We start from the raw sequence: 72,089 nt of genomic DNA, 5'->3' as shown, positions 1-72,089 counted from the left end.
AGGCCCATTTGCCTGATTTAAATAACTGTACTAGGTTAATTATATTAGTTTGACCTAATAAAATTGAATTAGCAACATAATTAACTCTTTTAAAATATATGAAATTTATTTTCATTTTAATATTTTAAAGTTAATTTTAAGAAAAATACTTTTAGTTTTAGATATTATTTCTAGAAAAACTATTTGTATTTTTCTTGTATTTAATTAAATATAGAATTTTAACTAACTAGATTCTTTCTGGAACTTATTTAATTAAATATTCCTATTTAAGTTATAAATTAGTTGTATCAACTGATTTTTCATATCTAACTTAAATTTGAATATTTGATTTAAATTTTAAATCAAGTTGAGGAATCCTAGGCATTAGTTATTAAAGATTCTTAAGATATTTTTTAAGTTAATATCTTTTCGAATATTAACTTAAAATGGAATATTTTAGATATTTTTTAGGTTAATATCTTTTCGAATATTAACTTAAAAAGATATCTTCAAATTAAGTGGTTATAACTTAATTTTTGATATTTAATTAAATCTAAATTTGAAATTATTTAAGTTTTAGTTTTTTTCTATATAACTTAAATTAGATATTTTTCAAATTTTTGAAAAGATACTTAGTCAAATAAGATATTTTCTAGATAGTAATTTCTAGACTACTTATTATTTTTAATATTTAAATAGGAAAATAATATACTTTGTGAAATTAATTATTTAAATAATTAATTTTGGTACAATTTTATTAAGTATATTTTTCCTAGTATTAAACTAGAAATTAATAATTAAGCCTTCCTTACACTTAATTATTATTTCTTGAATTTAATACATTTAATTAACTTGAAAAATCTAAATATCTAAGTTGATTTTAATCATGATACTTGAATATTTATTGATTTTTCATGACACTTAATTAAATAGAAAATTATTTTTAGGTTGAAATTTAATTTTTTCAACTTAAATTTAAATAATTTTCAAAATATATATTTTTCTTTATTTTATTAATCAATTTCGAAATTTGCATTTTAATTATGCAATATTTTCGAATTTTTTTTGAAAAATAGATTGAGTTGTAAATTAATTATTTATTTTAATTAATTCTTGGACCAACTGAAATCAATGATTTTTCATTTAATTGATTAATTTAAAATAAATGAATTTAAAATATATATATATTATTAGAAATTGAATTAACTAGTCAAAAGAAAATCTAGATAGGTGATATTTTTGCTTGAAGTATTTCTTTTCTAATTTTTATTATTATTTTCGAAAAATTGTATAGTTTTATATACTTTAAATTTTCAAACTCAATAAATATATATTCTCAAAGGAAATTTTTAAGTTGCTAATTAATCTAATTTAATTCAACTTAAATTAATTTCCTTAATATTTATATTTAAGATTATTACTAAGATGGAAATAATTAATTTTATTTCAATCACCATCTAAGTATAATTTTATAAATATTATATTAAATTCTTATTTTCTAAATTTTAAATTCTAAAATTCGAATTTAATGAGAATTTATTTATTAGAATAATAAAGAAAATACATCTTAAAGAATGAGCTTTATTATTATTAAGATATTCGATCTCCATTGTGGGTTTTACACCGCGTTTGTTTTAGTGAGTAATCCTCCCTAATGGAGGAACGTTCATTAGCAATTTCGCACCGTTTAATCTCGCATGATAAGTGGTTTGTGAGTGTTTTATATGGTATAGATCACCCTAATGGTGGCGACCATATTTGACTTGCAAATTGCGAAACAATGGTAGAAGCTCATGAGATAGAATAGCCTTGACTCTCGCCTAAACGGGACAACGCTGGATTCCAATCTTGATCGAATAAAAGGTTGCTAGAATGTTTAACATTTTAGATGAGCTGACAACTCTATTCAATGGATGGTAGCTTTGACTCTCGCCTAAACGGGACACTGATATCAGTTTGTTGAAAAACCTTGGAAATTATTTAGGATTGAATTTTTAAGTATTTTCTCATATCTTTCCTACTTCCTATGTGCTTATAATTTCTGAATTGATTTTGTGTTAAACCATTATTAATTTCTATTTGTTGATTTCTATTATTTTGTAGTATCCTGTATTATCAAAATGAATCCCATGTTATCACTGTTGACTGAAAACAAGCTGAATGGATCTAACTTTAATAAGTGGAATGAGAACATTAATATTGCTCTCATAGGAGAAAGTGCATTGTTTGTTTTAACTGAGCCGTCACCTGAAGTGCCTGGGGACAATGCATCCAAAGCTGTGAAAGAAAAGTATGAGCGTTGGCAGAAAGCAAATGACAAAGCTCTATACTTTATGCTTTCTAGCATGGTTGACACCCTCAAAACTCGGTTTTCTAAAACTGAGAAGGCTGCTGAAGTTATGACGAAGTTAAATGAGCTATTCGGTAAGGCATCACTTCAGTCACGCTTTGACGCGACTAAGAAGTACATTAATGCACAGATGGAATCTCATCAAAACGTGCGTGTGTTGGAAATTATTTACCAGGATCTTAGATCTACTCACAAGTATGTTGATTAACACCCTAAAAATGAATTTTCTAAAACGATGAAATAAACACATATAAAGTTTAGGAAACCTTACATTGGGTGCATCGGAATAATATGACTCCTTCCGTTCAGATATCTAGCCCTTGATTCCTTTCTGTAGCAGAGCATTATCAATATCTGAACCTGGATCTCTTTCTCTGAATCTTTGATGTTGAAACTCCTTTGCTGATGATCTTTCTTCACGATCTTCCTCACTATGATTGAGGTATCACTTGCTGTGTGTGGGCACTACTCATACACTAAGAATTTCGAAATTCAAGAGGGAAGAAAGAGAGAGGGAGTGGTCTGCCAGATAGGGAGAGAGAAGGCTCAGGTTTTTCTCTGAAGGAAAAATAGAAAATTTAAGTGTAATTTTCCTGAAGCCTTCACTATCTATTTATAGCATTCCACTAGGGTTAGGTTTGAATTATTTGGCATTAAAATAATGAAAAAATCAGTTTAAATTTCCTACAAAAGTGGCTGGCCCTATACAAGTGGATTTGGGCCTCACTTTTTGCAATTTTGCAGTTTTATCTTTTCTGCATCTGATTTTCTCAAAAACGCCAATTTTCTAATTCAACCATTTAAATGCCAATTCTAACTATTTAATAACTATAAATAATTATTAAATAATATTGTCATTTATCATATTTATTAATTGAACCATACAAAGTATCATAATTAACAAATATGCCCCTAAAACTCTTTCTTTACAATTTCGCCCTTACTTAGTGAAAAATTCACAAATAGACATAGTCTAATTTGAGAATTATAATTGATTAATCAAAACCAATTACATGAGTCTTACAAGCAATATTATCTCAACTAGTGGGGGGACCATGGGTCTATATAACCGAGCTTCCAATAAGTAGATCAAGAATTTAACACTAAAATTCACTAACTTATTAATTCTTCGTTGAATCCACGCATAGAACTTAGAATTGCACTCTCAGTATATAGAATGCTCTATATGTTCCACCATATAGACACATCATTAGTTATCCATTGTTATAATCCTAATGTGATCAATGATCCTCTATATGAATGATCTACACAGGGATTAAATTACCGTAACACCCTACTATGTATTTTATCCTTAAAACACTTGACCCCGTATAAATGATATTTCAGCTTATGTGAAATGAGATCTCCACCATTTATTTTCGTTTGGTCAAGCTCGAAGGTGATCATCCTTTGCTTACTATTCGCCAGATAGAAGCTATAGATTCCATGTTTATGCTAGCGCTCCCACTCAATCGCACTACCGTGTTCCCAAAATGTACGTATCACCCTGACCTAAAAGTAGGCTTAACTAACAAATCAAAGAACACGAATAGCCTTTCAAGATTGAGCCTAATCATAACAGGATTAAGATCATTTGATCTAGGATCAACTTGGCGATATTGACTTGAATAGATTTTACGGTAAGTTTAATTAAATCTAAGTCAAAGTTCAATATCGGTCCCTTCCGATGCATACTCCATGCATCCAACCTGAGCTTTACTTTAACCAATGTTCTGGAAAGAACATAGTATTTCTCCAAATACAAGTAAACTCTTGTTGTAGATTATCATATCAGTAAAACCCTGTGTCTGATAAATCTAGGAAACTTTATTCACATAGTCATGTTTACTTTCCAATGTGTTGACGGCACAATAAACAGGATAAAGTATGTGAAAAGGGTTTCAGATGAATCTATACATTATGTACATATAATCATGAAATTAATCATGTGAACCATGCAACATTAAATGTTATTTCTGATCTATATTAATAAGTAAATCTGATTATATTGAAATGAGTTTTATTTAGGGCATAAAACCCAACAAACTCCCACTTGCACTAATATAAAACAAAAAGTGCGTTTCAAATAATCTCAACACCTTGATATACAAATCAAGTGTAGTAGTAGTAAACTCCTCGTAATAGGATCTGAAAAGTTGAATTAACCACAACCTTTTCTCCACTATTACTCTTCCATTAATCACAAAATCATTGATAATGTGAAATTCCTCTCTATATGTCTACTCTCTTGGGATACTGGATTCTATATCTTTGGCAACTACTTTTGGTTAATCAGGAAATTAACACTAGTAGTTTAAGGCAATTTGGAATGATGCCAAAAATGTATAGAACTTTCCTTAGACTGAATAAGTACCTTTCCTGCAACCTTAACATTCAGTCCCTCTTTGGTATACCTAGAGACTTCAGATAGGTTTTTACACTTCTCCAAAATCACTATTCCACCCCCAGAGTAACCACCATCTTATCAGAAATATGTTATATAAGATGATAGAACACTTTTGGAATCAAGAAAAATATCTCCTTTATTTGCTACTTATTTTCAGACTTAGTCATTTTCTTAGAAAAGTAGTATTTGTTTGAACAAACTCTTTCTTATCTATTGACAATGGGATGGTCCACCCCTAATCACTTAGAATAGCTAACAAAACATGGTTAACAGTTCTAGCTTTTCTTAAGATTTTGATTAGGTCATCCATGAATCTAGTAATGATTTACATTAAGTATACAACCATTACATCATTCTGAAATTGTATTACCATAGAAGGAATTAGGCAACGACTAGTAACTAATCATCAATATGCAACTCGAAATTTCTGGGGAGGTAAGTTTGGATATAATTCAAAAATCAATTTAATGATCTTTGAACTGCATATCTACTAACTATTTCTCCACCCCTATCAGTTCGCAAGATCTTTAACCACTTACCTTAATGGTATTAACCATTGCTAGAAATTAATGAAATTTTTCAAACATTTCAAATTTCTTTGCTAAAAGGTATAATCTAGAGTTATCGTTTTAAGAATACAACGAAAAACTCATATCCACCCCTGAATGTACATTCATCTGCGAATGAGATGAACTACTTTCAGTGGATATAGGCATATTAACTCTTTGCAGAGATTGATCTTGTCAAATCCACTATGAACAAGATACAAATGCCATAGATTAAAAAAATGGTAGTGTCTATTGATGACATAGGTTTAGTTACATCAAAGAGTTCTTAGAATACTGCAAGTGGATCCTGGTCACAGAATACCTAACTCATATTCCATACAGTTTTAATCCATTAATAGAAGATGGATATTAAACACTTGAGAAAGTGTAACTGTATTGTATTCTGTAATTAGAAATATAAGAAAATTTCTGTTTGGATTCTAAAATTAAAGTCAAAGACTTAATTTATACCAAATAAAATGAGTAATTCTATCTTGGACCACCACTACTAATACAAACTCTAAGTCAAATTTGCCCATACAAGTAGGAGATTTCTAAGATTGAGGATTTATATCAATTGGGAATAGAATTTCGGGATTATAATCATAAGCGTCATTTAATTTCTTAAGAGAAAATATAATGACATGAAATGATTTATAGACCATTCGTCCAATGATATATTATGGAGCTAATTCGAAATGAATAAGCTAAGAGGAATTAGGATAATTTCGTTTATAAATAAGAATCCAACGATGCTTCGATTAGCGAAAGACAAAGTAATCTTATTTATGTAATCTTCTTGTTTCATATTGTAAAAATACTAGTCTAAGGTGTCATCAATTGATGAACAGCTAGATGTTGCATATACAATATTTATCTTTCGAGATCTTACACTATTATGTATGTCTAATGGTGAAAATCCATTAGGGATTTATCTCATTAGAAAAACAAACATGTTAGACCAACAATGAAGATTCGAAATTAAACTACAACTTAATAACAGAAAATAACATGGTTCAATATAAATTCATACACAATTCAGAAATTATCAACATATAGCAAGTAGGAATGACTAGTGAAAATACTAAAACATACAATCCTAAATAATTTCCAAGGTTTTCAACAACCGATACAAAGGTCCCGGTAGGCGAGAGTCAAAGTATCATTTATTGAATAGAGTTGTCAGCTCATCTAAAATAGAAACCATTCTAGCAACCTTTTATTCGATCAAAATAAGAATCCAACGTTGTCCCGGTAGGCGAGAGTCAAGGTTATTCTCATTTTATGAGCTTCCACCATTGTTTCATGTTTCATAAGTTTATCTCTAAGTAGTCACCGTAGGGGAGAGTCTAATAGAGACGAAAACTTACAAAACACTTATCAAATGAAATCTTACGGTGTTAAATGCGTTCAACGAATAACCATCCATAGGGGGACGAAGTCTAGCGTCTCGAGGTTATATTGAAAACATTTAACTTTTGTAAGACCAACAATGGAGATCGAATATCTTAATAATAATCAAGCTCATTATTTAAAGTGAGTTGTATTTTCTTTGATTCTCTTTATTTAATTTATTATTTTAAATATATATTTATTTAAAATTTCCAATTTAAAATGAAAAATTCTAAATATAAATTTTAATTTAATATTTATAAATTTTACTTAGATGGATATAAAAATAACATGAATTATTTCCATCTTAGTAATAATTTCCAATAAATATTTAGAAAAATATTCAATTTAAGTTGTTACAAAATTAATATAAATTAATTTACAAATCAAATTTAACTTTCTATAAATATATATTGCATTTCGAAAAATTAAAGTATTTAAGAATACAATTTTCGAAAATGTATGTTAAAATAAAAAAAAATTAATCCTGGAAAAATTATTCTAATTTAATGTTGGCCCAAAATTAATTAATAAAATTAATTTACAACAAAAAAATATAATTTTCCTATTTAATTAAATATATAAGAAAAATTTCAAATATTTAAGTATGATGATGAAAATCAACTTAAATATTAATTTTCTATTTAATTAAATACACTAGAAAAATACTTCAAGCAAAAATATCATCTATCTAGACTTTCCTTTGACTAATTAATTCAATTTCTAATAATATACTTTAATTCAATTTATTTTAAATTAATCAATAAATGAAAAAATCATTGATTTAAGTTGATCCAAGAATTAATTAAAATAAATAATTAATTTACAACTTAATCTATTTTTCAAGATAAAAGTCGAAATTCTAGCATTTAAGAAATGCAATTTCGAAAATTGATTAATAAATAAAGAAAAAATATATTTTGAAAATTATTTAAATTTAGTTGAAAAAATAAATTTCAACTAAAAATAATTTTCTATTTAATTAAATGTCATGAAAAAGAAATATTTAAGTATGATGATAAAAATCAACTTAGATATTCAATTTTCAAATTAATTAAATGTATTAAATTCAAGAAATAAATAATTAAGTGTAGAGAAGGCTTAATTATTAGTCTCTAGTTTAATAGTAGGAAAAATATACTTAAAATAAATTGTACCAAAATTAATATATAAATAATTAATTTCACAATGTATAATATTTTCCTATTTAATATTAGAAATAATAAGTAGTCTAGAAATAACTATCTAGAAAATATCTTATTTGACTAAGTATCTTTTCCACAAAATTTGAAAAAAAAAATATCTAATTTAAGTTGTATTAGAAAAAATCTAGAACTTAAATATTTTTCAAATTTAAATTTAATTAAATATCAAAAATTAAGTTGTAACCACTTAATTTGAAAATATTCCATTTTAAGTTAATATTCGAAAAGATATTAACTTAAAAAAAATATCTAAAGAATCTTAATAACCAATGCCTAAAATTCCTCAACTTAATTTTGAAATTTGAAATTCAAAAGATATTCAAATTTAAGTTGGTTAGTTGTAGATAACTAAATATCAACTTAAATAAGAATATTTAATGAAAAATTTAAATTAAGTTCCAGAAAGAATCTAGATGGTTATAATTCTATATTTAATTAAATACAAGAAAATACATATAGTTTAGCTTAGAATAAAAAATTCTTTAAACTATAATTTTCTTAAATTAATTTCAAAATAAATGAAATTAATTATGTTGCTAATCAATTTTATTAGGTTAAACTAGTGTATTAACCTAGTACAGTTGTTCAAATCAGGCAAATGGGCCTTCACAATTGGGGTGGTTCATGTGAGGGGGTGCTGGGTTCAGTATGTCGTACCCACTTCTATGGCTCCCAACTCTCACACAAGGCCCAAAAGAGATGAATTTAACCTTAATAAGAACAACTGTTATTAATTGAATAGGCCCAAAAACTAAATGGGCCTAAATAAATTCTATCAAGAACTATGATAATTTATATTAGCAACATTAACCTATATGCATCTATAATAAAATTAAACACATAGGCTCACACAGGCACACTTTGGATGGGTCCTATCATGTTGCTAGGTCATACCCAGATGAAAGAAGATTGTAAATAAACCTGTTACAAATTATTAACTTGACCAAGGGAGCCATCAGATCATTAGATCTGGCAAAAAGTAACCATGGCTATTTGCAAGCAAGTAATAATAGGTTTTGAAAACTTACAAACAAGCTAAAACACATACTCCTGCAACAAGGTTAGCTGGATAGTTGGTTGTAGGATTTATTTAATTTTAAATTAAATATTTAATTTCAAAAATAATTAATTAAGTAATTAAAAAAAAAATTCGAAAATTTAAAAAAAAAAAATTGAAAAATTCGAATTTTTTTTTTTTTTTTAAAAAAATAAAATAAAATTTAAAATTAAACCTACAATTTTTTGAAAAATTAGGTTTCAACCAACCTAAATATCATTTCAAAAATTTGCTAACTACTTTTAAATTTTAAATGTTATTTTATAAATAAAAATTAAATAAAAAATTAGAAAAGATAAATAAATATTTTTTTCAAATTTTAAATGCAATTTAAATAAATAAAATAACAAAATTTAAAAAATTAGCAAAATATCTTATATCATTTAAAAATTACATGATTATAAATATCTTATTTTTAAATTTAAAATAAGATAAGATATAATCAAATTTTAAAATAAGATAGATTTTTAAGCAAGAAGATAGATACTAATTCTATTCAAATTAAAATTACACTAATATCTTGAATTAAATTTAAAAAATATTAAATTAATTCAAAAATATAATTAGAATTGAATTTGGAATAGTAATAGTATAAATACAAAACTATACCAAAAATCGGAAGTTAATTCCATGAAAAAGCATGAAAAATCGAAGAAAAACAAAAAAATTGTGAACTGTACGGACAGTTTCGCGATCGCAGGAAAATTTCAAAGACTTTTCCCCGATTTTTTCAAATCTTCAAAAATTCATAACTAATTCAAATAAAATCGAAATTGAGTTCTGTAAAAGGCTAACTTGCTTAATTTTTCCCATACTATCCAATAAAAATAATTTCAGAAACAAAATCGCAATTATTTTTCACGAAAATTTACAAACATCAATCAATCATCAAATAACACTCAATACAACATGATACCATCCAAAAATCATACAAACAATCGTTTTAAAGTCCAAATTTCTTGCAAGTAAATCAATTACCATGGCTCTGAGGCCAGTTGTTGGAAATTATTTTACCAGGATCTTAGATCTACTCACAAGTATGTTGATTAACACCCTAAATATGAACTTTCTAAAACGATGAAATAAACACATATAAAGTTTAGGAAACCTTACATTGGGTGCAGCGGAATAATATGACTCCTTCCGTTCAGATATCTAGCCCTTGATTCCTTTCTGTAGCAGAGCATTATCAATATCTGAACCTGGATCTCTTTCTCTGAATCTTTGATGTTGAAACTCCTTTGCTGATGATCATTCTTCACGATCTTCCTCACTATGATTGAGGTATCACTTGCTGTGTGTGGGCACTGCTCATACACTAAGAATTTCGAAATTCAAGAGGGAAGAAAGAGAGAGGGAGTGGTCTGCCAGATAGGGAGAGAGAAGGCTCAGGTTTTTCTCTGAAGGAAAAATAGAAAATTTAAGTGTAATTTTCCTGAAGCCTTCACTATCTATTTATAGCATTCCACTAGGGTTAGGTTTGAATTATTTGGCATTAAAATAATGAAAAAATCAGTTTAAATTTCCTACAAAAGTGGCTGGCCCTATACAAGTGGATTTGGGCCTCACTTTTTGCAATTTTGCAGTTTTATCTTTTCTGCATCTGATTTTCTCAAAAACGCCAATTTTCTAATTCAACCATTTAAATGCCAATTCTAACTATTTAATAACTATAAATAATTATTAAATAATATTGTCATTTATCATATTTATTAATTGAACCATACAAAGTATCATAATTAACAAATATGCCCCTAAAACTCTTTCTTTACAATTTCGCCCTTACTTAGTGAAAAATTCACAAATAGACATAGTCTAATTTGAGAATTATAATTGATTAATCAAAACCAATTACATGAGTCTTACAAGCAATATTATCTCAACTAGTGGGGGGACCATGGGTCTATATAACCGAGCTTCCAATAAGTAGATCAAGAATTTAACACTAAAATTCACTAACTTATTAATTCTTCGTTGAATCCATGCATAGAACTTAGAATTGCACTCTCAGTATATAGAATGCTCTATATGTTCCACCATATAGACACATCATTATTTATCTATTGTTATAATCCTAATGTGATCAATGATCCTCTATATGAATGATCTACACAGTAAAGGGATTAAATTACCGTAACACCCTACTATGTATTTTATCCTTAAAACACTTGACCCCGTATAAATGATATTTCAGCTTATGTGAAATGAGATCTCCACCATTTATTTTCGTTTGGTCAAGCTCGAAGGTGATCATCCTTTGCTTACTATTCGCCAGATAGAAGCTATAGATTCCATGTTTATGCTAGCGCTCCCACTCAATTGCACTACCGTGTTCCCAAAATGTACGTATCACCCTGACCTAAAAGTAGGCTTAACTAACAAATCAAAGAACACGAATAGCCTTTCAAGATTGAGCCTAATCATAACAGGATTAAGATCATTTGATCTAGGATCAACTTGGCGATATTGACTTGAATAGATTTTACGGTAAGTTTAATTAAATCTAAGTCAAAGTTCAATATCGGTCCCTTCCGATGCATACTCCATGCATCCAACCTGAGCTTTACTTTAACCAATGTTCTGGAAAGAACATAGTATTTCTCCAAATACAAGTAAACTCTTGTTGTAGATTATCATATCAGTAAAACCCTGTGTCTGATAAATCTAGGAAACTTTATTCACATAGTCATGTTTACTTTCCAATGTGTTGACGGCACAATAAACAGGATCAAGTATGTGAAAAGGGTTTCAGATGAATCTATACATTATGTACATATAATCATGAAATAAATCATGTGAACCATGCAACATTAAATGTTATTTCTGATCTATATTAATAAGTGAATCTTATTATATTGAAATGAGTTTTATTTAGGGCATAAAACCCAACAGCGTGACCATGTTCTCCTAATGTCAAGTTATTTCGAAGAAGCCCAGGATCATGGTGCTGAAATGGATAGTGCTACTCAAGTAAGTCTTATCTTGAATAGCCTAACTCTAGCATTTCTACCATACACATCAAATTATGTCATGAATAAGAAGGAAATTGACTTTCATGAATTAGTCAATGACCTTCAAACTTATGAAAATTTGATTGGAGGACCCAAGAAGAAAGGGAGTAAACCTCACAATCCTGGGAACGGTAATGGGACGATGAAACCTGAAGCAAATGTTGCCTCTGCTTAAAAGCCCAAATTGAAGAAGAAGTGGAAGAACACCAAGAAGCGAACAAAAGCCATGAAGAATAAAAAGGTTGTTCCTTCTGGTGATGCTACACTTAAAGGAAAGTGTTTCTACTGCAATGAAAAAGGTCATTGGAAACCCCAATGTCCTAAACTTCTTGCAAAGAAACAACGTATTTCCATTTATAAACTTTAAGAGTTTTAGTGAATTGTTATCCAATTGGATTTATGATTCTTGACTAACTTTGTTTATTTGTTTTCTTCTTCTTATAGGCCAAGCTACTTGAACTCAATTGAGTTGGATCAGAAAGCTGGACCAGGGGTGAAATCGTCCAGATGAAGATGAAGCTCTTCAATTTATTTTTGAATTAATTGTTTTAGTTTAAAGACAATTTGGATTTCAAATTTTAGTTAGGGATATTTATCCCTGTTTTTTCTCATATTGTTGCAATACATTTTTTTATTATTAATAAAGTTTCTTTATTTTCGAATCACCATTGCAATTTATGAGATTGAGCTTCATTTATTTTATCTTCATCAATTATTACCACATTATATTTGTATGTTTGTATGTGTAAGTGTTTTTATTATTGAAGCAAATTCTATAATATTTACAACTCTTCATCGAGTTATATTAAATAAACACTAGAAATTATTTCTACGTTTATTAATAATTGTTAATTCTAATACAATTATTAAGAATTTGTTTAATAAAAGGATCTTTTGATCTGATAGGGGTGGAGAAAAGTTAAGAAAACTACGCAGTTCAACGATCTTTTATATCTAATGAACTTTGGATAGTATTCAACTCCACATAAACTCTATCACACTTAGAGAATCATGATCTTTACAACCTTTAAAGGTGGATCATAATCTCTATATACTTAGGGGTGGAGGTTATCCACAAGTACCCTATATGTATATTCTTAGGGGTGGAGTCTATTCCACAATTCCCTATGTAACACATATCTTCTTTAAACATGGAAGTAATATAATGAGTCAGCTATTATCAATATAAATTCTTGATCTTGATTGTATGTTTCATTTCGATTTTACTGTTGTAAGTAAAAGTTTGATACCTTTGAAAGTTCTTTGTTAAAGTTTCACACTACCTTAATTGAGTGGGAGAATTTTAAAGTTCTATACCCATCTTCATTAGGTTGATACTTGTGATAGGTACTTAAGAACACTACTGAAAAGCAAATCTAACCATTCACATGGATAGGAATAGCTTATCAGAATTATGAGAATAAGATAAAGAACCCTAGTTCGGTCCATTCGAATGACTTGAACCTAGAATTCTTAATCCTCATAAAATTTGATGGTATCTTAATTTTGATTACTTTATCTCTAGCATGTATTTTTCACTTCAAAATACTAGTTTGCTATGTTGATGACTTAGTCTTAACTTAAAGTTTCAGACTAATACAAAAGTAACAACTGGATAACTCTCTAAACAATAAGAGGTTAAAAGTATTATTTAACCAGACATCTGCTATTGAGTGGGAGCTATCTGAGATGTAATCAAATAGGGAACATTAGAAGATATTCAAGAAGGATTTATGAAAGTGATCTATATGTTAGATATTAAGGAACTGTGTATCAGTTGTCTTTGTATCTCACCATCTAATTTCTAGATTCTATGAGATGGTGCTTACTTTGGGGGTGGAGGAATTATTTGTATAATAATTCAAGCTCTACCAGAGAAGAATTATAACTTTGTGTATTCGAAATCCAAGAAAGTTATATCACTGAAGATAAGTCTACACTGTATTATCTCAATTACATATTTTAAAATATGAGAGATATGTCTTCTGTTAATTCAGATGTACTTTTAAAATAGTAAAGATTTCAGTATCCCTTGATAAGTAAAGCATATAGTAAAGGATGTTTCATAAGAGTATTTATGAACTAGTTCCAGAAGTTTGGGTGGATTCAAATATACTACACTTGATCTGAAGATCAAGACATCAGATTGACCTATTTGTGCAGTTTGTTTTATATTAGTGCAAGTGGGAGTTTGTTGGGTTTTATGCCCTAAATAAAACTCTTTACAATCTGATTAGTTATCGATATAAGAAATTTGAAGTGATTAATGTTTGCATGAATTTGACATGCTAATGGTTTAATATGTTTATTACATTTACACACAGAATCAGTTAAATCCAGATCATATGTTTATTCACAATTACAGTATCGTCAACACAGTGGAATGTGATTGTGATCATATGTATCAAAAGTTTTGGTCCCTGTTTCATCAGTGTTATTGGGTTTACACTAATGTGATAATCAGCGATGATGTATACTTACACTTGGAGTAAGTGTTATGTTCTTTCCAGGACATTAGTAAAGTATACTAGTTTCGAATGTATGGAGTATACATTGGACTGGACCGATATTGCAACTAAGTTAAGATATTACAAACTTACCGTTATACATATCTTTCCAAGTCAATATCAGTAGTTGATCTTAAGATTAAAAGAATCTAAATCCTGATATGCTTAGGCTCAACTCAGGAATGCTATTCATGTTCTTTGATTTATTAGTTAAGCCTACTTTTGGGTTAGGGTGATACGCATATTTTGGGAACATGATAGTATGATTGAGTGGGAGTGCTGAACATAAATATGGAATCTATAGCTTCTACTGGTGTATAGAAGTCAAGTGATGATTCCCTTCGAGCTTAGCAAATAGAAGTAAATGGATGAGCTCTTGTTTAACTGACTAATCATTAGATCATTAAACACCATTTACAGGTAGCTAAGTGTTTTAAGGGGCAAAATACATTGAGGGGTGAGAACGGTAAAGAAATCCCATCTCGATGTAGATCATCTATATAGAGGATCTTTAAATCACAATAAGATTTTAACAATGGTTAAATGAGATAGCATATTGATATCGTGGAACATATAATATGCTCTATATAAGTCTGAGAGTGCAATTCTAAGTTCTAAGAGTGGATTCAACGAAGAATTAATAAGTAGGAATTTACTTGGTAAATTTGGTTCACTTATTGGAAGCTCAGCATATAGATCCATGGTCCCCATTCTAGTTGAGAACATTCTGCTTGTAAGACTCATTAATTGATTCGCGATTGATCAATTATAATTCTAAAGTTAGACTATGTCTAATTTTATGAATTTTCACTAAGTAGGGGTGAAATTGTAAAGAAAAGAGTTTCTAGGTTTATTTATTTATTAATGGACTTTATATGTCTAATTAATAATTAAATTAAATGACAATTATTTAATAATCTATTTTAGTTATTAAATAATTAGTTTTGGCATTTAAAAGGTTAGAATTGGAAAATTGGCGTTTTTGAGAAAATAGAGATAAAATTTGATAAAACTACAAAATCAAGTGGGGCCCAATACAACACCATGGCCGGCCACTAATTAAGGAGTTTCAAATTAATATTTTCATTATTTTAATGCCAAATAATTCTTAACCTAAACCTAGTAGTTGCCTATAAATAGAAAGTGATGGCTCAGTCACAACATATCTTAACACATGCTTTCATTAGCTTTCTGATAGAAATTTCTCTCTTCAGAAAAACTGAGCCTTCCCCACTTTCTATACCTGGCCGAAATCCCTATTCTCTTTTCTCCTTCATCAATTTCGAACCCTAGTGAAAGAGTAAGTGCCCACACACAGCAAGCAGTAACTCAATCATAGATTGGAAGACTATGAAGGATCAAACTTGAAGAAGAAGGACATTCGGGCTCAGATCTTGATTATACTCTGCTATAGAAAGGCTACAAGGGTTAGAGATTTGAGTGGAAGGAGACATTAATTCCGCTGCATCAATGTAAGGTTTTCTTAACTTTATATGTGTTTAATTTATCGTTTTAGAAAGTTCATATTTAGGGTGTTTAAACAACATACTTGTGAGTAGATCTAAGATCCTGGTAAAATTAATTTCCAACATGCCCAACAGTTAGGGGTAGGCAAATTTTCCCTAGAGGTTGGCCGGAGAAACCGTGTACGGGCTGAAGACAGGGGGTTAAATCTTTGAGTTGGAGCCCCATTTTTTCATATGGTGTTTTGAACAAGATATTTGTAGAGGCTCCATTATCTATCATAGTTCGAGCCACCATTTTGTTAGCTATCTATACCTCCACGACCAACGGATCATTGTGTAAAAAGTTAACCTTGGCAACATCCTCTTCATTGAACGTTATGGTGGGTTTCCCTACCCATGATACTTTTGGCTTCCTTTCTTCGACGGCCAGGACCACTTCTTTTTGTTTGTGCTGTAATGTTTGGGCATACCTTTCCCAGGCTTTGCTTGAAGCTCCAACTATGTGCGGGCCCCCAATGATGACATGTAAATGCCCATCTACTGGTGGTGGTAGTAAATCTTGGTTATTGTCTACCTGGGCGGCCCTCTAATTTTGATCGGTCTTGACATATTTTTGCACATGGGGGTTATTCTTTCTTTTTAAAAATTCAATTTCCTGCTTCAAATTGTTGCATTCGTTGGTGTCATAGCCATAATCTCCATGAAAACGGCAAAACTTGGACATGTTCCTCTTACTTATGTCCTTTTTCATAGGAGCAGGTTTCTTGTACGGAGCTGCTGATTGAGTAGCCATGTAGATAGTCTCCAAATCATCAGTCAAGACATAGAAAGCAGTGAATTCGGAAGGATTTTCTCTAGGGGCCTGTTCGGCTTTGCCAGCAAACTTTCCCTTTTCCCATTGCCTTGCCTGTTGTTGTTGTTAGACCTTTCACCACCCGAGCTTGAATTGCTTCGGTACTGGGGGTGCTGAACGGATGTTCCAGCAGAGGGAGCTTGTGACTGGCCAGGCTTAAGCTCGACTTCTGCTCGCTGAATGGCCTCTTCGAGCTTGATGAAACCATCTGCGCGATCGAGGAAATCACTCATAGAATCTACTCATCTGTTTCTCTTGATGTCCTTCCAAAGCTCTCCAAGAACTTTGATGCACCCAGTATTGCAATTAATTTCCCTTCTTCGGTTAGCCGTGCAACTTTCAACGCCTTTGTCATGAATCTACTAATATAAGCTCGGAGAGGTTCTCCTGGCCTTTGCTTCACTTCGACCAGGTCCTCTAAATGCAATGGGAGTTGGCAAGAAGAAGAGAATTGTGCATAGAATTTTGAGGAGAAAGCCTTCCATGAGTTGAACCTTCCTGGTATCAACTTGAAGTACCATTGTTGAGCGGCTTCCGAGAGTATGGTAGGAAAAATCTGCAACATACATCTCCTCGTACTCCTTGTAGGTCCATTTGCATTTCAAAATATTTGAGATGTGATAAAGGATCTTCTTTCCTAGTATACATCTTCCAGGTCGACATGTTGAACTTATGGGGCAACTCTAGAACATTGATCTCTAGAGTAAAAAGGGATCCACATGCTCGGTCTAACTCGAGATCGTTGTTCTTCTGACTGGTTAGACCTTGGAACATGTTTTTCAGTTCATCCAACAGTGCTTGCACGGACGAATGAACTTGTTTGGCCTCTTGGCCAACCAGGGTCACATCAAGATCTCCTTGAGTTGGATTTTGAGCACAAGTCCCGGGCTGGGTGGCTGGTGAGACATACTGTTCGTCTAACCCTTTCCTTCTATTTAGATCTTCTTTGAGATCATGAGCTGTTCCGAGTCTATTAAATACAGATGCATTAAGTTGTCTCAGTGACTGGTTGGTTTGGCCAAGCACTTGGCCGAAACCATTGGTCTGGGTGGAGTTATTAGGTATAACCCCTCCTGACGAGTTACTAGATAAGGTCTGGCCACCTACCGCTTGGCCCACAGGTGAAACCTGTGGCCGAGGATTGGGCGGCTGACCGTTTAGAGTTTGAGATGCGTTCCTAGCTGGATCTTCGTTTGACTCGCCTGGCGGGGTGCTGGTTACAGGTTGCTGATTGGTAGCTTGGTAGGCTCTTTGTATCAGTACGGTGGCCTATCTTGTTCAGTCGTCAATGGCTGCTCGTTGAGCCCTCAATGTTTCCACTTCTTTATCCCTCCATTCAGTGAATAGACGCCTATGTTCTTCAAATGAAAAGTTCACGGCAACACAGAGCTATTCCTGATTATGATGCAGAGTATTAGTATGGCCTTGCATGAGTCCAAGAGCATCACAGAGGTTTTGGATCTCGGTGTCATCTCCAACGGTTGTTCAGACATTTGTTGCTGGTGGAACTCCGATACTGAGAATACCTGGATCGGCTGCTGTACTGGTATTTCCAGTCTCTTGCACACCAGGTGCGATTCCATTCAAAGGAGACGTCACACCATGACCCATGGTTGGTGGTTGCGTGATTGGTGTTAGGAAAATATGAGATATCAATAGAAGAATAACAATAAGATGAACAAAGAGACCAAGAAAATTATAACTCTATGCAACAAAATTACAAGGACTATAGATTAAATAAAAGTTACAATTCCAAAGCACAATATACAAATAAAGAGAAAGAAATAATGAAAATAAAGTTACAACTCAAAGCAAAATATACACATAAATGTAAAAGCAATAAGAGAATATATATAATAAATAGATATATATATATGTATGATGTATAGTAGATATATAGTGTACATATATTAGTGTATATAGAAGAGATATAATATATGAATATATACTAAAGAGGAGAAGAGAGCAGAAAATAAATAGAAAATAAGATGAAGAAGAACACAAGTAAGCAAAGAAAATAGAAGATGAAGAAGAACACAAGTAAGCAAAGGAGATCACCAAAGGCTTGAACAAGGTTTAAACACCTTTGTCCAAAAAGCTTATTTCCCCCTATAAAAAACACTTAGGGAACATAATGGAAATGCTTTAGGGAATATACAAGCCTCTCAATATTTTCTAGCTTAGTGTTTAGAAGATAGAAAATTGTTGTTCTCTACAAGTGAACCAAAGACCTCTATTTATAGTGTTTTGAGGTAAAAGAGGTTTACAATCAAGAAATTTTAAATCTAAATATTGAGAAATTAAAAATTTCTTTGTATCTTCCTCCTCGGCCTTGAATTTCTTTTCAAGGTGATCCCAAATTTCTTTGGCATCTTTAGTGTTGGTATATAGGTCATAAAGCCTATCTGAGAATGAGTTGAGGATGTGTCCTCTACATAGAAGATTATCATCTTCTCTCTTCTTCCTTTGTGTCGTGACCTCATCGGTATCCTTGTCGGTAGGCGTGGGTAAGGGCTCTAAGGTGGACTCAAGAATGTAGGCAATCTTGAGTGTGGTTAGGAGGAACCTCACCTTGTCTTGCCACCTAGTAAAATTAGTACTATCGAAACGGTCCAATCTTACCAAGTCTTGGTTCATCATCTTGATTGTTTCTCCTTCCATTGAAAACAATAAGCTTTTTGATTGTTAGGAAAATATGAGATATCAATACAAGAATAACAATAAGATGAACAAAGAGACCAAGAAAATTACAACTCTATGCAACAAAATTACAAGGACTATAGATTAAATAAAAGTTACAATCCCAAAGCACAAAATACAAATAAAGAGAAAGAAATAATGAAGACAAAGTTAGAAGTTAAAGTAAAATATACACATAAATGTAAAAGCAATAAGAGAAAATATATATATATAATACAGAGATATATGTATGATATATGGTATATATAGTGTATATATATTAGTGTATATAGAAGAGATATAATATATGAATATATAATAAAGAGGAGAAGATGGTAGAAAATAAATAGAAAATAGAAGATGAAGAAGAACACAAATAAGCAAAGGGGGATCACCAAAGGCTTGAACAAGGTTTAAGCACCTTTGTCCAAAAAGCTTATTTCCCCCTATAAAAAATACTTAGGGAATAGAATGGAAATGCTTTTGGGAATAAACAAGCCTCTCAATATTTTTTAGCTTAGTGTTTAGAAGATAGAAAATTGTTGTTATCTACAAGTGAACCAAAGACCTCTATTTATAGTGTTTTGAGGATCACATTTGAAAATCAAATTCCTTCATCACATGACTGTTACCAACACATTAATTTGTGTTTAATGGGATAAAAACATTGGACAAGAGAGCTAGAAACATGCTCAATTAATTTACATATGTTTATGAACGTTTTCAAAAATCTGGTTCTAGATGTTCGAAAACAACCATAAAACAACATAAAAATAACTATTAAACAACTGTTTCCAGAGAACTCAAAATGTAACTCCTCTCCGAGTTAATTCTTTTCCCAACGTCCCAATACACATTTAAATGATATAATTGAGTATTGTAACAGTTTTTAACAGCTAGAAACTTATCCCATTAGTTTCATAACTCCCATATGTAACAACTCACATAATTACATATTTATCAATTGTGATCCTTAGGTTACAATTTACTTTCAGATTTGTAACTCCTCATATATTACAATTTTATGTGTATTATTATACTATATATGATATAATATAACCTCCAACACATAATATATATTAATTTCATATTAATATAGAATATTCTACATTTTAATCTTCATTATATATTTGTTAAATAACAAATATATAACAATTCGTTGTTCAGGATTCGTGGCCGGTGAAACCCTTACATTTCTTGGATTTTACAGTGCAGGATCCACTGCCGGTGGATTTACGAGATCGACCACGCCTCTTTCGGGTTTGCACCACCATCGTGTTTATGATTAAATTTGAAGTAAATAGCGAGCTTGAGTTCAACTCTCAATGAAAGCACCAAAATGTTGATCTCGCTTTTAGCCAACGACAATGAGTCTTAATTGTAAGTGATAAATGATATAATTTAGATGTAGTATGAAAAGATAAATAAAGAACACAGAGTTTTTAAAGAGGTTCGACCCCGAGCAGTTCAATAATAGCCTACTCTTTATTTGTATTGACTTAAGAACAAAGAATACAATGATTCTTCTCTTAGAGCTCTTACAATGAAATCTCTGAGTATGCCCTCTTAGATTAGTTTTTTTTCGATCCCCTGCCAAGTGAGAATATATCACTATTTATAGGGCTATGTGCTTGAGGAATGGTTTCCCTTTGCTTACAATTTTTATAATCGGTAGATTACACATTACATATATAGAATACACAGATTGAGGGATTCAGACATCTTGCCATATTTCTGTGATACGATCCCAGATTAATAGGGATTACCCTTGTGCTTCACGATGTGAACACTGAAATTACTAAGTGTTGATATGTTATTCGGATTGTACACTACTCGACTGGGAGGACCTCATCCGTACAGGTATACACGGTGCTCGACTCGAAACATCTCCTTCAAACATATATGTGGAATCACTTCCACGTGTCATTAACATGTGATGCCACACCAGAGTGCAAAAATTAGGATAACAAATACGAATACTCTTTAAAAGTAATTGAATTCAATTCGTATCATTCTCTGCAAGGAATGATGAACAATAAATACATGTCACATGTATTTAAAGAACATTAGTTATGTTCATTGTTATTCGTATACTTTATGTTTCAATGCAATTTTCTTAATCTTATTTTTGGGTATTCAAAGCCTACTATAAAATTGTTGAGTTTTGTGCCCTAAATAAAACCCATTACAATCTGAGTAGTTATCAATCTAAGAAATTTGAAGTGATTTATGTTTGCATGAATTTTTCATGCTTATGGTTTAATATATTTAATATATGCACAAAATCAGTTAAGTCCAGAACATATATTTATTCACAATTACAGTATTGTTAACACAGTGGAATGTGATTGTGATTATATGATTCAAAAGACTAAGTCCCTGTTTCATCAGTGTTTTTGGATTTACACTAATGTGATAATCAGCGATGTTGTGTACTTACACTTGGAGTAAGTGTTATGTTCTTTCCAAGACATTGGTAAAGTATACTGGTTTCGAATGTATGGAGTATACATTGGACTGGACCGATATTGAACTTAGTTAAGATATTATAAACTTACCGTTGTATCTTTCCAAGTCAATATCAGTAGTTGATCTTAGATTAAAAGAATCTAAATCCTGATATGCTTAGGCTCGACTCAGAAGTGCTATTCATGTTCTTTGATTTATTAGTTAAGCCTACTTTTGGGTCAGGGTGATACGTATATTTTGGGAACATGATAGTATGATTGAGTGGGAATGCTGAATATAAATATGGAATCTATAGCTTCTACTGGTGTATAGAAGTCAAGTGATGATTCCCTTCGAGCTTAGCTAAATAGAAGTAAATGGATGAGCTCTTGTTTCAGTGACTAATTCTTAGATCACTAAAACATCATTTACAGGTAGCTAAGTGTTTTAAGGGGCCAAATACATTGAGGGGTGAAAACGGTAAATTTATCCCATCTCGATGTAAATTATCTATAACATACTTGTGAGTAGATCTAAGATCCTGGTAAAATAATTTCCAACAAAAATTGCATCACTAATAATCATTTTAATAATTCTTTAGTTGTATTCACAAATATTTTTGACAAATAAAAAATATTTACTTCATGAAATATTTGCTAAAATTTATATCGATATTAGATTACTATTTATTGTCCTCAAATAATACAAGAACATATATTTGAATATGTATTCATCTCTTTTATTATATTTCAGTCAGTTGTATGATGAATATTATATTTGCATAATTTTCAAGATATATGCAAAATTTTATTGAGGACGCATAATCTTTATGATACATGCAATATTTTTTTTATTATAGATACATAATCTTCTGGATATATGTATAATTCATATACATTTTCTCTATCATATCATAGATAAACAATAAGAGATAAAAAAATATATATATATGAATTCAATAATAAATATATACAAATATATACATGCATATATAATATATAGATATATAGATAAAAAAGAAAAGAAAAAATGAGTTCTTTAAATTGTTTCAGTTAGATAAGTATAAGTATAAATATATATTTAGTATATCGTGAATTTGAAACAACTTAAGAACTTCAACAAAATATTTACCTTGAAGCTTGGGCAGAGACTCGTGCTAATAACGTGTTATAAATTTGAAAAACTATACTTTGAAAACCCTAATATTTTATTCTTAAACCAATACATTTCAAACTAAAAAATATATGACATTTTTATCCAAAACCCAAAAATAACCCGCACATAACTCAACCCCATTTTTTTCCCAACCTGCACATGCATCGGACCCCCCCTATCGGGCCCCATCGGACCCGTCGGACCCCCTAGCTTGCAAGCATCGGACCCCCCCATCGGCCCCGTCGGACCCACCCATCGGACACCCCATCAGTCCCCATCAGATCCGTCGGGCGCAACCCAATTTTTTTTCCTGACTCACAAGTCGGTTCGGTCGAGATGGTGCGGGGTCGAGATGGTGCGGCTGTGGGTCTCCGGTGATGTTCGGGCAGTTTTCGTGGTTCGCCGTGCGTGGTTCGGTCGAGATGGGTGTAGATGGATGGGCGTGGGTGGTGATCGACGTGGGCGGTGAACTGTTATGTTTTATGCCCTAAATAAAACTCCATTTCAATGTAATCTATTTTATTCAACATCAATAAAGAAACAGAAGTATTTTTCATTCATTTGTGTATGTTTTGGTTCACTTTATCAATTGCTTGTCTATTTGATTTATAAATTCATCTTAAACCCTTTTCACATACTTGATCATGTTTATTGTGTTGTCATCACATTGGAAAGTAAGTATGACTATGTGAATAAAGTTTCCTAGATTTATCAGACACAGGGTTTTACTGATATGATAATCTACAACAAGAGTTTACTTGCATTTGGAGAAATGCTATGTTCTTTCCAGAACATTGGTTAAAGTAAAGCTCAGGTTGGATGCATGGAGTATGCATCGGAAGGGACCGATATTGAACTTTGACTTAGATTTAATTAAACTTACCGTAAAATCTATTCAAGTCAATATTGCCAAGTTGATCCTAGATTAAATGTTCTTAATCCTGTTATGATTAGGCTCAATCTTGAAAGGCTATTCGTATTCTTTGATTTGTTAGTTAAGCCTACTTTTAGGTCAGGGTGATACGTACATTTTGGGAACACGATAGTGCAATTGAGTGGGAGCGCTAGCATAAACATGGAATCTATAGCTTCTATCTGGCGAATAGTAAGCAAAGGATGATCTCCTTCGAGCTTGACCAAACGAACATAAATGGTGGATTACTCATTTCACATAAGCTGAAATATCATTTATACGGGGTCAAGTGTTTTAAGGATAAAATACATAGTAGGGTGTTACGGTAATCTAATCCCTTTAAAGTGTAGATCATTCATATAGAGGATCATTGATCACATTAGGATTATAACAATGGATAACTAATGATGCGTCTATATGGTGGAACATATAGAGCATTCTATATACTGAGAGTGCAATTCTAAGTTCTATGCGTGGATTCAACGAAGAATTAATAAGTTAGTGAATTTTAGTGCTAAATTCTTGATCTACTTATTGGAAGCTCGGTTAATAGACCCATGGTCCCCGCACTAGTTGAGATAATATTGTTTGTAAGACTCATGTAATTGGTTTTGATTAATCAATTATAATTCACAAATTAGACTATGTCTATTTGTGAAATTTTCACTAAGTAAGGGCGAAATTGTAAAGAAAGAGTTAATAGGGGCATATTTGTTAATTATGATACTTTGTATGGTTCAATTAATAAATATGATAAATGACAATATTATTTAATAATTATTTATAGTTATTAAATAGTTAGAATTGGCATTTAAATGGTTGAATTGGAAAATTGGCATTTTTGAGAAAATCAGATACAAAAGTGTTAAAATTGCAAAATTGCTAAAAGCAAGGCCCAAATCCACCAAGCCATGGCCGGCCACTTTTGTAGGCATTTTAAACTGATATTTTCATTATTTGAATGCCAAATAATTCAAACCTAACCCTAGTGAAATGCTATAAATAGATAGTGAAGGTTACAGGAAAATTACACTTCTGAATCAGAAAAACCTGAGCCTTCTCTCTCTTCCTTGGCCGCCACCCTCTCTCTCTCTTCTTCCTTCATATTTCGAACTTACCTTAGTGATTAGAGTAGTGCCCACACACAGCAAGCAATACCTCAATCATAGTGAGGAAGATCGTGAAGGAAGATCATCAGCAAAGGAGTTTCAGCATCAAGGATTCAGAGAAAGAGATCCAGGTTCACATCTTGATAATACTCTGCTACAGAAAGGATACAAGGGTTAGAGATCTGAACGGAATGAGTCATTTAATTCCGCTGCACCCAATGTAAGGTTTCTTAAACTTTATACGTGTTTATTTCATCGTTTTAGAAAGTTCATATTTAGAATGTTAATAAACATACTTGTGAGTAGATCTAAGATCCTGGTAAAATAAATTCCGACAACTGGCCTCAGAGCCATGGTAATTGATTTACTTGCAAGAAATTTGGACTTTAAAATGATTGTTTGCTTGTTTTTGGATGGTATCATGTTGTATTGAGTGTTATTTGATGATTGATTGGTGTTTGTAAATTTTCGTGTAAATAATTGAATATTGGTTTTTGGAATTATTTTTATTGGATAGTATGGAAAAAATTAAGCAAGTTACTTTTTTACAGAACTCAATTTCGATTTAATTTGAATTAGTTATGCTTTTTTTGAAGATTCGAAAAAATCGGAGTTGTGCTGAAACTTGCATGCGCGCGCGGAAATCATGCATGACATGATTCCGCCGCACAAACTCGCCCATGACACACCCATGCGCGCGCGGACGGGTATGCACAGCATCCCGTCCGTACAGCTCGCAATTTTTTCGTTTTTCTTCGTTTTTTCATGCTTTTTCATGGAATTAACTTCCGATTTTTTGTGTAGTTCTGTATTTATACTATTACTATTCCTAATTCAATTCTAATTATCATCATGAATTAATTTAATATTTTTTAAATTTAATTCAAGATATTAGTGTAATTTGAATTTAAAAATAGTTAGTATCTATCTTTTTTGCTTAATAATCTATCTTATTTTTAAATTTGATTATATCTTATCTTATTTTTAAATTTAAAGTCAGATTTTAATATTTTAAATTAAATCTTTTTTTAAATAATTTGACCTTATTTAAATTTAAAATAAGATAACAATAATCATGTAATTTTAAACAGATGTAAGATATTTTGCTAACTTTTAAATTTTGTTATTTTATTTATTTAAATTACATTTAAAATCTGAAAAAGATATTCATTTATCTTTTTTAATTTTTTATTTAATTTTTATTTATAAAATAACATTTAAATTTTAAAAGTAGTTAGCAAATTTTGAAATGATATTTAGGTTGGTTGAAACCTAATTTTTCAAAATTGTAGGTTTAATTTTAAATTTAAATTTTAATTTAATTTCGAAATTTTTTATTTCAATTTTTTTTTAAATTTTCGAAAATTATTTTTTTTAATTAATTATTTAATTTCGAAATTAATTATTTAATTTAAAATTAAATAAATCCTACATCCAACTATCCAGCTAACCTTGTTGCAGGAGTATGTGTTTTAGCTTGTGTGTAAGTTTTCAAAACCTATTATTACTTGATTGCAAATAGCCATGGTTACTTTTTGCCAGATCTAATGATCTGATGGCTCCCTTGGTCAAGTTAATAATTTGTAACAGGTATATTTACAATCTTCTTTCATCTGTGTATGAACTAGCAACATGATAGGACCCATCCAAAGTGTGCATGTGTGAGCCTATGTGTTTAATTTCATTATAGATGCATATAGGTTAATGTTGCTAAATAAATTATCATAGTTCTTGATAGAATTTATTTAGGCCCGTTTAGTTTTTGGGCTTATTCAATTAATAATAGTTGTTCATTTTAAGGTAAAATTCCTCTCTTTTGGGCCTTGTGTGAGAGTTGGGAGCCATAGAAGTGGGTACGACATACTGAACCCAGCACCCCCTCACATGAACCACCCCAATTGTGAAGGCCCATTTGCCTGATTTGAATGACTGTACTAGGTTAATTACACTAGTTTAACCTAGTAAAATTGATTAGCAACATAATTAATTTCATTTATTTTGAAATTAATTTAAGAAAACCATAGTTTAAAGAATTTTATATTCTAAGCTAAACTATATGTATTTTCTTGTATTTAATTAAATATAGAATTATAACCATCTAGATTCTTTCTGAAGCTTAATTTAAATTTTTCATTAAATATTCCTATTTAAGTTGATATTTAGTTATCTACAACTAACCAACTTAAATCTGAATATCTTTTGGATTTAAAATTTCAAAATTAAGTTGAGGAATTTTAGGCATTGGTTATTAAGATTCTTTAGATGTTTTTTACGTTAATATCTTTTCGAATATTAACTTAAAATGGAATATTTTAGATATTTTTTAGGTTAATATCTTTTCGAATATTAACTTAAAATGGAATATCTTCAAATTAAGTGGTTACAACTTAATTTTAATTTAATTAAATCTGATTTGAAAGATATTTAAGTTGATTTTTTTAGATTCTTCTAAAACAACTTGAACAAGATATTTTCAAATTTGTTCCATTTATTATTCGAATTTAATTAATAATTGAAAATTAATTAAAGTTGATTTTTTTTATTTAAACCAACTGTAGTTTATAATTTTTCATTATTATATTATGGAACTTGTTCGATATTTATTTGAATTTATTTTTCAAATTTAAATAATAATTGAAAATTAATTAAAGTTGATTTTTTTATTTAAACCAACTTTAGTTTGTAATTTTTCATTATTATAATATCGAATTAAAATGATTATACAAAATACATATAATATTTTTAAATAATGAGTTTTTAATCAAGAGACATTCGATCTCCATTGTGGGTTTTACACCGCGTTTGTTTTAGTGAGTAATCCTCCCTAATGGAGGAACGTTCATTAGCAATTTCGCACCGTTTAACCTCGCATGATAAGTAGTTTGTAAGTGTTTTGTATGGTATAGATCACCCTAATGGTGGCGACCATACTTGACTTGCAAATTATGAAACAATGGTGGAAGCTCGTAAGATAGAATTGCCTTGACTCTCACCTAAACGGGACAACGCTGAATTCCAATCTTGATCGAATAAAAGGTTGCTAGAATGGTTATCATTTTAGATGAGCTGACAACTCTATTCAATGGATGATGCTTTGACTCTCGCCTAAACGGGACACTGTATCGGTTTGTTGAAATACCTTGGAAAATAAACTATGTTAGATTTAGTATTTCTATAACATATGTCATTACTTGTTATTTTCTGAACTGTATATGAATTTATGAGCCAAAACCTTACTTCTGTTTTATTGATGTGTTGTAGTGTCATTATGAATAACCCTCACCCCGATCCTCTCCTAGTTAATATCTTAGCAAAAGAACTCTATAGTGTGAAAATGCATCCTCGTAGTTGCATTAACTCGCACCTGTTGATGATGAATCTGAAGTTCCAAAAGGCAAATCTACTAGGAATTGATTTATCAAGAGAACAATGGGTCCAACTCATCCTTAATAGTCTTCCTCCGGAGTATAATGCATTTGTTATCTCTTACATGATCAACAATTCTAACTCCTTCGATATGGACAAGCTCGAAGCAGAATTACGAGCCCATGAATGGAACTTGATTGCAATGGGTCCCCCTGGGTTTGCAATCCATAATCGAAGGAAAAGGACTAGGTATGAAGTATCTAGCTAGGGGTGTTCATAAAATAGCTGATCCAATCCAATCCGCATGATCCAATCCAATCCAATCCGCAAAGTGCGGATTGGAAAATTCAAAATCCGCACTTGTGCGGATTGGATGTTGATTGACATGTAAAAGTAACCGATCCAATCCAATCCACACATATTTATAACAAAATTAAAAAATTATATATACAAATAATATTTTAATGTAAAGAAAGAAGAAATCGCACTCTCTTAGAAATGGTTAGGTCTATGCTGAGTTATTCAACTCTGTCTACGTCCTTCTGGGGATATGCTATTCAAATGGCAAACGACAATTTAAATGTTGTTCCATCTAAAGCAGTCCCTAAGACACCCGTTGAACTATGGAATGGTCGCACACCGAGTTTGCGCCATTATAGGATTTGGGGGTGCCCTGCTCACGTCTTAAGAAAGAAAGAAGGCAAACTGGAATCGCGAACTGAAGTTTGCATGTTTGTCGGAAATTCTAAAGAGACTAGGGGTGGACTATTCTATAGTCAGAAGGATAACAAAGTGTTTGTTTCTACAAATGCTACTTTCCTTGAAGATAACTATATGAAAGACAACAAACCGAAAAGTGAAATTGTATTAGAGGAAATGCTCACAGATACTGTTCCTTCAAATGTACCATCTTCTTCTACTCAAGAAGAGGAACATCCCACTCCCTCAGTTGTAGCAACTGAGAAAACTACTACTAAAGCTCCTGTTCAGAAGGTCACCGCTCCTCGTCATAGTGGGAGGGTTTCTACGAAACCATCTCGTTATGGCTTGGATGGTGAAATCAATATGGTCGTTGGTGACGGTATTGATGACGACCCATTGACCTATAAACAGGCAATGGCAAGTCCGCAACGGAAGCGATGGTCAGCCGGTATGGATTCAGAAATGGATTCCATGAAAAAGAACAAAGTCCGGGAATATGTAGAACCACCTGAAGATTTTCGTCCAATTGGATGTAAATGGGTCTACAAGAAGAAAAGAGGTGCTGGAGGCGAAGTCGAAACTTTCAAAGCTAGACTAGTCGCCAAGGGTTATACCCAAAGAGAAGGTGTGGACTATGAGGAAACTTTTAGTCCGGTTGCCATGCTCAAATCCATCCGAATTCTTCTTTCCATAGCTGCCGCTTTAGATTATGAAATTTGGCAAATGGATGTCAAGACAGCCTTTCTTAATGGGCTTCTTGAAGAAACCATCTATATGGAGCAACCAGAAGGTTATGTTCTTCCTGGACAGGAGAATAAAGTTTGCAAATTAAATAGGTCCATATATGGACTTAAGCAAGCTTCTCGCTCATGGAATAAAAGGTTTGATGAGATCATCAAGACCTACGGCTTTCATCAGAATGAAGATGAACCTTGTGTTTACCAACTCAAGGAAAACCAAGTAGTAGTATTCCTGGTCCTTTATGTTGATGACATTTTGATCATTGGAAACAATGTCAAGAAAATGACTCACCTCAAGGAATGGCTTGACACTCAATTCGATATGAAAGACTTGGGTGAGGCAGCCTATGTTCTTGGTATTCAGATTGTCAGAAACCGAAAGAACAGATCCCTTGCTCTCTCTCAGACAGCTTACATTGACAAAGTTCTAGAGAGATTTTCCATGACCAATACCAAAGGGGCAAACATGCCCTCTAGACATGGTATCCGTCTATCTAAGGAACAGTGTCCTACTGATCCTCAAGAGATAGAAGACATGGCAAAAATTCCTTATGCTTCTGCAGTTGGAAGTCTAATGTATGCTATGCTATGCACTAGACCTGACATCTGCTATGCAGTTGGAATCGTGAGCAGGTATCAGTCAAATCCAGGACGGGTACATTGGAATGCTGTTAAGTGTATTTTGAAATACTTAAAGAGTACAAGAGATTATGTATTAGTCTACAAGGGTGGTGCTTTAAATCCCTTAGGCTATACGTACTCGCATTTCCAGGGATGTCTTGAAGACAGGAAATCTACATCTGGGATGGTGTTTACTCTTGGGGGTGGAGCAGTGGTTTGGAGAAGTGCTAAACAAACTGCGATTTCGGATTCTACCATGGAGGCAGAATACATAGCTGCGGCTGAAGCAGCTAAAGAGGTTGTCTGGCTTAGGAAGTTCTTCACCAGTCTTGGTGTAGTTCCTGGAATGGAAAAGCCTCTAGTCCTGCTTTGTGATAACACTGGAGTTATAGCCAACAGTAAGGAACCTCGGAGTCACAAGAGAAGTAAGCATATAGAAAGAAAGTATCATATTATCAGAGAATATGTGGCAAGAGGGGATGTACTGGTGGAGAAAGTGGATACGCAGGATAACTTGGCTGATCCATTCACCAAAGTCTTGGCAGTAACTTCATTCGAAAAGCACCGTCAGAATTTAGGATTAATTGAAATGTACTGATTTGTTTTATATTAGTGCAAGTGGGAGTTTGTTGGGTTTTATGCCCTAAATAAAACTCTGTTTCAATGTAATCCAGATTATTCAATATTAATAAAGTAACAGAAGTAATTTTTCATTCACTTGTGTATGTTTTGGTTCACTTAATCAATTGCTTGTCTGTTTGATTTATAAATTCATCCAAACCCCTTTTCACATACTTGATCATGTTTATTGTGTTGTCAACACAGTGGAAAATAAACATGACTATGTGAATAAAGTATTCCTAGATTTATCAAAACACTGGGTTTCACTGATATGACAATCTACAACAGAGTTTACTTACATTTGGAGAAATGTTATGTTCTTTCCAGAACATAGGTTAAAGTAAAGCTCAGGTTGGATGCATGGAGTATGCATTGGAATGGACCGATATTGAACTTTGAATTAGATTTTGAAACTTACCGTAAACATCTATTCAATTCAATATCATAAGTTGATCCTAGATCACATGATCCAAATCCTGATATGGTTAGGCTCAATTTCAAGAGTATTATTCGTGTTCTTTGATTTGTTAGTTAAGCCTAATCTTTAGTCTGGGCAATACATACATTTTGGGAACACGGTAGTGCGATTGAGTAGGAGCGCTAACATAAATATGGAATCTATAGCTTCTATCTGGCGAATAGTAAGCAAAGGGTGATTTCCTTCGAGCTTAACCGAACGAGATAAATGATTGAGTACTCATTTCACTTAGTTGAAATATCATTTATACAGGGTTAAGTGTTTTAAGGATAAAATACATTGTAGGGTGTTACGGTAATTTAGTCCCTTTACAGTGTAAATCATCCATATAGAGGATCATTGATCACATTAGGATTATAACAATGGATAACTAATAATGTGTCTATATGGTGGAACATATAGAGCATTCTATATACTGAGAGTGCAATTCTGAGTTCTATGTGTGGATTCAACGAAGTTAATAAGTCAGTGAATTTAAGTGGTAAATTCTAGATCTGCTTATTGGAAGCTCGGATATATAGACCCATGGTCCCCTCACTAGTTGAGATGATATTACTTGTAAGACTCATTTAATTGATTTTAATTAATCAATTAAAAATTCTCAAGATAGACTTATCTATTTGAGAATTTATCACTTATTAAGGTCAAAACAGTAAATAGAGATTTTGAAGGGCACATTTATTAATTAGGAAACTTTAATTAGTTTCATTATTAATAAAATAAATGATAATATATTATTTGATAATTAATTTTAATTATTAAATAATTAGATTTATCATTTATGTGGTTGAATAACGGAATTGGCAGTTTTTGACCAAACAGGAAACTATCAGTGTAGGAAAAGGAAAGTTGGAAAAGTGGCAAGCCTTGTTTCCACAATGCCTAGGCCGGCCACTTAGCTTCCTTTTCTCTTTGATTTTTTTCAATTCCAAATGTCAATCATAGCCCTTGGTGGTCTTCTATAAATAGAAGGCAAAGACTTCAGAGTTACACACAACTGTACAACCTTTTCACAGTATTATTCTGAAAGAATTTTCTCTCAGAAAATTCTCTCTGAGCCGCCACCCTCTCTCTCTCTCTTCCTTCACTGTTTCGAAAAGTATAAGTGCTAGAGTAGTGCCCACACACATTAAGTAATACCTCAATCATAGTGAGGAAGGGTGTGTAGAATTCAGAAACAACAAAGAAGGACTATCGGGCTCAGATCTTGATTATACTCTGCTACAAAAAGGAATCAAGGGTTAGAGATCTGAGTGGGAGGAGACATATATTCCGCTGCAATCACTGTAAGATTTCTGATACTCTTATGTGTTTAATTTCCTATCGTTTTAGAAGTTCATATTTAGGTTGTTAAATCAACATACTTGTGAGTAGATCTAAGATCCTGGTAAAATAACTTCCAACAAATATATGGATATGCAGTTCAAAGATCATTTAATTGAACTTGGAATTGAATCCCAATACACTGCCCCAAGCACTCCACAACAAAATGGAGTTGCAGAAAGAAGAAATCGCACTCTTTTGGAAATGGTTAGGTCTATGCTGAGTTATTCAACTCTGTCTACGTCCTTCTGGGGATATGCTATACAGATGGCAAACGACATTCTAAATGTTGTTCCATCTAAAGCAGTCCCTAAGACACCCGTCGAACGTTGGAATGGTCGAACACCTAGTCTTCGCCATTACAGAATTTGGGGGTGCCATGCTCATGTCTTAAGAAAGAAAGAAGGCAAACTTGAATCACGTACCGAAGTATGCATGTTTGTCGGAAATTCTAAAGAGACTAGGGGTGGACTATTTTATAGTCACAAGGATAACAAAGTGTTTGTTTCTACAAATGCTACTTTCCTTGAAGAGAACTATATTAAAGACTACAAACCGAAAAGTAAAGTTGTTCTAGAGGAATTGCTATCAGATATAAGTCCTTCCAATGTTCCGTCTTCTTCCACTCGTGAAGAAGACAATCCCACTCCCTCAGTTGAACAAACTGAGAAATCTACTACTAAAGTTTCTGTTTAGAAGACCACCGTACCTCGTCGTAGTGGGAGGGTTTCAACAAAACCTGCTCGTTATGGCTTGGATGGTGAAATCAATATGGTCGTAGGTGACGGTATTGATGACGATCCATTAACCTATAAACAGGTAATGGCTAGTCCGCGACGGAAATGATGGTCAGCCGGCATGGATTCAGAAATGGATCCCATGAAAAAGAACAAAGTCTGGGAATATGTAGACGCACCTGACGACTATCATCCGATAGGATGCAAGTGGGTTTACAAGAAGAAAAGAGGAGCTGGAGGCGAAGTCGAAACTTTTAAAGCTAGACTTGTAGCCAAGGGTTATACCCAAAGAGAAGGCGTGGACTATGAGGAAACTTTTAGCCCTGTTGCCATGCTCAAATCCATCCGATTTCTTCTCTCCATAGCTGCTGCTTTCGATTATGAAATCTGGCAAATGGATGTCAAGACTGCCTTCCTTAATGGGGTACTTGAAGAAACCATCTATATGGAGCAACCAGAAGGTTATGTTCTTCCTGGGCAGGAAAAGAAGGTTTGCAAATTAAACAGGTCTATCTATGGACTTAAGCAAGCTTCTCGCTCATGGAACAAAAGGTTTGATGAAATCATCAAGACATACGGCTTTCTTCAGAATGAAGATGAACCTTGTGTTTACCAACTCAAGGAAGACCAAATAGTAGTATTCCTGGTCCTTTATCTTGATGACATTTTGATTATTGGGAACAATGTCAAGAAAATGACTCACATCAAGGAATGGCTCAACACTCAATTCGATATGAATGATTTGGGTGAAGCAGCCTATGTTCTTGGTATTCAGATTATCAGAAATCGGAAGAACATATCTCTTGCTCTCTCTCAAACAACCTACATAGACAAAGTCTTAGAGAGATTCTCCATGAACAACACCAATGGGGCAAACGTGCCTTCTAGATATGGTATTCGTCTATCTAAGGAACAGTCTCCGACCGATCCTCAAGAGATAGAGGACATGGCGAAAATTCCCTATGCCTCTGCAGTTGGAAGTCTAATGTATGCAATGTTATGCACTAGACCTGACATCTGCTATGCAGTTGGAATCGTGAGCAGGTATCAGTCTAATCCAGGACATGAACATTGGAATGCAGTTAAGTATATTATGAAATACTTGAAGAGTACAAGGAATCTTGTGTTAGTCTATAAGGGTGGTGCTCTAAATCCCATAGGCTACACTTATTAAGATTTCCAGGCAAGTCTTGAAGACAGAAAATCTACATCTGGGATGGTGTTTACTCTTGGGAGTGGAGCAGTGGTTTGGAGAAGTGCTAAACAAACTGCGATATCGGACCCAAGTATGGAAGCTGAATACATAGCTGCAGCCGAAGCTGCTAAAGAACTTGTCTGGCTAAGAAAGTTCTTCACCAGTATAGGTGTCGTTCCTGGAATGGAAAAGCCTCTGGTCTTACTTTGTGATAACAATGGAGCAATAGCAAACAGTAAAGAACCTCGAAGCCACAAGAGAAGCAAACACATTGAAAGGAAGTATCACATTATCAGGGAATACGTGGCAAGAGGGGATGTACTAGTTGAGAAAGTTGACACAGAGGACAACCTAGCTGATCCATTTACCAAAGTCCTGGCCGTGACAGCCTTTGAAAAGCACCGTCAGAATTTAGGATTAATTGATATGTACTAATTAGTTTTATATTAGTGCAAGTGGGAGTTTGTTAGGTTTTATGCCCTAAATAAAACTCCATTTCAATGTAATCTATTTTATTCAACATCAATAAAGAAACAGAAGTATTTTTCATTCATTTGTGTATGTTTTGGTTCACTTTATCAATTGCTTGTCTATTTGATTTATAAATTCATCTTAAACCCTTTTCACATACTTGATCATGTTTATTGTGTTGTCATCACATTGGAAAGTAAACATGACTATGTGAATAAAGTTTCCTAGATTTATCAGACACAGGGTTTTACTGATATGATAATCTACAACAAGAGTTTACTTGCATTTGGAGAAATGCTATGTTCTTTCCAGAACATTGGTTAAAGTAAAGCTCAGGTTGGATGCATGGAGTATGCATCGGAAGGGACCGATATTGAACTTTGACTTAGATTTAATTAAACTTACCGTAAAATCTATTCAAGTCAATATCGCCAAGTTGATCCTAGATCAAATGTTCTTAATCCTGTTATGATTAGGCTCAATCTTGAAAGGCTATTCGTGTTCTTTGATTTGTTAGTTAAGCCTACTTTTAGGTCAGGGTGATACGTACATTTTGGAAACACGGTAGTGCAATTGAGTGGGAGCGCTAGCATAAACATGGAACCTATAGCTTCTATCTGGCGAATAGTAAGCAAATGATGATCTCATTCGAGCTTGACCAAACGAACATAAATGGTGGAGTACTCATTTCGCATAAGCTGAAATATCATTTATACGGGGTCAAGTGTTTTAAGGATAAAATACATAGTAGGGTGTTACGGTAATCTAATCCCTTTAAAGTGTAGATCATTCATATAGAGGATCATTGATCACATTAGGATTATAACAATAGTTAACTAATGATGCGTCTATATGGTGGAACATATAGAGCATTCTATATACTGAGAGTGCAATTCTAAGTTCTATGCGTGGCTTCAACGAAGAATTAATAAGTTAGTGAATTTTAGTGCTAAATTCTTGATCTACTTATTGGAAGCTCGGTTAATAGACCCATGGTCCCCGCACTAGTTGAGATAATATTGTTTGTAAGACTCATGTAATTGGTTTTGATTAATCAATTATAATTCACAAATTAGACTATGTCTATTTGTGAAATTTTCACTAAGTAAGGGCGAAATTGTAAAGAAAGAGTTAATAGGGGCATATTTGTTAATTATGATACTTTGTATGGTTCAATTAATAAATATGATAAATGACAATATTATTTAATAATTATTTATAGTTATTAAATAGTTAGAATTGACATTTAAATAGTTGAATTGGAAAATTGGCATTTTTGAGAAAATCAGATACAAAAGTGTTAAAATTGCAAAATTGCAAAAAGCAAGGCCCAAATCCACCAAGCCATGGCCGACCACTTTTGTAGGCATTTTAAACTGATATTTTTATTTTTTTAATGCCAAATAATTCAAACATAACCCTAGTGGAATGCTATAAATAGATAGTGAAGGCTTCAAGAAAATTACACTTCTGAATCAGAAAAACCTGAGCCTTCTCTCTCTTCCTTGGCCGCCACCCTCTCTCTCTCTTCTTCCTTCATATTTCGAACTTACCTTAGTGATTAGAGTAGTGCCCACACACAGCAAGCAATACCTCAGTCATAGTGAGGAAGATCGTGAAGGAAGATCATCAGCAAAGGAGTTTCAGCATCAAGGATTCAGAGAAAGAGATCCAGGTTCACATCTTGATAATACTCTGCTACAGAAAGGATACAAGGGTTAGAGATCTGAACGGAATGAGTCATTTAATTCCGCTGCACCCAATGTAAGGTTTCTTAAACTTTATACGTGTTTATTTCATCGTTTTAGAAAGTTCATATTTAGGATGTTAATAAACATACTTGTGAGTAGATCTAAGATCTTGGTAAAATAAATTCCAACATGAACGCCGTGCATGGGTGGTTCGAGGAGGAAGAAAGGGATCGCGTGGGTGATGAACGTCGTGCGTGGGTGGTTCCACGAGGAAGAGATTTGGGTGGGTGGGTGGTGATTCGGCCGGTATGGTATGTGTTGGTTTTTGGTTTGATTTGAGAGAGAAAGGAGGAAGAGAGAGAGATGGTTGAGAATAATGAGAGGGGTATTTTAGGGTTTAGGGAAAAGTAATCCTATTTTTTCAATAGTTATAAGTATATGTTTAGAGAATTAATTTGGGTATAAAATATGGATAGAAATTCAAATTTCCCTAATATAAAATAGATAAGAAGAAAAAAAGAAGAAGAAGAAGATGAAGAGAGAAAGAGAAATTGAATGAGAATTTCTCATTTGCTTATTCCAATGGGGTGAACCCCTATTTATACAAAAATATGATTAAAAGAATGAGAAACTAAATCAATATAATAAAGGAAAATACAACCAAACATTATTGGTGATAATTAATTTGGTAATTTGGACATCTATAAATTTTAGGAAAATTCTACAATGCACCATCTTAAAATGGATATATTGATGTACCCCTATCTATTTTAGCATCCGAGATAATTTTTTAGTCAATTTTTTTTATGGTCATGTACGTTATAGTTATTTAAGACATCCTGCAACATTTTAAGAAATTTGGAAAAGTTTAACACGCCGAAAACTATGTTCAAACAGTGTGTTGCACGCGTGACTATTTTATTTTATACGCGTGTAAAATCGACTGTTTGAACATTGTTTTCTATATTATAAATTATTCTGAATTTTTCAAAATTTTGTAGGATATCTTAAATAGCTACAACGTACATGAATATGAAAAAAAAATTAGACTAAATTTTTTTTAGATGCCGAAATAAGTTAAGGGTGCATCAATACATCTCTTTTAAGGGGATGCATTGTAGAATCACCCTAAATTTTATAATAATAATGAATATATAGTATTTTTTTTTCACTTTCTATACATTTAAATATAAAAAAAATTCCTTAAATATATTTAATAATTTTTTTATTGATAACACTAAATTAATTTATTTAATGTGTTGATATTTTGTGAGAAATTGTTTACTTCATTAATTTTATAATTTATACAACAAAAACTTAATCTGTGAAATTTATCATAAAAAGATGAAAAGTTCAACACCTTTGATGAGAGTATATACTAGAACACTAGTTAGAACTGATATGTTTGTTTTGTTTAATTAATTTAAGCATTTTATTTTAATAAGTTAAAAAGGGACTTAAAAAAGAAATATCCAAAACAGAGGTGGGCTCCATCACCATAATGCCACGTGTCAATGCATAATTGGCAGGAGCATCTAAATCTCCGTCTACCCTCAACAACTCCCCCACATGCTTGCTCTTCCCTGCTCTCCCTCTCTAAACGCACTGAGAAAACGCCTTCCATCCCCCCAAAAGACCGAGAGAGCACCCAAAAGACCCCATGTACCCACCTCCACTCAGCTTCGGATCCGAACCAAAAGCTTGGTAATTCAAACCTAAGGTTAGGTCCGAACCTCGGTTTTGTTTCTCAGTTCGTTGAAATTTTCTCACTATTTCGATCACTTATCTCTCTCTTCTCTTTCTCTCTCTTGCACAAAGAAGCCCATTTTTTTTTTCTTCTTTCTGCACCGATTCAAACCCTAAAGCTCTGCTATCAGAGAGTGTCGAAGGATCAGCTTCGAGCTTCAATGGACGCCTCTCAACGTTACTGTGAGTTCCGCAACCTCCATTCTTTTTTAAAACCCTAATTTATTGCAAAAGCAAATCCGTGCTAGGGTTTTGCTGCTTCAGTATTTCGGCAGCTTCGTGGCTGCTTGTAGAGTTTGAATTGCCGGGGTTCTGCTTCGATCCTGGCGCATTTTTGAAGTTGATGCCAGATTTTCAAGGAATTTTGCGATTGTAGGCTATGTTTGGTTGCCAGGAAAGGAGGGAATGGAATAAAGAGCTGAAATTATTTTTTGTGTCTTTTTTTTTTTTCTTTTTCTGAGCTAAAAAGCTTCAGCAGAGGCTTAAGCTTTCTCCTCACTGTCTTTCTTTTTCTCTTATCAGCAACTCGCTACCCCGATTTTACTTTGCTTCTTCTTAGTTTGTTTGAAATGTGAAATGGGTCACTTTCGAAACCTCACTCCAGCCCTGAGTTTACATTCCTCGGCAGAATGTTATTATATCAGATTTCTGCTAGTTACTAACTTTAAATGTGATGATGTGATTCGCCTCCATGTTTTCAGTGATTTCGTTTGTTGGCGTTAGTTATATCTGCTAACCTTTTTTATCTGCAAGTAATTTTTTAGCCTCAGTGAGAGCCCATTGTACATTTCTAGACAAATTCGATTATTTTCTGTTTGACAGAACTTAGGATTTTAATGGTTACTAGCTGATAATAGATATAGTGTTTAGTTGTCACGAGGGATCTATATCTCGTCTCTTATCAAAGAAAAAGGCGGTTATCTTATTATAGTGTTATGCTATATGTTGGAAGCAATAAAGTTTATCAAGCCGTATGTATGTTCAAATATGTTGTGGAAGCTGTGTGGATTTGAGTTAGTTTTTCGAGAAGTTCTATGTGTACTTGTGAGAGAGCGTGAACTACTGGGAAGCTAAACTGTTGTTTTATGCATGCGTTGATTATAAGGATTATTTATACATTAGTCAAGGAAGTTGATCTCCACTTGTCTTGAATTGTTTGTAAAAGTTATTTGACTTGGTTTTGTTTATGAAAAGGATTACATGAAGAAAAAACTCTAGTAAACTTTTTGTGTTGATGATGACATGGAAATGAAGAGTTTAGCTTTGAGTTTGAAGTTATTTGTTAAAACTTTAGTGTCAAAATTACATGGAAATTGAAAGTTCTGTTTTTTTTCTTCCTCTTTCCTTCTCCTCCTCCTTTATTGATATGGGAACAGGGATGAAATAACATTGATATTTAAATTTGATGTGATAGGTTGGTATAATATCTGATACGTCTGACCATTTTTTGAGGAAGCTAGTTGGAGGCTGAGATTAGATTTTCTGCTCTCTGATAGGTAAATGTTCTCTGCAATTAATTTACAACTTAAATCAAAAGCCTATTTGAGATGCATGAAACAACAGCTAATGTGTTGACTCCTATTAGAAGGTTTAGGCTGTGATGCAAAGTATAGGGTACAGCTTTCACTGTATCATATCTTTTTATGTATAATAATTTGAATGACAGCATAAGTAGACATGATAGCTCATCATAATCTCTTCAGCAACTACCTTTTTTCTTTCTTTGAGGAAAGCAAGAAACATTTGAATTATTGATACCTAGCGTTTTAATAATGTATCTTTTGACTGCAAACTTTTCAGGTTTATGCTTAAGCCAAAACTAATACGTTGGATGGTTGTATGCAGGACAAATTCAGTGGATTGTAACTAAAGTGGAGCATTAATGACTGGTCTTAGGTTGGTCTGAATGTGTTTGAGAAAACCTTAGCGTATACCTTTGTACACATGTAAAATCTAAAACTAGCTTTAAGTAGGTCAACATTTTTAATGTTAAATTCATATTTTCCTTAGGCCTGTCATACAAAAGCTCAGCTGTTGACAATTGTGGGCTTGATTATCTATGCCTGGCAACGAAGAGGGTGACAGGGTCCACAATTTTTTTGGCCAAGAGAACCTGTCGCAGGGCCAACATCATCCCCAGGCCATTGACGGGAACTGGCAGGGACTAAATAACAATTTGTGGGTTGGTGGTGGCCAGAGACAGATTAATGGTCCTTTTATCTCTAGTGTAAAGAATTACAATGTTCAGCAACCAGGTTCAAATGAATTTATCTCAAATTTTTATTGTTCTTTATTTGTCTCCATTTTAATACAAATGTTTTATGAGTTTGTAGTAGTTTGATATACGCTTGTATTAACTGTTGCTGTGGCTTTTCCTAACAGATTCGGAGAGAGGCCATGGGAGTCAATCTTCACATATGGCTCATGGTTTAAATTTTACACAATCAAACCTCATGCCAGAGTTTGGTCGAGTCCCATCACAAAACCAGCAGCCAGCTCTTAATGGCTATGTACATGGTAATCAGGTTTTCCAAACAAGGCAAAATGAGGCAAACTTTTTGGGAATGGATACAGATACTAATCGACATAATTTAATGAGGGTCTTATCTATGCCACAACAAGGAAATGGTCCTGAGCATAATAAAAAAAATTCAATGAGGTTGGAATCTTCTGAATCTCTAGTGGGTTTTGATTTTTTTGGTGGTCAACAACAAATGAGTGGCCAGCATCTCAACGCCATGCAATCTTTACCAAGGCAGCAGCCAGGGAATAGTGACATGCAGCTATTACAAAGACATATGATGTTTCAACAACTTCAAGAATTACAGAGACAGCAACAACTTCAGCAAGTAGAGCCAAGACAGCAGGGATTTACAAATCAGGTTTCTTCCATTGTAAAACAGAATGCTGGTAACTATTCACCGTCTCTGATCAATGGTGTTCCCATCAATGAGGCATCGAACAATTTGTGGCAGCAGCCTGAAGTTGTACCAGGTAATGTGAATTGGCTGCAGCGTGGGGCATCCCCTGTTATGCAAGGGTCATCCAGTGGACATATGTTTTCTCCTGAACAAGGCCAGGCACTACGCTTGATGGATATGGTACCTCAACAAGTGGAACAATCTTTGTATGGGGTTCCAATTTCTAGCACAAGCGGTACACCTGGTCCCTATTCTCATTTACCAATGGATAAAGCTTCGATGCAACAGATGTCCGCGAACAATAATTCCCTTCCTGGTCATTCATATGTTGCATTTCCAGATCAGGTTAGCATGCAAGATGGAACTAGACAGGACTTCCAAGGAAAAAATATGTTTGGGTCTGCTGCCGGTCAAGGTTTAAGCAGTGGTATTAATTTGGAAAACTTGCAGCAAGTTAATCCCCAACAAAGAAGTCCATCTGTGCACGAATTCCCAGGGAGGCAAGAGGTGAATGAATCTTCAGAACAATCACAGGAGAAATCATTTACCCAGGTTACCTCTTCACAGAATGTGGCTACCTTGGATCCTACAGAAGAAAAAATTTTGTTTGGCTCTGATGACAATATATGGGAGGCCTTTGGCAAGAATAATAATGTGGGAATGGGAGGTTTGAATGTGCTGGATAGTACAGATTATTTAAGTGGACAACCTTCTGTACAAAGTGGGAGTTGGAGTGCTCTTATGCAGTCTGCTGTTGCGGAAACTTCTAGTGGTGACGCAGGGATACAGGAGGAATGGTGTGGTCCCAGCCTTCAAAACCCAGAACCTTCTACAGGGAATCAGCAGCCATCAAGTGTCAATGATGGTGGCAAAACACAAGGAGTTTGGGGTGATAATAGCTTCCAGCCTGCTGTTGCGCCAAATTCTAGACCTCCTCCAGTTGATGCAAATAGACCTTCTTCAAGTGTTAATTCTTTTAATCATCCACAATTTCCGCAACCAGGATTCAAAACTCAACAGGTACAGGCTGACACGTTGCAGGCCGATTCTTCTCATCGCTTTATACCAAAGTTCTCTGAACAAGGAAATCAGTGGTCAGTTCGTGAACCTCTACAAAAACAACCTGTGGAGAGCAGTCAAGTTTATGCAAATGCTAGTCAACTGTCAGGTGTAGAGTCGAATGCAAATAGCAATTCAGGTTCTTGGGCTCGTCAACAAAGCACCCAGTTGCAGAATAATGATACCCAACAATACAATAGGCCAAATGGTTGGAACTTCATTGATCCTATGCCAGTGGATGGAGGTGATAATTTTAGAATTCATGAGAATAAGAACTCCTTGCAACGGGTTCAAAGTGGTGATCATAAGAGGAGCATGCAAGATGAAATGAGTCATCCTGCTGGTGTGAGAAGGACTGATTCGACCCTAAATTCTAACGCGGAGCTTGAAGCTGCAAAATCTGCCATTGGAAGCCCACGTGTAGGGAAGGAGGAATCCAGTTTGAATAATATTGCAGTACCAACTTCTAGCTCCATGAGGCCAAACCATGAAAACAAGAAACAGCTTCCTAACAGTAACAAACTTGATTTCTGGAAAGTTGTTGATTCTTCTGTGAACTCCAAGGGAAGTGAAGTTTTGGGGAAAAATCAACATAATGTGGGTAAGACACTTCAAATTTTAGAGTCATCGGGGAATAATGGTCTGGATAGGGGCGTAGTTGAAATGCATGACGTAGACAACTCTACCAATAAAGATAGTTCTGCTGATGATTTTTGCTCTAATGTATCCCATCATACTTCTGTGGGTGGTTCTAAAGAAAATGTATGGTCTGATACTGTTGATTCACGTAATTTTCCTGGGGGCAAACAAAAATCGTCTGGTAATGCTGCTGGTCGCAAGCCACCAGGCACTCGCAAATTTCAGTATCATCCAATGGGGGATGTTGATGTTGACAATGAACCTTCTTATGGAGTAAAACACTTGACACATCCACAGTCTTTACCTCAACAGGTTTCACGAGGGTTAAAAGGTTATGACCAAGGCAGTTCTGGGCAATCTAAGTTTGTCACTGATAGAAGTTCCTTGGAAATGGAGGTAATTATTTGTTTTTCCTTATTACATAATGATCTACTGTCAAATATGTAACTTTTTGCTTTTTAACGTTAGCTGACTTAAAATGGGATATTAACAAATGTATGTATATTTTTCCCCTCTGGGATTTTCTTTTGAGCAAATTTGTTATTTTTTTTCCTACATAGGGACCTTTACCTGGTGGTCAGGGTGACTTGAAAGGCTTAGATGCAACACCGTCAAAAAATTTGTTTCCTGGCTTTGTACCGAATACATCTGCTCCTTTTGACAGATTCATTGGTAACTATGCTCCACCAAATGTTCCACAATCAAGGTATTGCAGATATGAAGTTTTACTTTTCTCATTTTCTAGCTTCGTTTTAGATTTTCAACTAACATGGAGCACTTCATAATCCAGTGGTGAAATTAGTTTTCTCGATGTATGCTGTCATAGATATTTATTAATGCCTGACTTTATTTGGCCTTGTGTATTTCTTAAGATTATTTTCCTGTCCTGAAGACTCGTGGATACTGTGTTTTAAAAAGGCCCAATTGTTGTTCAGTCTAACTTTCAAGGATTATTTTTATTTTTTATTTTTTTTTTATTACAAGCTTTCATCTTTCAGAACTCTGACATGCTGTTTGGATTTTGAGTCAAGTACAATGTAGGTTTTATTATTTTGCTTCTTCCTTGCAGTCAACATATGCTTGAGCTTCTTCACAAGGTGGATCATCCAAGGGACCATGGTGCTACACGGCCCAGCTCTGAACGCAATGTGTCTTCTGAAGTGCTTGAAGCAGAAAATTCAGATGGATCAATTGGTCACATTCAGCGGAATCATTCATCTAATTCACAAAATTTTGGTTTGCAATTGGCCCCACCATCTCAACGCCTGTCCAGTAAGGACCATATATCTTCACAGAGCCCTTTGCAAACAGTTTTTGGCTCAGTTCATGGCACTCATGATAGTGGAGAAAAGGGCCATGTTCAGATGACTTCCAGGACCCCTGTTGTTCCCTTGCCCTCTTCTAGTGACCCTTCTCAAGGGACCGGAAATATTTCTGGTGTTTCTGGACATATTGGCAATGAGGCCTCTTTCTCTAATGTCCAGGGAAATTACTCTATGGCTTTTCCTTCAGGGTTTCCTTATTCAAGAAATATTGAAAATCAGCAAATGCATGCCCCAGGTGGACAAATAATGGCAAACCAATCTGTTAATATACCATTTAATAGGCTATACTCTGCTTCCAAACAGTTAGATGACTCTTCTGAGAGAGCTCAAGTGAGTCAATCTATTCCACCATCAGTGTCCGATATGTCTGCTGGTACTCCAAGAAATAATCTTCCTTCTACAGAGACATCCCAGACCAGCCAAACTCATAATAGGGACCTGGCCCAACAGATCCCTGAATCGGATGCAGCACCAGCTCAGCCTTCTGTCCAGCAAGGTGCCTATTCTAAAATGTTGCAAAATGTATGGACCAGTGTGCCTCGCCAACAACCTTCGGTAGCACAATCTTCCAAGGTTGCTCAGGGTTTGTTTAAATCTCACCTTCAATCTAATAGCAGTCCAGTAGCAATGTTTTCTGGGCCATCAAAGCTGAATGAGCAAGATATGGAAGGAAGAAATGGCTTGTCTGGGGTTGGGGTAATTTCAGCAAATTCTCAAAGCTTTGCTGAGAAGGAACAACCAGACAGAGAAAAATTTGGACAAGCTCCACCTGATAAGGTTGACAGTGCACAAAAGACACTTGGCGTGTTACAGGGAAATGAGTCTATTGTGAATAGTTCCTCTGATGCATCTCATGCAAGCCATGCTGCCACCCAAAGAGATATTGAAGCTTTTGGCCGTTCATTAAGACCGAATACTAGTTTGCATCAAAATTATTCCCTACTGCATCAGGTGCAGGCTATGAAGAGTACGGATATTGACTCAAGTGATAGGAGCACAAAGAGATTGAAAGGTCCAGATTTTGGAGTGGATCCACAGCAGGTAGGTCCTGGGGGAGGGCAGGAGTCACCTTATGGATATAAAAGTACAGAAAGAGATTCTTCATCTAATGACACGTCAGTTCCTTCTGGAGATCAAAAGCTGCTAAGTTTTTCCTCCAAGCTTGGGGAGACACGAGGTTCAAATGCATCTTCTCAGGACATGGTTGCATTTGGTCGCAATATTTCACACAATTTCCCAAATAATAGTAATGCACTTTCTGTTAGAGGTGAGCACCCTCAGATTAGTCCCCAGATGGCTCCATCTTGGTTTGATCAGTACGGAACCTTTAACAAAGGTGGGCAAATGCTGCCAGTGTATGATATGCAGAGAAGTGTTGCTATGAAGTCTATGGAGCAGTCATTTGTAGCTGGAAAGCTGGCTGATGATCAGCATGCTCGGGACTCAGTGGAGCAAGGTAACGTGACTGCTGATGGTGGTAAACATGGTAATGTTTCACAAGTTTCTACTTCCACAGCTACAACCAATGATGATTTCTCCCCCCATGTAATGCCTCATTCTGGCGATCAAGGTTTGGTTATTGTGAGACCAAAGAAACGTAAAAGTGCAACTTCTGAACTTTTACCTTGGCATAAGGAGTTGATGAAGGTTCCACAAAGGCTTCAAACTATCAGGTGATTTGGACGAAGCTGGTTAAATGGTTTAAATTGATCTAAAATGCTCCTCTATCTGTTTGTATCAAATTTTGTTAGTTTACCTTTACTTATTGTATAGAAGTAGAACACATTCCATTGCATGGTGTCACTGTGTGTGAATAAATGTAAGCAGAAGTGGCTTATTATATAGGAGTAGAACACATTCCATTGCATGGTGTCACTGTGTGAATAAGTGTAAGGAGAAGCTTATTATAGAATAGAACACATTCTATTGCATGGTGTCACTATGTCTGAATAAATGTGAGTAGGAATTGCTTATCTTAGAACACGTTCATTGCCTGGTGTGTTGTCTGTCTACTGGGAAGATTATGTATCCTTTTATGCTGCAATTTTAACAAGTTCCAACTTTTTTTCCAGCATGGCAGAAGTAGAATGGGCCCGAGCGACAAATCGACTTCCCGAGAAGGTTTCTTTCTTTTTACCACACAAGATTAGTTTTATTTGTTATGTTTCATTTGATGGCTCAAGTCATTTACTGGAATTTCTCTAATTGTATCATGTCTTACTAAACAGGTTGAATATGAAACTGAGATTGTTGAAGATGTACTGCCAATCCTTAAACCAAAGAGAAGGCTTGTCCTGACAACACAACTCATGCAGCAACTGCTTCACCCTCCTCCAGCAGTAGTTCTCTCGTCAGTTGCTACTTCACAGTATGAGAGTGTAGCTTACTTTGCTGCAAGATTATCATTAGGAGATGCATGCAGTGCAGTTTCTTGCTCTGAAAGTGAAGCACCATCATCTGCAGACAGTAAAAACATGTATGATTTATCCTTAGTTCACGTAAAATCGATAATATTGATGTTTTGGTTTTATTACTATCTGTTCATACTAATAATTTTATGCGTGCATCACAGTTTGTCTGAAAATCTTAAAATGCCCGAGAAAAGAGAGAAGTTCTTCTCAAAAGTTGTTGAAGACTTCATTGGCCGGGCAAGGAAGCTGGAAAGTGAATTGTTGAGGTACCCTCATGTCTTGATATTTGTGCTTTTTTCTTTTCTTTTCAAACTGCTGTTATGTGAGTTTTATCTTTCTGAATTCTTTCTCTCTCTCTCTCTCTAATTACTCTAATTACTTAATTGTACTAATGCTGCCTCCTTTTGATGTGTAGACTGGACAAAAGAGCTTCAATCTTAGACTTAAGAGTGGAATGCCAGGATCTGGAGAAGTTCTCTGTGATCAATCGTTTTGCCAAGTTTCATGGTCGGGGACAAGCTGATGGGGCTGAGACCTCATCAACTTCTGATGGAACGTTAAATGCTCAGAGACCATGCCCACAGAAATATGTTACTGCACTTCCAATGCCTAGAAATCTGCCAGACAGGGTACAATGTCTTTCACTTTGATAATTTAATTAATTGATGTTTGCCCTCTCTCGGTCATTTGTCTCCAACGTCCCCATGCTTCCTATCTTCCATTTTGTTTCAACTTATAAAATGGCACATGATTTGCCACAAAGTAGCGCACAGAAGGGACTGTAGGAGAAAGAATGGATTCTAGATGTCTCCTTGAAAGCAACGGAGGCAGTTAGATCTTTTGATTATAGGCCATTGATGTTATTCTTGAAAATTATAAGATGGCCTCTGTATACTTTGAAAAATCTAGAAAGGAATCTGCTATGCCCCATCTTTCTTCTTTTCAGTATAGGGGGAGGTAAAAATGCAGTCTGGTGTTTCTAAGTTCACAATGCTATAATCCCCATCCCCAGGTATTCTGTTCCTCTTTTTCTGGAGGGGGCATTGACTGACTTGTGACAGTCGGCAGTTGAATTGGATTGTCAACTTACTGCAGGAATTAGGCAATTGACCATATTTTTTAGAATTAATACCAATTATTGGATCAAATCTTTTGAATTTACCGAGAAGTATATGATTTTTTTTTCTTTATTATTCTACGTTTCTGCATATCGGCTGATTCTAAGAAGGTTAATGATCTGTTTCTTTCTTTAGTGGATCTTTCGTTTGCCATGAATTTTGCAACATGTATTGAACATAGGTCAGAGACTAGTCTAATGCTGTCTGGTTGACAAGGGTTTTGTGCCTCAGGGAACCTGCTTAAAGCTAACTTTAATGAATAATATCTTTGATAAGTTGGAGTAGGATATTTGCAGAGTTTTGTATATTACATGGAATGGAAACACCAGACTCTTCTAACGGTATTGAATAGTATATTGTTTATTTGTTCAGTCTTCCCTTTGTGGGACGTGTTTCAATGAGTCGGTATTGTTATTTTTGTTTCCTCATCATGGCATGCGTTTATTGCATCGTTTACTTGGTCATTCTACGCAGACCTATATTGTCTATATATACTCTTTTTAGCGGCTGGAGGGGGAATGATGCAGATTTTTTCAGCTGTTAAATTAATTGAACACCTTCATCTCTGGGACCCTTTTTCATTTGTCTTTAACACTAATATCATTCACAGCATTTATTAAAGTGGAGTAATTTTACTTTGTGGCGTAGTCTTGTACGTTCGTACGTTTTGGGCATTAAAAATTTAAGGAGTGGGTCCCAACTTCTACCATTAACATGATGAGTACGTACAAAACTTGCTTTAAAAATTAAGAGGCAACCATTTAAAAAAAATAAAATATAAATATTAAGAGGAAATTGGCGATTCTCTTACTGAAAGAAGGCAAATAGTTGAGAACGTGTCACCTTGATATTCATGGACCGCTTTCGATTATTTATCGACGATGTTGGGTTTGCCACTTGGCAACAATAACCAAGTGACTCGTACCCAGTTGGCAACAATCAAGTGGATCCACTTAGCAATTTTTTTTTTAGAATTATTTTACAAATACACAGAAATAATCAAAAAATTATTTTTTTAATTTTATTTATAAAATATATAGTGTTTTTATATTGTATTTTTATTAATTTATTATTATTTGTATTTTATTTTTTATTATTATTTTAATGTTATTTAAATATTATTTTTAGTTTGTAAAAATATAAAAAAGATTATTTTTAAACATAAAAATATAATTATTTTACAAATGTAATTATTTTATTTTTCTTTTTGAAAAAATTAACTTTGCTGCTCAATTATTGACTCACTGCGGGTACCAACACATCACAATCACTTGGTGAATTCACGTAATCACATATCTTAATATTCCACTGTGCGGGACCCATAGATTCACATGGCCCCCTTTTTTTTTTTTTTTATTTTTTTATTTTATTTTTTTGATAGACCTTCCTTTTTAGTTAAAAGATTCCAAGTTGGATTTTGATATCTTTATTAGAGGGAAACGAAAAAGTGTTCTTTTTCTCTTAAACTAGCTAATGTGACCGCGCAAGCCGTTATAATATTAATTTAAAAATAAAATAATTTAAATAATTGAATTACTAATTGTTAATGCCATCAAACATACTCAACATAAAAATTAACAAAACTTAATAATGCAATAAAAAGAGAACAAATAAACTATGACATCAATTTTTTTTTTTTTAAAAAAAAAATAAAAGAAAATTAAGATATCTACTTGCTAATTTGTTAAAAATTTATTTTTTTAACGAACACCAACAATTTTAAAATCACTCATACTGCATAAATACATGATAACATCTAAATAAGATATAAAAATAATATGATAATGTTTAAAAATAAAGGTAAATAATTTAAAATAAAAACTTCAAATATGAAAAAAGATTAATAATCGAATAAATATATGAAAATATCGTGCTATCATTAACACGTAAATCAATTAAATTCAGAGTTATGGGTTAAAAGTAAGGGTGTTCATTGGATCACATTCAATGAATTTAGACCCAACCGATCTAATCGAATTATTTATTGGATATTGAATTTGATCATCCGTTCCAATCTAATCGAATCCAGTCATTGGATCCGATCTAATCGGTTCCAACCATTAGATGCATTAACTGATTTTCTAATGAATTTGATTGGATCCATCCAATCCATTTTAACTACCATTTAAGTTGATTTCATTAAAGATAAAAATATAATTTAAAACTTAATAATCCAACATACATAAAATATATTAAATATAAAATTATAAATGTATTTTAAAAATATATAAATATAATTACATGATTATTAGATGATAATTGGATCGGTTCGGTTATTCATTAGATCGGATGTTCCATCCAAAAATCGATCTGATCCGATTAGATTTTTAAAATTTACATATAATGTGATCTAATTATGATTGGATATCCGATTCTATTAGATCGGTTAAGATTGGATTGATCGGTTGTAATTTGATTGGATGACTTTTTGCACACCCCTGGTTGAAAGCCAGTCAATGGAATATTAACTATTTTTACTTCTAATCTCTTCACTGAAGTTGCGGGCAAAATAACATTTTATATTCATTGAAAGTGGTCTATATTTACATGTGGTTGCAACAATTTTTAAATTTTGTACTGTACAAAGAACCATTACTCTATTGGTTCTTAAACTTATAAATTAAAGTTTTTTTTTATAGTACATTAGATTTCATGTAAAATAAATCATATTTCACATTCACTATAATATGATTGACAAATAGAAAAATAAAAGAAATAATAATATAAAAAACTTATTATATGACTCATTAAGTGTAAAATAACTGATAAAAAATTAAAAGAATCAACAATTTTTATACAACCTTCTTATTAATAAAAAATTCTTAGCGTTGAGAGACTCCTACATTTTACAAAACTCTAATAAGAGAGGACTATGAAATTAATAAGAAGAATTGAAGTAGTAAAAAATATTATTAAAAAAAAAATAGGAATAGTTTAAAATTTAGAATATTAAATTTTTAAATAACCACAACAAAACAACATACATGATTTGAAAAGAGTCTGCTTGCAAAAATTTATATACATAACCTACTAATATTTAATATTTAATCTAGTATTATATTTTTCTTTTCTTAAAAAAAATCAAAATTTATGGATTTTTTTTAAAGGAAATTAGTATGTACGGTTTGTTTAGTTATTACATACAATTTTTTTTTTCTTTTAAAAAAAATTAAGATTTTGTATAGTTAGTGTTTTAATTTTTATTTATGTTTAAAAAATATTGCTAAAAATTAGATATTTTTTTTTTTAGAAATATTATAATAAATGAATACATAAATGTTATTGGAAAAATATTTTTTTTGAGGTTATTTTTTATTCAGTAAAGTTAGACATATGATATATATTTTTTTAAAATTATTTTTTTGAGACTTATTAGAGATAATTTTTAAGGCATATTATATATATGGAAGAGCCTTTTCAATATATATATATGGAAGAGGTTTCAATGGTTATATTTTTATTGTAACCATCATGGTTACATTTTTTTTAACCATCATGGTTACATTTTTTTTAACCATTAGATCACTATTGAATTGTTGTGATTAATTTGGAAATTAAATAAAAATAAATAAAAAATGACTTGTAACCTGAAAATAACCTTATAATTTATTTCCTTATAAAAGTTTAATTAAGATTAATTTTATTCAAAATTAAATTAATTGGAATTATTAATATATTTTTTTTTTTGTAATTTGTTACTAAACAAAGTTATTTTAGCAATTCATTTTTTTTATATAAATTCTTGAAATTGTTAAATATATAACTGTTGCCCCTGATTTTTCCCAATATACGTGGACCAACCGAATAAGGACGCGTGGATCAAGCAATGTACAATCCAAAATATTTGCTAAGTCTTTATGCTATAAGGTAGCTTCCATGACGTAGCTCCCGGAGAAAGCATACGGAACCCCATATGCTCCCGGAGCTCGAAGTAACGTTAAGGCATCTCCGGGACGTGTCAGGTTTCTCCAACATGGTGGAGACTAGAAGTACTCGTCAGCCTCGCCCTCTAGAAGATGCTCAAGACCCAAATGAAGAAGATGTAGCCTCAAGAGCAGCTGAGGGTTCCGAGGAAGAAGAAGGAATTCCAGATGATGACTACGAGGGAAACCTCGATGAGTATGCCTACGACGAAGGTAGTTACTCGGAGTTGGTGCTTCTCAGACAAAAAGCTATCGATCACGAAGCCGAGATCGAAGCTCAGAAAGCACAAAACCAGAAAATGCAAGAAGTGATGCTGGCCATGCAAAAAGCCATGGAGGCGGCTGACATTCACGTGCACCCCAAGGCAATGACTGCTGGACTTGGCAAGGAGCCAGAGACGTCGTCGCCTAGTTCCCAACAGCAGAAGTCTAGGGAGCCACACAAAAAACCCTACCTCTACCCCGGGGCGAAAGAAAAAGGCGCAGGATCCGCGAAAGGTCCGCTCAGATTTCCCTAAAGGGAAAGGTCTGCAGAGGGGCAAGCCCCAAAAAGGGAGCTTTGGCCCTCAGGATCGAGAGGACCGAAAAAGCGTTTCCGTGCACCAAGAGCCCGGGGGTAGAGGAAGAAGAGGACAGAGGTGTCCTCCCGTTGATCTGAGAAATCAAATCAATGGGAACCAAGGTGATCTCCGGGATCATCTTGACCAAAAAAGATACGGACCCGCGGTCTCCACGGGTACGTTAAATGAAGGAATTATAGCGGAACTCGCCATACTTCGAAAAGACATTGCCCGAGTCTCCCGAAGACAGAAAGGGGACGACTCCGACTCAGACAGCGAGGACTGGGAGCCATGTGCTAAGCACATCCTAGAGGTGGAACTCCCTAAGAACTTCAAGATGCCCGAAATGGCAGCTTATACCGGGAACTCCGATCCTAGCGATCACTTATCACGGTTCAACCGTGTCATGACGGTCATGAGAGTCAGCAATGACGCCAAATGTCTGTGCTTCCCACTTACTGTAAGTGGGTCCGCGGAGGAATGGTTCAAAAAGTTGGAACCAGGATCCGTGGGCTGTTGGAACAAGCTACAGACCAACTTCCGGAGACAGTTTGTCGCCGCAAGAAAGGTCAACCTGGAGGTCAGTGCCTTGACTAATATCAAGCAACTGCCCACCGAGACCTTGAAGAATTATATAAAGAGGTTCTGAGAGGAAGCCTCAAAAACCAAGAAAGTTGACGACGGACAACTGTTAGGTTTTATGCCCTAAATAAAACTCATTTCAATATAATCAGATTTACTTATTAATATAGATCAGAAATAACATTTAATGTTGCATGGTTCACATGATTTATTTCATGATTATATGTACATAATGTATAGATTCATCTGAAACCCTTTTCACATACTTGATCCTGTTTATTGTGCCGTCAACACATTGGAAAGTAAACATGACTATGTGAATAAAGTTTCCTAGATTTATCAGACACAGGGTTTTACTGATATGATAATCTACAACAAGAGTTTACTTGCATTTGGAGAAGTGCTATGTTCTTTCCAGAACATTGGTTAAAGTAAAGCTCAGGTTGGATGCATGGAGTATGCATCGGAAGGGACCGATATTGAACTTTGACTTAGATTTATTAAACTTACCGTAATATCTATTCAAGTCAATATCGCCTAGTTGATCCTAGATCAAATGATCTTAATCCTGATATGATTAGGCTCAATCTTGAAAGGCTATTCATGTTCTTTGATTTGTTAGTTAAGCCTACTTTTAGGTCAGGGTGATACGTACATTTTGGGAACACGGTAGTGCAATTGAGTGGGAGCGCTAGCATAAACATGGAATCTATAGCTTCTATCTGGCGAATAGTAAGCAAAGGATGATCTCCTTCGAGCTTGACCAAACGAACATAAATGGTGGAGTACTCATTTCACATTAGCTGAAATATCATTTATACGGGGTCAAGTGTTTTAAGGAATAAATACATTGTAGGGTGTAACGGTAATTTAATCCCTTTACAAAGGTAGATCATTCATATAGAGGATCATTGATCACATTAGGATTATAACAATGGATAACTAATGATGTGTCTATATGGTGGAACATATAGAGCATTCTATATACTGAGAGTGCAATTCTGAGTTCTATGCGTGGATTCAACGAAGAATTAATAAGTTAGTGAATTTTAGTGCTAAATTCTTGATCTACTTATTGGAAGCTCGGTTATATAGACCCATGGTCCCCCCACTAGTTGAGATAATATTGCTTGTAAGACTCATGTAATTGGTTTTGATTAATCAATTATAATTCACGAGTTAGACTATGTCTATTTGTGAAATTTTCACTAAGTAAGGGCGAAATTGTAAAGAAAGAGTTTATAGGGGCATATTTGTTAATTATGATACTTTGTATGGTTCAATTAATAAATATGATAAATGACAATATTATTTAATAATTATTTATAGTTATTAAATAGTTAGAATTGGCATTTAAATGATTGAATTAGGAAATTGGCATTTTCGAGAAAATCAGATACAAAAGTGGTAAAATTGCAAAATTGCAAAAATCAAGGCCCAGTCCACCTAGCATAGGGCCGGCCACTTGTGTTATCTTTTTTAAATGATTTTTTCATTATTTTAATGCCATATAATTCAAATCAAGCCCTAGAGGAATGCTATAAATAGATAGTGAAGGCTTCAGGAAAATTACACTTTCTGAATCAGAAAAACCTGAGCCTCCACTCTCTTCTCTAGCCGCCACTCTCTCTCTATTTTCTTCCTCAATATTTCGAACCTCTCTTAGTGATTAGAGTAGTGCCCACACACATCAAGCAATACCTCAATCATAGTGAGGAAGATTGTGAAGAAAGATCAACAGCAAAGGAGATTCAGCATCAAGGATTCAGAGAAGAAGATCCAGGTTCAGATCTTGATAATACTCTGCTACAGAAAGGAATCAAGGGTTAGAGATCTGAACGGAAGGAGTCATTATAATTCCGCTGCACCCAATGTAAGGTTTCTTAAACTTTATATGTGTTTAATTTATCGTTTTAGAAAGTTCATATTTAGGATGTTAATAAACATACTTGTGAGTAGATCTAAGATCCTGGTAAAATAAATTCCAACAACTGGCCTCAGAGCCATGGTAATTGATTTACTTACATGTAATTTGGACTTTAAAACGATTGTTTGTATGTTCTTTGGATGGTATCATGTTGTATTGAGTGTTATTTGATGATTGATTGATGTTTGTGAAATTTTCGTGAAAAATTATTGTGATTTCGATTCTGGAATTATTTTTATTGGATAGTATGGAAAAAATTAAGCAAGTTAGCCTTTTACAGAACTCAATTTGGATTTTATTTGAATTAGTTATGATTTTTTGAAGATTTGACAAAATCGGAAATTTGTCTTTGATAGTTTCCTGCGATCGCAGAACTGTCCGTACAGTTTCGGATTTTTTCCTTTTTCTTCAATTTTTCATACTTTTTCATGGAATTAACTTCCAATTTTTTGTATGGTTTTGTATATATACTATTACTATTCCTAATTCAATTCTAATTATCATTTTGAATTAATTTAATTTTTTTTAAATTAATTCAAGATATTAGTGTAATTTGAATTCGAATAGAATTAGTATTTATCTTTTTGCTTAAAAATCTATCTTATTTTTAAATTTGATTATATTTTTTTTAAATTTAAGGTCAGATTTTTTAGATATTTATAATATCTTTTAAGATATTTAAGATATTTTAAAAAAATATCTTTTAAGATATTTATACAATCTTTTAAGATATTTTAAAATATCTTATCTTTTAAGATATTTAAAAATATCTTATCTTTTAAGATTTTTTTTTAAATCTTTTTAAGATATTTTGACCATATTTAAATTTAAAATAAGATATTTATAATCATGTAATTTTAAATAGATATAAGATATTTTGCTAATTTTTTAAATTTTGTTATTTTATTTATTTAAATTACATTTAAAAATTTGAAAAGATATTTATTTATCTTTTCTAATTTTTTATTTAATTTTTATTTATAAAATAACATTTAAAATTTAAAAGTAGTTAGCAAATTTTTGAAATGATATTTAGGTTGGTTGAAACCTAATTTTTCAAAAATTGTAGGTTTAATTTTAAATTAATTTTTTTTTTTAAATTTCATTTTTATTTATTTAATTAATTATTTTCGAAATTAAATATTTAATTTAAAATTAAATAAATCCTACATCCAACTATCCAGCTAACCCTGTTGCAGGAGTATGTGTTTTAGCTTGTTTGTAAGTTTTTTTTTTAAAACCTATTATTACTTGATTGCAAATAGCCATGGTTACCTTTTGCCAGATCTAATGATCTGATGGCTCCCTTGGTCAAGATAATAATTTGTAACAGGTATATTTACAATCTTCTTTCATCTGTGTATGACCTAGCAACATGATAGGACCCATCCAAAGTGTGCCTGTGTGAGCCTATGTGTTTAATTTGATTATAGATACATATAGGTTGTTGTTGCTAAAATAAATTATCATAGTTCTTGATAGAATTTATTTAGGCCCATTTAGTTATTGGGCTTATTCAATGAATAACAGTTGTTCTTATTAAGGTTAAATTCCTCTCTTTTGGGCCTTGTGTGAGAGTTGGGAGCCATAGAAGTGGGTACGACATACTGAACCCAGCACCCCCTCACACAAACCACCCCAATTGTGAAGGCCCATTTGCTCGATTTGAATGATCGTACTAGGTTAATTAAACTAGTTTAACCTAATAAAATTGATTAGCAACATAATTAATTTCATTTATTTTGAAATTAATTTAAGAAAAATATAGTTTAAGGAATTTTATATTCTAAGCTAAACTATATGTATTTTCTTGTATTTAATTAAATATAGAATTATAACCATCTAGATTCTTTCTGGAACTTAATTTAAATTTTTCATTAAATATTCCTATTTAAGTTGATATTTAGTTATCTTCAACTAACCAACTTAAATCTGAATATCTTTTGAATTTCAAATTTCAAAATTAAGTTGAGGAATTTTAGGCATTGGTTATTAAGATTCTTTAGATATTTTTTAAGTTAATATCTTTTCGAATATTAACTTAAAATGGAATATTTTCAAATTAAGTGGTTACAACTTAATTTTTGATATTTAATTAAATTTAAATTTGAAAAATATTTAGGTTCTAGATTTTTTCTAATACAACTTAAATTAGATATTTTTTCAAATTTTGTGGAAAAGATACTTAGTCAAATAAGATATTTTCTAGATAGTTATTTCTAGACTACTTATTATTTCTAATATTAAATAGGAAAATATTATAAATTGTGAAATTAATTATTTATATAATTAATTTTGGTACAATTTATTTTAAGTATATTTTTCCTAGTATTAAACTAGAGATTAATAATTAAGCCTTCTCTACACTTAATTATTTATTTCTTGAATTTAATACATTTAATTAATTTGAAAATAAAATATCTAAGTTGATTTAATCATCATACTTAAATATTTCTTTTTTCATGACATTTAATTAAATAGAAAATTATTTTTAGTTGAAATTTATTTTTTCAACTAAATTTAAATAATTTTCAAAATATATTTTTTTTATTTTATTAATCAATTTTCGAAATTGCATTTCTTAAAGCTAGAATTTCGAATTTTATCTTGAAAAATAGATTAAGTTGTCAATTAATTATTTATTTTAATTAATTCTTGGATCAACTTAAATCAATGATTTTTTCATTTATTGATTAATTTAAAATAAATTAAATTAAAGTATATTATTAGAAATTGAATTAATTAGTCAAAGAAAAATCTAGATAGATGATATTTTTGCTTGAAGTATTTTTCTAGTGTATTTAATTAAATAGAAAATTAATATTTAAGTTGATTTTCATCATTATACTTAAATATTTGAAATTTTTCTTATATATTTAATTAAATAGGAAAATTATATTTTTTGTTGTAAATTAATTTTATTAATTAATTTTGGGCCAACATTAAATTAGAATAATTTTTCCAGGATTTATTTTTTATTTTAATATGCATTTTTCGAAAATTGTATTCTTAAATACTTTAATTTTTCGAAATGCAATATATATTTATAGAAAATTAAATTTGAGTTGTAAATTAATTTAAATTAATTTTGTAACAACTTAACTTGAATATTTTTCTAAATATTTATTGGAAATTATTACTAAGATGGAAATAATTCATATTATTTTCATATCCATCTAAGTAAAATTTATAAATATTAAATTAAAATTTATATTTAGAATTTTTCATTCTAAATTGGAAATTTTAAATAAATATATATTTAAAATAAATAGATTAAATAAAGAGAATCAAAGAAAATACAACTCACTTTAAATAATGAGCTTGATTATTATTAAGATATTCGATCTCCATTGTTGGTCTTACAAAAGTTAAATGTTTTCAATATAACCTCGAGACGCTAGACTTCGTCGCCCTATGGATGGTTATTCGTTGAACGCATTTAACACCGTAAGATTTCATTTGATAAGTGTTTTGTAAGTTTTCGTCTCTATTAGACTCTCCCCTACGGTGACTACTTAGAGATAAACTTATGAAACATGAAACAATGGTGGAAGCTCATAAAATGAGAATAACCTTGACTCTCGCCTACCGGGACAACGTTGGATTCTTATTTTGATCGAATAAAAGGTTGCTAGAATGGTTTCTATTTTAGATGAGCTGACAACTCTATTCAATAAATGATGCTTTGACTCTCGCCTACCGGGACACTGTATCGATTATTGAAAACCTTGGAAATTATTTAGGATTGTATGTTTTAGTATTTTCACTAGTCATTCCTACTTGCTATATGTTTATAATTTCTGAATTGTGTATGAATTTATATTGAACCATGTTATTTTCTGTTATTAAGTTGTAGTTTAATTTCGAATCTTCATTGTTGGTCCAACATGTTTGTTTATCTAATGAGATAAATCCCTAGTGGATTTTCACCATTAGACATACATAATAGTGTAAGATCTCAAAAGATAAATATTGTATATGCGACATCTAGCTGTTCATCAATTGATGACACCTTAGACTAGTATTTTTACGATATGAAACAAGAAGATTGTATAAATAAGATTACTTTGACTTTCGCTAATCGAAGCATCGTTGGATTCTTATTTATAAACGAAATTATCCTAATTCCTCTTAGCTTATTCATTTTGAATTAGCTTCAAAACATATCATTGGATGAATGGTCTATAAATCATTTCATGTCATTCTATATTTTCTCTTAAGAAATTAAATGACGCTTATGATTATAATCCCGAAATTCTATTCCCAATTGATATAAATCCTCAATCTTAGAAATCTCCTACTTGTATGGGCAAATCAGACTTAGAGTTATATTAGTAGTGCTGGTCCAAGATAGAATTACTCATTATATTTGGTATAAATTTAAGTCTTTGACTTTAATTTTAGATTCCAAATAGAAATTTTCTTATATTTCTAATTCCAGAATACAATACAGTTACACTTTCTCAAGTGTTTATATCCATCTTCTATTAATGGATTAAAACTGTATGGAATATGAGTTAGGTATTCTGTGACCAGGATCCACTTGCAGTATTCTAAGAACTCTTTGATGTAACTAAACCTATGTCATCAATAGACACTACCACATTTTTTTTAATCTATGGCATTTGTATCTTGTTCATAATGGATTTGACAAGATCAATCTCTGCAAAGAGTTAATATGCCTATATCCACTGAAAGTAGTTCATCTCATTCGCAGATGGATGTACATTCAGGGGTGGATATGAGTTTTTCGTTTTATTCTTAAAACGATAACTCTAGATTATACCTTATGCAAAGAAATTTGAAATGTTTGAAAAATTTCATTAATTTCTAGCAATGGTTAAACACCATTAAGGTATGTGGTTAAAGATCTTGCGAACTGATAGGGGTGGAGAAATAGTTAGTAGATATGCAGTTCAAAGATCATTAAATTGATTTTTGAATTATATCCAAACTTACCTCCCCAGAAATTTCGAGTTGCATATTGATGATTAGTTACTAGTCGTTGCCTAATTCCTTCTATGGTAATACAATTTCAGAATGATGTAATGGTTGTATACTTAACGTAAATTATTACCAGATTCATGGATGACCTAATCAAAATCTTAAGAAAAGCTAGAACTGTTAACCATGGTTTGTTAGCTATTCTAAATGATTAGGGGTGGACCATCCCATTGTCAATAGATAAGAAAGTGTTTGTTCAAACAAATACTACTTTTCTAAGAAAATGACTAAGTCTGAAAAACAAGTAGCAAATAAAGGAGATATTTATTCTTGATTCCAAAAGTGTTCTATCATCTTATATAACATATGATGATCCTACTGCCTCTGTTGTCTTGTCACAACCGAAGAGATCAATACCGTTTAGTTTTCTTAGACATAATTCACGGTGCCTTGTCGTAGTGGGAGAGTTTCTAGGAACTCACCTTCTTATGACTTGGGAGACACAAGTGATTAAAATCCATTGTGAGTTTAAACAAGTAATGGATTGTCAAGATAAGAAACTAAGAAGAAAGCCAATAGAACTATGGTTTAATCCATTCACATGGAATAACCTAAAGTTTTCTATAACAGGACATAAAAGGAAATTTTTGTTTATAAGTCCATTCAATAGACTTAACAAAACTTCCTGTTCCTAGCATTATAGGTTTGAGTTTATCTAAACCTATGGCTTATGGTATACCTGGTAATTACTTACTCTAATGCAAGCAACTTACTTTACTAAGATGCTGAAGCATTTTCTTTCTAATGGCAATCTATAGAAGCTTCACAACTTCTTAGGTATAGATTTTATTTATCTAAGGAAAAGTCTTAACTATTCCAGAAAAGATAAAGCCATGAAAGAATTTCTTATATCAACAGTGAGAGGTCTTAGATATGCTTTTGTATGCCTTAGACCAGACACCTGCTGTTGAGTGGGAGTAATGAGTAGGTATCAGATTAATCCAGGAGAAGAACATTGGAAGACAATCAAGTAAATCCTAAGATTAAGAAGAGGAACTATATGTTAGTCTATAAAAGTGTGTTTAAAACTCTTAGACTACACCATATCAGATTTCGAAATTTGCCTATGTGCTAGTAAATATTTCTGATAAGATGGTGATTACTCTGGGGGTGGAATAGTGATTTTGGAAAAGTGTAAAAACCTATCTAAAGTCTCTAGGTCTACCAGAGAGAGGCTGAATGTTAAAGCTGCAGGAAAGGTACTTATTCAGTCTAAGGAAAGTTCTATACATTTTGGCATCATTCCAAACTGCCTTAAACTACTAGTGTTAATTTCCTGATTAACCAAAAGTAGTGGCCAAAGATATAGAATCCAGTATCCCAAGAGAGTAAACATATAGAGAGGAATTTCACATTATCAATGATTTTGTGATTCAGGAAGAGTAATAGTGGAGAAAAGGTTGTGGTTAATTCAACCTTTCAGATCCTATTACGAGGAGTTTACTACTACTACACTTGATTTGTATATCGAGGTGTTGAGATTATTTGAAACGCACTTTTTGTTTTATATTAGTGCAAGTGGGAGTTTGTTAGGTTTTATGCCCTAAATAAAACTCATTTCAATATAATCAGATTTACTTATTAATATAGATCAGAAATAACATTTAATGTTGCATGGTTCACATGATTTATTTCATGATTATATGTACATAATGTATAGATTCATCTGAAACCCTTTTCACATACTTGATCCTGTTTATTGTGCCGTCAACACATTGGAAAGTAAACATGACTATGTGAATAAAGTTTCCTAGATTTATCAGACACAGGGTTTTACTGATATGATAATCTACAACAAGAGTTTACTTGCATTTGGAGAAGTGCTATGTTCTTTCCAGAACATTGGTTAAAGTAAAGCTCAGGTTGGATGCATGGAGTATGCATCGGAAGGGACCGATATTGAACTTTGACTTAGATTTATTAAACTTACCGTAATATCTATTCAAGTCAATATCGCCTAGTTGATCCTAGATCAAATGATCTTAATCCTGATATGATTAGGCTCAATCTTGAAAGGCTATTCATGTTCTTTGATTTGTTAGTTAAGCCTACTTTTAGGTCAGGGTGATACGTACATTTTGGGAACACGGTAGTGCAATTGAGTGGGAGCGCTAGCATAAACATGGAATCTATAGCTTCTATCTGGCGAATAGTAAGCAAAGGATGATCTCCTTCGAGCTTGACCAAACGAACATAAATGGTGGAGTACTCATTTCACATTAGCTGAAATATCATTTATACGGGGTCAAGTGTTTTAAGGAATAAATACATTGTAGGGTGTAACGGTAATTTAATCCCTTTACAGTGTAGATCATTCATATAGAGGATCATTGATCACATTAGGATTATAACAATGGATAACTAATGATGTGTCTATATGGTGGAACATATAGAGCATTCTATATACTGAGAGTGCAATTCTGAGTTCTATGCGTGGATTCAACGAAGAATTAATAAGTTAGTGAATTTTAGTGCTAAATTCTTGATCTACTTATTGGAAGCTCGGTTATATAGACCCATGGTCCCCCCACTAGTTGAGATAATATTGCTTGTAAGACTCATGTAATTGGTTTTGATTAATCAATTATAATTCACGAGTTAGACTATGTCTATTTGTGAAATTTTCACTAAGTAAGGGCGAAATTGTAAAGAAAGAGTTTATAGGGGCATATTTGTTAATTATGATACTTTGTATGGTTCAATTAATAAATATGATAAATGACAATATTATTTAATAATTATTTATAGTTATTAAATAGTTAGAATTGGCATTTAAATGATTGAATTAGGAAATTGGCATTTTCGAGAAAATCAGATACAAAAGTGGTAAAATTGCAAAATTGCAAAAATCAAGGCCCAGTCCACCTAGCATAGGGCCGGCCACTTGTGTTATCTTTTTTAAATGATTTTTTCATTATTTTAATGCCATATAATTCAAATCAAGCCCTAGAGGAATGCTATAAATAGATAGTGAAGGCTTCAGGAAAATTACACTTTCTGAATCAGAAAAACCTGAGCCTCCACTCTCTTCTCTAGCCGCCACTCTCTCTCTATTTTCTTCCTCAATATTTCGAACCTCTCTTAGTGATTAGAGTAGTGCCCACACACATCAAGCAATACCTCAATCATAGTGAGGAAGATTGTGAAGAAAGATCAACAGCAAAGGAGATTCAGCATCAAGGATTCAGAGAAGAAGATCCAGGTTCAGATCTTGATAATACTCTGCTACAGAAAGGAATCAAGGGTTAGAGATCTGAACGGAAGGAGTCATTATAATTCCGCTGCACCCAATGTAAGGTTTCTTAAACTTTATATGTGTTTAATTTATCGTTTTAGAAAGTTCATATTTAGGATGTTAATAAACATACTTGTGAGTAGATCTAAGATCCTGGTAAAATAAATTCCAACAACAACAGCTTGCGCTTCTCCAAGCAGGCATCCGTACGGGGACTCCTTTCTGGAATGAACTACAGCAAGAAGGAGCTCCTAGCCTTCAGGATTTCCAGAAGAGAGTCCAAAAATATATCAACCTCGAAGAAGCCCAAATAGTGGCTTATGGAGGATACTATCCCACCGATATAGCAGGGTACATGCCCGGAGTATCGCCCTCGGGTACTACCTCGACCGCAACTCCACAAACAAGTGGCATACAATTCTCTGCTACCCCCAGATATAGTCAGGGCCAGGCCTCGGCGCCAACATCATCCCATTTCGGCAACCCGTCCGGAATGAATGGACAAACTCCTTCGCACTCTGGCTGTTAGCCTGGCAGGCCCTTCCCAGGGCTCGAGCAGTAAAAGGTCCTCCAAGGGTAGCACCCGGACGGGGGAGAAGCGTCAGAAAAGGGGGTACACCCCCCAGTACACTCAATACACGGAGCTGTCGGACTCCCAAGAGCGTGTATACTTTGCCACTAGGCAAAATACACACTACCGGAGACCACAACCGTTGTACAAAGATAGCTCCCGGAGAGATCCGAGCAAAAGATGCGAGTACCACAACGACATTGGTCATAGCACCAATGAATGCAAGAATCTCAAGGACGAGATCGAAAACCTAATCCGGTTGGGTCACCTCTACGAGTGGATCAAAATAGGTTGCCTCACCTTAATTCGGGCCAGGCGGCTGTGGGTGTGCCTCAGGGAACACCGGGGAGTACAGCAGGAGCGTTAGCTCCAACTGCTCCCGCAGGCGACGCCCAGCACATCCCCAGTCTGCCGCCCAGACCTAACGGAAGGGTAGCCATGATCTCCGGAGGTCCTCATATCGGGGGAACTACTCGCAAGGAGCTCAAACGATACGTAGGGGCCATGAAACACAATGAGGTTTGGGAGGTTACTCAACTCCCAGCTCAAAGGCCCCGGCTGATGGACCAACCCATCACGTTCACGGAAGAAGACGCCAAGAGAGTGCGCTTCCCTCATCATGACCCATTGGTCATAGAGACCCCAATCGCAAATAAAGTGGTGGCCAGAGTCTTAATTGACAATGGAAGTTCCGTAAATCTACTCTTCAAGGAGGCCTTCACCGCAATAGGCTTGACGGAACGAGACCTCTCGCCCAGTGGGTCCCAACTCACAGGGTTTAATGGGACGACACTTATCCCAATGGGAAAAGTAAGGCTCCCAGTCACCTTGTGCCCGGACACCCCCCAGAGCACATTTAAATACTGCACTTTCGTGGTGGTGGACTGTCCGACTGCTTACAACGCGATCCTCGGCCGACCGGCCTTGGTAGATTTTAGCGCAGTCACATCAATTCGGCACCTGTGCCTGAAGTTCCCTACCCAGGAGGCTGGGATCGGGACGGTGAGAGGAAACCAGGGGGAAGCAAGACAATGTTACAATGTCGCAACCCACCTGCCCGTGCTAATGGTCCGAGAATCAGTTGAGCCAGAAGTGGCTGAAGAAGATGAGTTAGACCCCCGTGTGGGGTCCGAAAGGATTGTGGAACCGATGGAGGATGTTGAGGAATTATCAGTGTGTGACCTCGACTCCACCAAAGTACTCAGGCTGGGGAAGAACCTAGATCCGAAGGAAAAAGAAAAAATAATAAAAACACTGAAGGGCGCCATCGACATCTTTGCATGGCGCTAAGAAGACATGACTGGCATAAGCCCTCATGTCATCACCCACGTACTCAACGTCAATCCGGACATGCCCCCCGTCCAGCAAAAGCGACGCCCGCTCGACTCGGTGAAAGCCGAGGCTCTGGAGAAAGAGGTGGATAAACTTTTGACTAACGGCATGATCCGCGACGTATACTATCCGGAGTGGCTAGCCAATCCGGTCCTGGTGCCCAAGCCGAACGGAACTTGGCGAGTTTGTATAGATTTCACTAATCTAAACAAAGCTTGTCCAAAGGACTGCTTTCCGCTGCCCAGGATCGAGCAGATGGTAGACGCCACTTCTGGATTCAAACTACTATCCTTCATGGACGCCTATGCTGGGTACAATCAAATAAAGATGCATACGGCAGACCAGGAGTGCACTAGCTTCAGGACCGATAAGGGGGTATACTGTTACCTAGTCATGCCCTTCGGACTGAAAAACGCCGGAGCAACCTACCAGAGAATGGTCAACCGGATGTTCAAAGGCCTCCTGGGACGAAATATGGAGGTTTATGTAGATGACATGCTCATCAAGTCCAAAGCATGCAACAGCCATGCAAACGACTTAGAGGAATGTTTCGACGTGGTCCGGAGATACGACATGAAGCTCAACCCAAAGAAATGCACCTTTGGGGTCAAGTCAGGAAAGTTTCTGGGCTTCATCGTTAGTCAAAGGGGGATTGAGGCAAATCCGGAAAAAATCCAGGCTCTCCTGAGCATGCCATCCCCCAGAAAGCATAAAGATGTGCAGAGCCTGACCGGAAAGGTAGCTGCCCTAACCCGCTTCATCTCACGGTCCACGGACAAGTGCATACCCTTCTTCAACATATTAAAGAAGTGTCAAAAGTTTGAATGGTCGGATGAGTGTGAGGAGGCATTCAAAAAACTAAAAGAGCACATGGCCAAACCTCCTATCCTGTCAAAACCCGTTCTCGGAGAAGACCTATTTCTATATTTGGCTGTCTCCGAACACGCGGTTAGCGCTGCCCTAGTCTGGGAAGAAGAGAAAACTCAGCATCCTGTGTACTATGTCAATAAGCGCATGATAGGAGCCGAAGAAAGGTACCCAATCATTGAAAAGCTGGCCTTTTGCCTCCTGATGGCATCAAGGAAATTGAGGCCATACTTCCAAGCACATCCGATCAAGATACTGACCAAGCACCCGCTCCGTCAGGTCCTCCAAAATCCTGAAGCATCCGGAAGGCTCCTCAAGTGGGCAATGGAGCTAAGTCAATTTGACTTGCACTACATGCCCCGAATTTCTATAAAAGGCCAAGCCTTGGCGGACTTCATTACTGAATGCAACGAGGCCGAGGCAACCGCGAATATGCCGGTACTGCCAATCCCCACATGGAGAGTATTTGTGGACGGAGCCTCCAATGAAAATGGTTCCGAAGCAGGAGTGGCGATGATATCACCAACCGGACTGCGACTCCAGGCGGCCCTACGGTTCAATTTCGCTGCTTCAAACAATGAGGCCGAATATGAAGCCCTAATAGCAGGGCTGAAATTAGCAAAGGCTGTAGGAGCCAAAAGAGTGGAAGTCTATAGTGATTCCCAACTGGTTGTAAACCAGATATCAGGAGAATACCAAACACGCGGCGAGCGAATGGCCCCGTACGTAACAATAGTCCGGGAGCTGCTCCACGAGTTCACGGACTACAAAATAGAAAGGAGCCCCCGGGAAAAGAATGCTCACGCGGACTGTCTAGCTAAGTTAGCTTCAGATAGCGAGATCGAAGAGTTGGGGGTAGTACCAGTGGAACGCTTGGTAGAGCCAAGCATCAAAATAAAAGAGACCACGATAACGGTTGGGCAAGAACCCAGCTGGATGGTCCCCATCATAAAATACATAACCAGAGGTGAGTTGCCCCAAGAAAGGGCACTGTCTCGAAAGATTCAGTATCAGGCTCATCGTTATGTAATGATGGACCAAATTCTCTACCGAAGAGGACTCAGCATGCCTGTTTTAAGGTGTGTATCGGACCCTGAAGCTAGAGAAATCATGCTAGAGGTCAACGAAGGGTTTTGTGGAGATCATACGGGAGGACCCAGTCTCTCTAAGAAAATATTGAGACAGGGATACTTCTGGCCAACGATGAAAAAAGATTGTATAGACTACGTCCAAAAGTGTGATTCGTGTCAAAGGTTCGCGAACATACCGAGAGCTCCTCCAAATGAAATCACCCTGATGACTAGTCCCTGGCCCTTCGCGGTATGGGGAAATAAATCTTATCGGGTCCCTGCCAACAGGAAAAGTAGGAGTAAAGTATGAAATAGTAGCGGTAGACTACTTCACCAAATGGACGGAGGCTGAGCCCATGAAGACCATAACTGCTAAAAAAGCACTAGACTTTGCTATCAAAAACATAGTGTGTCCATATGGTTTGCCTCACAAAATAGTCTCTGACAATGGAAAGCAATTCGATTACGAGGAATTTACTGACTTCTGCAACCAACACGGAGTAGTGAAAAGCTTCTCCGTGGTGGCCAGACCTCAAACAAACGGTCAAGCGGAAGCAGTCAACAAAATCCTAAAAGTCACCCTAAAGAAAAAGCTGCTGGCCTGCGAAAACAACTGGCTTGAAGAGTTGCAAAGAGTGTTATGGGCCTACCGGACGACCCCCAGAACCACGACCGGTCACTCGCCTTTTTCAATGGCGTACGTTTGTGAAGCAATGGTCCCAGTAGAAACGTTATTCCTGTCCCTTAGGAGAACGACTTACGATCCAGCCACGAATCAGGCTTTGCTTCAAGAAGCCTTGGATCAAGTTGAAGAACTCCGGGACGAATCTCAAATACGGATGGCAGCTTATCAAAAGAAGGTGACCAAGTATTTTAACTCAAAAGTTAAAAACAGAAAGTTTGCTATTGGGGATATGGTCGTAAGAAGAGTCTTCCCAGCCACCCAGGAACCCGGAGTGGGGGTACTTGGGCCAAATTGGGAAGGACCATATGAAATCGAGGACGAAATCGGCTCAGGCACTTACAAGCTAAAAAGAATGGATGGAACCATTGTGCCAAGGGCCTGGAATGCCGATCACCTCAGAAAATATTACCAATAGCCAAGAATGTAACTTAGACTTTGTTTAAAGAGTTTGTACCGTCTAAATGTATACAGCCTCCACATGTTGAATAAAACTGAGTGCCTTAAAAACAAAGTTTCTATGCCACTCAGGGGGGTACTAGGGTATACCGCACGGACAGACAGAAAACAAACTAAGTAAAATATCCTGATCCAAAGGGCAGGTCAAAAAGAGTATGCACAAAAATAAAAAAGCATAAGTACAAACATCCTGATCCAAAGGACAGGTCCAAAAAGAGAAATATGTGCATGAAAAAAGATCACGTATAAATATCCTAGCCCTAAAGGGCAGGTCAAAATATATACAAATGGCCCGGGGACAGGCCTTAAAAATTGTCTCCCCTTTAAATAAAAACAGCTTTATAAATATTGTCTTAAATAAAAGAAAAATAGCTGTATATAAACAAATATATATAAAGAAAAAAGAAAGAAGTGGGTGAAATCCTGGTTGTACTGGGTTAATCTCGGAGCGGCCTAATCGATGCGCGGAGGGGACGAGGTCCGATGCGTGCCTCCACCATGGCATCAAGCTTTTTCTTCTTCTCCCGGAATTTGGCAATCATCTCCTCAGGTTTGGGGTAGAAGGTAAGCTTGATATTTTGGTCATTGGTAGACCAAGCCATGAAGACGCCATCGTCAAAACGCTTGGTGCACCGGCTGCAGGAAACGGGAGAAAGAAGCTCAGCCCTTTTTGCCTTCTTTGAGGCTTGTTCCTTGAAGTCCCTGAGCTCCTTCAGCTCCGCGGCCAGAGTGGCCCTGGATTCTAAGTTTGCCTGGTGAGTTTCCTCTAAGGATCTCACCTTGGCAGCCATCTCATCCAAGGCTTCCCTGGCCTCCCGAAGCTCCCGCCTGGCCTTTGCAGTGGCCTCGCCTTCCGCCCTCAGCTCCTCCTGGTGCCTGGCCTCCAGCCTGTCTCTTTGCAGGGCCTCCTCCCGGATCATCGCCTCCGCCTGGGCTTCCCTCCGCTTAGCCTCTTCCTCATTAGCTTTGGCAGCGGCCTCCCGGCGCTCAGCAGCCTCTTGATAAAGCCGCCTCTCAGCAGTAAGATCCTGAAGAATCTTCTTGACTTCGTCCATGTCCCCAAAATCAGACAGGACGAAGCCATGATTGATTATGTTCTTGGAGAGACGGCCGACCTCAGCAGCAAGCTAAAAAATAAGGCAAGTATAAGTGAGAATCTCCAAAAAAAAGAAAACAATAAGGGGAAAAGCAAACTACAAAACACTTACCACAGTGAGGGAGTGGCTGAGATCCTGGACTTGGTAGATAGAGTTCAAGGATGCACAAGCAGCGAACCGCTTAGGTGCACACCGGATAAGCTGAGACGCAAACTCGCCAGTCATCTCCGCAGCAAAGGGAGCTAAGGTGGGCCCAAGGAAGTGACCGAACCAGTCCGACAGGGGGTCCAAATTTAGGTCCCACAGATTCTGGTATTCCGGGTTGTTGATGGTGTTTTGCATCTCAACCCGCAAGACCCTCCTAAGGGCTTCCACCTCAGCATACCCCCGGGAGTATTCGTCCATGGCGTAGTTGTGTTTAGCTATCCGGAGCTCCTGTCTCGCCTCATCTCTAGGAATCGGAGTCAGCATAATATTGGGAGGGGCAATATGTTCTTCCATGGGAGAGACCCCACCATCGAGACCGTGGGCCGGAGTATCAGCTCTCTGAGGCCGCTTGGGCTCCTCCTGGGCAATAATTTTGCCTTTACGTTTGCGAATCAGAGCAATTTCTTGCTCTTCTTCACCTTCTTCAGCTTCCTCAGGAAGAGCCCGGAGCCCTCCTGCACCTTCTTCAACTTCCTCAGAAAAGCCCCATTGCTTTTCTTGATCTTCTCCCGGCAGCACCTCCTCGTCATCCACTAAATCAATAGTGTCTAGAGGAGCACTGGAAGAAATCTTTAAAGCAGGGGCCATTGGGGAAGAAGTAAAGGGAGGAGGAGCCTCAGGAGTGTGAACCCCGGCAAGTTCGGCCAAAATGGCGTCCATAGAAGCACCTGTTACAACAAAAGAAAGCAAGTGTTAGAACATTCGTGGGAAACTACCCACACAAGATATAACAAGCAAGCTAGTCCTACCCTGACTCTCTAATTCGGCCCTAGCAAAGTTCTGAATTCTGATGCTGGCAGCATCATCTCCGAGATAGCTGTCCGAAGGCCGGAACCAGCTGGATGTAATATAAGCTGAAGGGCCTAAGGGAACGGGCTCCGGAGGACCAGAACCCATCCGGGATCGACCTAGGAAATCTCCTAAGTTGGAAAAATAAAACTCCTTCAAATGGTCTCCCCACCGGGTCGAGGGCATCCTAAACCTATAAAGACGCTCGTCGAACCCTACGGGCCTAAGACTGGCATACTCGCCAACAGAAGGGACATAATGAACTGCTAAAGGAGACTTACCACCGGAGCCGGAAGTGCTGGCACCAGGAGCCCCAGTGTTCGGCTCCTGAGCCGAAGGCTGTGGCCTGGGAGCCCTTCTCTCCGCTGAGTCTCCAATGTGAAGGGGCTTCCCGGCGATCGCCTGGCTTCTTCTCTCGACCGGGCTCCCCACTCGAAGTTGCCTCCCAGAAGCTGCCTGGGCCTTAGAGTATGCCTTCTCCTGAGCCTTCCGGTAGAGATACTCCTGGTACTTCTTCTCGGCGGTGGCGATGATCTCATCCCGGAAGGTCTTCTTTGCGACCGGTGCCCTCACGTTGGGACAGATAACCCGGGAAAGGTTAGAGTCCTCCACGGATTGGTGCAGAAGGATGAGTTTTGCCTTCCTACAGTTCTCCGTAGTGACCAGGCCCCCAACATCAAGGTCAGCATGGTCATAAGAGGCAAAGGCCTGGGCTCTCCGAAGAAAGACCTGAGTAGGTGCAGTCCGTTTGTAAGGGGGGATCCTGACCCACTCAGTGAGGAGCTCCGGATGGTCCACTGCCCGGAACCCGGAGGAGAAGAAAAAACGATGGCGATACTCCTTAACGTGAGTTTGCCTGTTATACGGGACCACCCCTTCATTGGCAGGGTGGACCCAGAACCCGTAAAACCGTCCCTAAGTTTGTCCCCCTTCTTGGGGACGGAAACAAGTTCGTAAAAATACAATATTTCTGCCGGGCGGGGAGAGCCCCATCCCCGGGCGGAATAAAAAATAAATAAGCCTGAAAGCAGGCGGTATGCTTGGGGAATAAGTTGGTATGGCGCAAGGCCGACAAAAACTAAGAAATTAACAAAATAATGTTGAAGAGGAAGCATGGCCCCGACCATCAAATGCGTCTGGCTCTAGGCCCCAAAGCCGCCGTAGTTATGATTGGGCGTCTCCGCGTCGCGAGGTGGCCGGTGGTAGGTCCCTGATGTGGAAGGTTTGATTCCAGCTACCTCCACTATGTTCTCCAACTGATGGGGACAGGTTAAAGTGGAGTGAAGCTCGGCCGCCTCCCATCCAGTCGCCCGAGACTTGTATCCCTCCTGGGCAACAGGACCCAGGGAGACCTCCTCGAGGGTAGCCAGGTGCTTACTACTCTTCTTAGACGATTTTGAGCCAGAAGCAGACATTTTTCGATTCTAAAAAAAGAGTAAAGATTCCAGCAGTTAGGCCCCATACCAAACCCTAAACCAAGAAAAAAGGGAATGGGAGTCCCCTAACTGCTGGAAAGAGGCCCCCTCCGGACACCTGTCATA

At 34.9% G+C, this 72,089-nt stretch overlaps 1 protein-coding gene across 2 annotated transcripts; it reads left to right on the top strand.

Annotated features, from left to right (window-relative positions):
- Window positions 1-38,621: 38,621 nt before the first annotated feature.
- On the top strand, window positions 38,622-48,614 carry LOC115709738 (uncharacterized). Of its 2 annotated transcripts, none has more exons than XM_030637922.2 (11): window positions 38,622-38,953; window positions 40,185-40,266; window positions 40,616-40,666; window positions 40,781-41,025; window positions 41,153-43,785; window positions 43,950-44,095; window positions 44,459-46,387; window positions 46,787-46,835; window positions 46,943-47,190; window positions 47,287-47,391; window positions 47,541-48,614. In XM_030637922.2, exons 4-11 carry the CDS (start codon window positions 40,830-40,832, stop codon window positions 47,773-47,775), a joined length of 5,541 nt encoding a protein of 1,846 aa, XP_030493782.2. In that variant the 5' UTR covers window positions 38,622-38,953; window positions 40,185-40,266; window positions 40,616-40,666; window positions 40,781-40,829; the 3' UTR covers window positions 47,776-48,614. The 2 variants fall into 2 exon arrangements, with proteins under 2 accessions (XP_030493782.2, XP_030493783.2); XM_030637923.2 differs by having other exon boundaries at window positions 38,653-38,953; window positions 40,571-40,666.
- The last annotated feature ends 23,475 nt before the right edge of the window (window positions 48,615-72,089 follow it).

Source organism: Cannabis sativa, chromosome 3, assembly GCF_029168945.1.
Source record: "Cannabis sativa cultivar Pink pepper isolate KNU-18-1 chromosome 3, ASM2916894v1, whole genome shotgun sequence".
In the NCBI taxonomy this organism is placed as follows: domain Eukaryota; kingdom Viridiplantae; phylum Streptophyta; class Magnoliopsida; order Rosales; family Cannabaceae; genus Cannabis; species Cannabis sativa.
Note: the sequence above shows the minus strand (reverse complement) of the source record. Positions and strands in the feature narration are given on the sequence as shown.

Excerpts from the sequence above, each read along its gene's own strand:
- LOC115709738 (XM_030637922.2), top strand. The coding sequence starts at position 40,830 with ATGCCTGGCAACGAAGAGGGTGACAGGGTCCACAATTTTTTTGGCCAA. Across the intron at positions 41,026-41,152 it reads TTACAATGTTCAGCAACCAG|ATTCGGAGAGAGGCCATGGG; the intron begins GTTCAAATGAAT and ends TTTTCCTAACAG. Across the intron at positions 47,392-47,540 it reads CTGGAAAGTGAATTGTTGAG|ACTGGACAAAAGAGCTTCAA; the intron begins GTACCCTCATGT and ends TTTGATGTGTAG.